This window comes from Mytilus galloprovincialis, chromosome 3 (genome assembly GCF_965363235.1).
Source record: "Mytilus galloprovincialis chromosome 3, xbMytGall1.hap1.1, whole genome shotgun sequence".
Taxonomy (NCBI): Eukaryota; Metazoa; Mollusca; class Bivalvia; order Mytilida; family Mytilidae; genus Mytilus; species Mytilus galloprovincialis.
Genome location: NC_134840.1, coordinates 57,943,851 through 58,015,939, shown reverse-complemented (window position 1 = coordinate 58,015,939; position 72,089 = coordinate 57,943,851). Strand labels below are relative to the sequence as shown.

General features: G+C 33.2%; 2 protein-coding genes and 1 pseudogene across 5 annotated transcripts; all 3 read right to left on the bottom strand.

Moving 5' to 3' along the window:
• Positions 1–32,561: 32,561 nt before the first annotated feature.
• Positions 32,562–39,634, bottom strand: LOC143066741 (monocarboxylate transporter 12-like; annotated as a pseudogene).
• An 11,231-nt stretch (positions 39,635–50,865) lies between these two features.
• Positions 50,866–53,798, bottom strand: LOC143068433 (monocarboxylate transporter 12-like). Its single transcript, XM_076242495.1, has 2 exons — positions 52,792–53,798; positions 50,866–52,109 (listed from the first exon to the last, which is right to left on the bottom strand). The coding sequence occupies exons 1-2, from the start codon at positions 53,666–53,668 to the stop codon at positions 51,604–51,606; spliced, it is 1,383 nt and encodes a 460-aa protein (XP_076098610.1). The 5' UTR covers positions 53,669–53,798; the 3' UTR covers positions 50,866–51,603.
• A 6,525-nt stretch (positions 53,799–60,323) lies between these two features.
• On the bottom strand, positions 60,324–71,716 carry LOC143068432 (monocarboxylate transporter 4-like). Of its 4 annotated transcripts, XM_076242493.1 has the most exons (7): positions 71,571–71,715; positions 67,599–67,684; positions 65,584–65,778; positions 63,633–63,776; positions 62,822–63,121; positions 62,255–62,464; positions 60,324–61,572 (listed from the first exon to the last, which is right to left on the bottom strand). In XM_076242493.1, exons 3-7 carry the CDS (start codon positions 65,774–65,776, stop codon positions 61,067–61,069), a joined length of 1,353 nt encoding a protein of 450 aa, XP_076098608.1. In that variant the 5' UTR covers positions 65,777–65,778; positions 67,599–67,684; positions 71,571–71,715; the 3' UTR covers positions 60,324–61,066. The 4 variants fall into 4 exon arrangements, with proteins under 4 accessions (XP_076098608.1, XP_076098606.1, XP_076098609.1 ...); XM_076242491.1 differs by having other exon boundaries at positions 62,255–63,121; positions 71,571–71,716; XM_076242494.1 differs by lacking the exon at positions 62,822–63,121.
• Between the last annotated feature and the right edge of the window lie 373 nt (positions 71,717–72,089).

The following is a 72,089-nucleotide window of genomic DNA, read 5'->3' as shown; positions in this document are numbered from 1 at the left end:
TTTGCATTCTTTGTTTAAATGAACATGATAAAAACTCTCTTTGACAGATGACATTAACTTGTACAAATAACTAACAAAAGAGCGTCCTAGAAGAATAACTCTAGTTGCAAAATTTAAATGACTAAGCAACTGTTCAAGTTCTTTCCTAGTCCAGGACTTTTTACTTAAAATAAACATTATAAAATCTGTAATTCTTTTCACTTTGTCTTGAGGCAATATAGCTTGCATATTTACAATGCCTAAGTATTCTAACACACAAGAAGGACCAACAGTCTTTTTCTTCGATAAAGGAATACTCAATTTGTTAAAAATTAAAGAAAGTAAAGCCATTGTTCTTTCTCCACAATCAGTATGCATATCAACTGTCAAAAAATCATCTAAAAGAGGAAAAATTACATTAATGTTATAATTATGTTTGGCTATCCAACATAAAATTGAGAATGGAAATGGGGAATGTGCCAAAGAGACAACAACCCGACCATAGAGCAGACAACAGCAGAAGGTCTTTAATGCAACGAGAAATTCTCGTACCCGGAGGCGTCCTTGACAACATATCAAATAACTTCTTGACAACATATCAAATAACTTAGGACTAGATCGACAACCGGAAGGAAGTATTACATAATGATATTAAAAATTATCCCATTTAAAACAAAATAAATGCCATTGGGTAGGTAAAATATCCAACTGTTTAAACGCATCGCAGACATCTACCTTACAACAAATGCTATTTAAACCATAATTTTGAATTGCATTGATTGCATCATCAACTTTAATGTCACTAAGTGAACATAAATCTTTGTCTATCAAATCATTCACAATATCATGAGCAAAGCTGTTGTGAGGCAAGGAAAGATCCAATATAAGTCTTTTCTTCAAAGAATATTCATGTACTGCTCTGCCGATTGGACTAACCCTATAAACAGAAAGGGGGGGGGGGTGTAAAAAAGGACCCTGAATGAAGCCTTTAACCAATTCATCTTGAATTAGAGCAGTTACTGAATCTTGATTTTTCCTGGCTGACAGAGCATTTTTACATTCAGAAGTAGAAATATTAATGTCAGAAACTAACATATCAAAACCATATCTAACACTATTACACAGTAAGCTAACAAATTTTCTGTCGGGGTGGTTTCTTAGGTCACAATTTATAGGTGAAGAGGCTTTAAAATCAGAAGGTAGTCATTTTTAGGTACATATTTACTGTTTGCTTTAACTGAGTTTTGATCAGTGTTTTTAACCTTCTTTGTAGTTTTGACAAGCAACTTTGCTATGTGTTTTACTTTTACAAGTTTTACAAGCATGAACATATTTACAATAAGGTTTAGTGCAACCTTTAAATCCATTGAAATTGTTGCAAACGGGTACACCATCTACAAAAATAACATCACGGCCAAGAGAATCAGGTGTATTTCTGGATGAAGTAGAATTTCTTTGTGGCTGTACACTACATATAACGGTGGAGTGAGTTGTTGAGTGATACTTTCTACATGTGTTGATCTTAGAACCTGCACATACAATATTACGTAAATCTGAGTCTCCTTTTGACCAATCTATTTTGATGTTGTGCTGAATTAGCATGACAGCACATTTAGCTGAGAATATTTTGTGATATTCATAAAAACAGTCTGGCCAGATGTTTTCTGTTTCAATGATGTGTGCCAGGTATCAAAACTCCTCGTTTCTGTTAGGGAAAACTGTACCCATAATACGTTTGTAACGCTCAAAGGCAATTACAAATTCGTCCATTGATAGATTTCTATGGAGTCTTACATCTGATTCCTTATTCTTTTTTTATAGTAGAGTTTTTATAGTTTGGATTAATAACATATTAAGATTGACATCTTTACCTGTAATGATATCGTTCCTTAGTTCGGGGGAAACTATGTCTACACCGGAAAACGAGGAAGCTAGGAATCCGAATTTTCCTGGAGTTGAAGAATTAGCAGAATAAACGGGAAAAGTGGAAGTAAAAGACGGCGCAATGCATAGTGAAGTTGAACCATGTCCAAAAGCTGTTGATAGATTGAAACTTGGCTGTATCTGCTCTCCTTGTATTTTCATTTCATTGATTGTCCAAAAACAGTCTTCTTAAACAATTTATGACTAAAATTAGCAAAGACCCATCAAAACAACATTTGATACAAAAATTTAACAATACTTTTAGATATTTGCATGATATATTGGCTCTAAATAATGACGACTTCAGTATGTATACTAAAGAAATTTATCCTGTAGAACTTACTTTAAATAAAGCTAATGATAACAATGACCACTGCCCTTTCCTCGATCTTGATATCTATATCATAAACGGGAAGCTTAATACAAAAATTTATGATAAAAGAGATGATTTTTCATTTCCTATTGTTAATTATCCATTTTTAGATGGTGACGTTCCCTTGTCACCATCTTATGGTGTTTATATATCTCAACTTGTACGATTCGCTCGTGTATGTAACAATGTATTAGATTTTAGCGAGAGAAATTTATGTATTACTGAAAAATTATTACACCAGGGTTTTCGATATCACAAACTGGTCAAAACATTTACTAAATTTTATCACCGATATAAGGAAATAATTCGTAAATATAACTCAACATGCAGACATCTTATACGTTCAGGTATTTCACATCCAAAATTTTATGGAAATATTCTTTATAAAGCACAAAAATGTCAGTATTCTCCTCAGAAACTAACAAAACCTTTAAATAGACTTATTAAAAGGGGATATAGTTACGATACTGTTGTCAGGTCATTAAAGATTGCATATTTTGGCTTTAACATTGATTCACTGATAGGGTCTTTGCATCGGAACTAAACACATTTATTTCTAAAAAAAACAGTTGTTGGCATGACACGGGTTATGTTCTTCTCATATATTTTATGATAGTATGATACTAAACCCCTAACGGGAGGGATTGTACCTGATATTCATATGATGAAGACATAATCGTTCAATCAGTTTAATTGAGGTCTGGAGCTGGCATGTCAGTTAACTGCTAGTAGTCTGTTGTTATTTATGTATTATTGTCATTTTATTTATTTTCTTTTGTTACATCTTTTGACATCAGACTCGGACTTCTCTTGAACTGAATTTTAATGTGCGTATTGTTATTCTTTTACTTTTCTACATTGGCTAGAGGTATAGGGGGAGGGTTGAGATCTCATAAACATGTTTAACCCCGCCGCAATTTTGCGCCTGTCCCAAGTCAGGAGCCTCTGGCCTTTGTTAGTCTTGTATGATTTTAAATTTTAGTTTCTTGTGTATAATTCGGAGTTTAGTATGACGTCCATTATCACTGTACTATTATGCATATTTTAGGGGCCAGCTGAAGGACACCTACGGGTGCGGGAATTCTCGCTACATTGAAGACCCATTGGTTGCCTTCGGCTGTTGTTTGCTCTATGGTCGGGTGGTTGTCGCTTTGACATATTCACCATTTCCTTTCTCAATTTTATTCTTAAACTACTGTTAGATAAATGTCCGGTAATCTTAATCCCTATTTTACCGAGGGTCCATAAGTTGAGACGCAGTCCAATTAGAAGGATTTTGGTCGTTTAATGTTTCTGTTTGTACACGACTTGCCGATTTCCTCCTTGAAGCCATTTTGATTCTACAATGAACGTTTGTTATTTAAGAAACAGGACAGTTACCTTGAATTCGTTTTAAAGTCTTAGATCACACAGAATAATGTATTAATATCCATTAATAAGTATATAATCCAATCAAAAATTTAAAATATGAAAATCCAATCAAAACGTAATGAAAATATCTGATGACAAAAGGGGCACTGCTATTGATCCGAAAGCAGCAATATAGATGACGTATATCCCAAAATAATTTGAAAATGAGGCTAACATGATCGAGAGGTACAAATGGGGAAACCCTATCTATGACTTAAACTGAGTTAATCCTTTATATAAACATCAATTATCCAAATAGTTTTTAAAGGTTTACAGGATCGTGACATTGATAAACAATCAACACAGAGCACTTGAAGCACGTCAGTTATTATTGTTTACCTTCCAGTACACGTTTGTTTACATTCTTTTATCACGGTTTTCCCCTCACACTTGCACTGTTTGGTGGCCGAAGACCTAACGAAAGGTTTCGTAGTAAAGGTCACTGAATACGGGAAATTATCGACGAATTACTGTACGGGCAGACAATAATTCAATAGCTGCATATTAATGAAGATTTTGATAATATAAAGGATGTTTTCGTACAAGAAAGTGTATGTCCCCTTGTTTTATAGTAAATAAAGGCAACAGTAATATACCGCTGTTAAAAACTCGTAAATCTATGGACAAAAAACAAAATCGGGGTAACAAACTAAAACTGAGGGAAACGCATTAAATATAAGAGGAGAACAACGACACAACATTAAAATGTAACACAAACAGCAACGGCCTAAGCATTAGACAATAAAACTTAGCCATCCAACAAGTTCAAGTATATAAAACATATTAAACTTTATTTTTAGATTTGAAGTTTCATATGACTTTAAAACAAGATTCTGTTCGGAAAAAAATATTACATTTCTAAAAGAATAACTATGGTAAATGATCTTAATAGGTGAATGATTATCTTCCGCGGGTTGCAATCTACAATATTCCTGACTTGGTACAGGCATTTCCTTATGTAGAAAATGGTGGATTAAGTCAGGAATATGACAGTTGTTTTCCATTTGTTTGATGTGTTTGAGCTTTTGATTTTGCCAATTGTCAAGGGACTTTCCGTTTTGAATTTCCTTGGAGTTCGGTATTTGCGTTGTTTTACTTTTTGTTGTATTGGATATTTAGTACGTTTTAAACGATTATAAGTTTAGGATGATATTGTTTATGTTTTTGAACTGCGAATCCTTGTAGATCAGTACTTGAATCTTTTGTCTTTGTTCTTGTGTTAGGTTCCAATCTGATGAGTTACGGCCTTTAAAACTGATTTTTGTCTCGCCTGCGATTTTTCCGAGACATAGGGATAGGGATTGCTTTTCCGGCGACGGCAATGACGGCGTCAAAAAAATTGATAAGTTTTTTGCTTAAGTTAGTTTGTTAAGTAAATGGCATTGCTATCAGTACATATCAGCTTGACGACTATTTTGAGGCCCCGTCCCCTAGGCCATGGTCCTGTGACTTTGAATTAATTAACAATGTTCAATGTTATGTTCCTGCTTAAGTTAAATTGACAGGAACTATTTGTGATAGATCAATGATATTTTGTATAAAGTTGTATTGCTATCATTACATATCAGTTTGACAACTATATCAGGGCCCTGTCCCCTAGGTCATGGTCCAGTTACTTTCATATATTTAACTATTTTCAATGTTAAGTTTTTCTGCTTAAGTTAGATTGATAGTTACTACTTACAATAGACAACATTATTTTCTATAATGTTACATTGCTGTCTGTACATCTCAGTTTGTCAACCATTTTGAGGCCCTGTCCACTAGTTGGTCCAGCGACTTTGAATTAATTAATCTGATACTGTTTGTCAGATTGTCATTTTCTGAATGTTATGCCGACAAGCGAGACAAATCTCTGTGTCAACAGTTTATTTACATATAGCTCTTGTTGTGTTGTAAAAATAGTGTCTCAGGTTTTGAGAAGGGTTGAGCTCTCACAAACATGCTTAAACCCGACCAAAACCTGTAATCGATTTGTTTTCGTTAAAACCTATAATAGTTACCAGGCTTATTTTTTGGTACGCCAGACTCATCAGTGACTCATCAGTGACGCTCGAATAAAAAAAAAGTGTAAATGCCAAATAAAGTACAAAGTTCAAGAGCACTGAAGACAAACAGAATTCCGAAAGGTTTTTCCATATACAGCTAAGGTTATTTTATTCTTGGATAGTATTTCGAAAAAAAATTGGTCAACAGTTGATTTATCAGTATGTCTATATCAATGATAATTCATTTGAGACCTACTGATGGAAAATTGTACAGGTATTTGATCTATCACAAATAGTTCCTGTCAATTTAACTTAAGCAGGAACAAAAGTGCTGACTCCTGGGTTGGTGATACATGTACCATCGAGGAGGAAACCTCCACCAGTAGTGCCATCGACATGCAACGTAGACCATAAAAACCTCTATACAAGTCTAAACAAATTATTGGAAATTTTGCACTATTTAGTATCTGTAGTAATAAAAACAATCATCGATTCATAGTTATTGCAAAACATCAACGATACTGAAACCCCGGAAAACAGCCGAAACAGAATCAAATCATGTCGTCAAGTGTTATTCTCAACATTATCTCACAACTCGTCCTAACCTTGTGGTCAATATTTTCCAGTATACAAACAATGTATTATATTATATACTAGTATATTATCTACAAAATCGAAATTTTAATATCAACTGATTGGTAGTCGGCAGGTTTTCGGTGATGTATTTATGTGAAGTCACATATTATTAACTATTAGGAGGGTTTTCAGACCCCAGTCAACTAAAAAAATAATTAGCAACAATCAAAGATGAATTTAAAACTTATACCAATTGTGAACAGACATCAGTCAATTAGTCAATTCAAACTTCGTCTAACCAAGTCGCACAATTACACATAATTGGTTACTCAATGATTTCAGCTACCGATTTACGAAGTGTGTTCTAGAAATTAGGTAAATAAATAGGCTGAGGTCAAATTATTCGTTTACCTTAAATTAACAAATTTAGTCGGGTTAATAAACTTAGATGTACTAGCTTTAAAATAGCTTGCGTTATGTCAGATCCTTGGCTTTCTCAATAAATCAGAAATATATAAGCATTTTCTACTGTTATGGTGGTGCATTTGATTTAATTATACTCTACACAAACTTAAATTAATAGGCGGAGGTCACATCCTTTGTATACCTTAAATTAACAAACTTAGTCAGCTGAACGAACTTTGATGTTCTAGCTTTAAGATAGCTCACGGAATGTCATAAGAACATCCTTGACCTGTTACATAATAAGAACATCCTGGACCTGTTAGATAATTTTAAATATAACAAATGTTAATGACATAATGTCACAACTAATTTTATTTTTAATGAAAAAACAAACTATAAGTATATGTTTTATCATGCTGATATATCATCTTAAATTGTCCTTATCAGCCGCAGGCAATATATTTTTAGATTTTGTAATAAGAAAGAATTAACCTAACAATATGTCTGAGAGTCGTTCTTTACGTCCTTCTTGGGGATTCGAAACAGGTTCCTGTGTTTTCCGGAGGCGATCATTACTTGAACGGAATAAAGAAACAAATACACGATCCTATCCGTGTTTTTGGAAGTTTGCAAATGAGCAGTTTTGTCAATCCACAAAGTGAATCTTTCTTATAATCTGACCAAAATAAATGTACTGTGGATTCATTATTATTCGTGGGATATCAATTTTCGTTGATTTCGTGGGTAAAGGCGAACCACGAATTCAAATGTTCATCGAAATACAAATGTTCTATAGGCTAGGAAGCAGACTTAGGCTAAACAACGAAATTAAATATCCACGAAAATGCAATGTTTACTGAATCCACGAAAATTTATAACCACGAAATAAATGAATCCATAGTATATTATTGTTCTGGATAATTTGAAATAATAGATAATTGCAATCTGGTCGTGTTCCTACTCGATTAGATTTGAACATAAGCTTTCATCGAGTCAAATCTAACCTAAAACTGAAATTGAGTGCTTTAGAATAATTGTCTGCAATAAGATCATATGACAATTACATTATAAAACGTTCGCCTAGAACGTTTGAGACACTGTCCAGACAAGTGAGTTAGCAAATAAATTGCGAACATAAAATTGAACTTTCATTGAAGTGTTTTAAAAAGGTAAAACACTGTTTTCGTTATTTGAATTTGAACTTCTGAATGCCATGATACATAAAAGAGGGTCGTAATGGGGATACATTTATGACGAGAACGGTAAAAATTCTCGCCAAATGACGTTAACGGTAATGTTTGGTGCATGACGATAAAATGTACACTTTCATTTAGACGTTAAAAAATCGGCTTATTCTGACGAATCACGCAAAACAAAAATTAAAAAAAATTACGGTAACAATAATTATTTGAGACCTCTGACGAATCACAAGGATATTTTGATGAATCACGGTAAGATTTTAACCAATTTGACGCTAACGGTAGCCGAAATGACCGTTTGACGCCTGACGGTAAATGGCATTCATACCCTCATTAAAAATTAAAAATGTACACCAGTCTTGACGAACTTAAACGTTAGCACATTTTCACACAACTCAAAAATATCATGTTAAATCACACTCTTGTATACTCTCGTATACTACTGTGAATTCATTATTATTTTGTGGGATACTACTTTCGTGGATTTTGTGAGTATAGATAACAGACAATTAGTAATCGTAATCAGTAATTGTAATCAGCTGTAATCGATTATGTTTTATAATGTATCACATGTAATCACTAATCATGCAATTAATCGTATCTTAATCCATTACAATGTAAAAAAACAGGTGTAATCATCATTAATTTTAAATCACTTTAAGCTGAACTTCATATGATTACTTGCTGATTACAAATTTTTATAATGAAAACAAAACTTGATATACACACTCATTGGCAATCATATCATATCTTCTTTTTTTAAATATGAATATTAAACTAGTATGCACTATGATTGTTTATATATTCTATATTACAAGTTTGGTATAGCCAAGTTAGGCATTTAGAGTGAAAAGGTGTGAATTTTGCTTTCTACGTGTTTATTGTGAGATTGATACCTTGTGATATTAGAATATGCTTTGAACGCATTTTGTATTCCCTGATAGCACACTTCGGATATTAACTATAATTTTAGTTTACACAATATTTTGTTTTACCTTCACGGAAATTCAAAAGCATAGAAGATTAATTTGGTGAATTAAATTCTAATTTTGACTTTGAGGATTGACATAAATGAGCCCACTTAAAAAGTATTGGAATTTAGAACCATTTTTTTTTTTAAATTTTATATAATTTGTATAAATTTTGTTATACATAAATATTTCAATATGTTCTTTCTTACTTTGTAAGGTATTGAAAAATTTTCAAACAATCATATACATAATGAACATAAACTACTTATAACTTTATTGATATTGCAATTAAAACAATTAACTTTCAATAACCAAGATTACATATCCTGCATAAAAATAGAAGTTGTGATTACACCTGTAAAAACATATATATGTGTCATTTATGTTCCTAGAGACAATAAAACTACTTAATCATTAATTTTGCATTATATATTTAGTTTTTTTTCTATTGAAAATTTGCAGTGGGCTAAAAAAAATATGAAAACAATGTAATCTCTTTTACATAGAAACGATATGCGTCTATACATCAAACAATACACATCTTACACTGCTCATAGTCTAAATGTTTTAGTAACATGAAAATATTAAATATATAAAAAAAATTGTCACAAAAAATAGCTTTTTGTGAGGATACAAAAGTTTATAAAAAAATCTTTAATATCACAATATACAATTAAATCGTAAGTAATCCAAAGAAATCATGATTACATTAGAATAAATTTGTAATTGTAATGTAATCAATAACGTTACATTTGATTACATTTTAAAATAATCGACTCCATCCTTGATATGTAGACCAAATTTAAATATCTAACGAAGTACACATTTTCTAAAGACTTGTAAAAAGACTGTATAATCAACGATTTAAATTATCCGCGAAAACGTTTTGTTGTCATCAATTCACGAAAATAAATGAATCCATAGTATACATATTTGGTCACACACAAAAATATTTACAAGTATTTCCAGAATTCAAAGTTTGTATTCATGTAATCATATGCAGTTTCCTTGAATATTTGATGAAAAAGAAATTAAAATAAAAAAGACGAGGAAAAAGAATCTAGTGATAGACTAGATATTATGTATTGCAACAATTATTTTTTTTTTAATAGATCAGAAGATAAAAAAGCTTATTAAAAAAGACGCCGTTGCTGTTAAAAAAATGATAGCGCCCGTGCCGTAAACAGTAAATTTTACATTTTGTAAAACAAGGAAATGTTTATGAAAACTTAACAGTTATCATAGCGTTTTCATACTGGCTTAACAGTTATGACATTTATTATTACAAAGTTTGTATTATGTCTTTATCTACTTAAGATGAATTAACTAGTTTACAAACTATGACTAGATAAATGATTATCTTTCTTAAACTTGTATTTTATTCATTAGAAGTCAGTACATTCGGCTTGTATAGAATAAGCATCATGGGATATGTATTACATCACGGCAACTTAGTTTGACCCTTTTATGTCCTAGGTTGTTACATATACTTAAGAAAATAAGGACAATAACAAGAGTTGCGTAATTTCAAGGGTTGGCGCCTAAATATTGAATGTTAATGCTATCGATCTTTGGCTATCCATATTTCCTTTGATTAAGGAATCTAGGAAATGTTTCGAATTTTTCATAGGATTATGTTTGTAGCTATATACTTTGAGACGGTCTCTGTACACATAGACTGTTAATGTTCTATTGTATAGTTGGAGCAATTAGTTACTGTTATTTATTGATTCTAACTTATTATTTGATGACCGGGGAAAAGAAGAATATAGATAATAAAAATGAAGTGTGATATGGCGTTCCGTAGCTGTTGCACATATGTTATTAGGTACAAGTTGAAAATGTTGTTATCCCCTATCGGCTTAATAAAGGCAACAATAGAATATCGCTGTTCAATAAAAAATCAGCTATTTCATTGATATGATTTTAAAGTTTAAACAATATAAATGAAATAGCTGATTTTTTTAAAGTTTTAAAATAACTGTGGACCGACACGTTTATGAAAGTAATAACAAAAAGCCCGAAATCGGTCTATATTAATACCGAACCACGTCGTCTCCAACAGCGAACATAAGACAAAACAAAATATCCGAACGGACTTACAAAAGAAAGATCATACCTAAATACATGAATGTTGGATATATTAATACCGAGACTCGTCGTAAAGCAATGCGAATAAATAAACTAATCATAGATACCAGGATTGAAATTTTGCATTTGCACCAGAAGCGCGTTTCTTCTACAAAAGTCTCATCAATGACGCTCGAATAAAAAACAGTAAAAAAGGCCAAATAAAGTACGTAGTTGAAGAGCATTGAGGACCAGAAACTCCTAAAAGTTTTTCCAAATACAGCTAAATCACCCTCGGCAAAACATTTATATTCGGGAATAGGTAACGTTCAGTACTTAGCAGACCAGACGACGTATATGGTAAATCACAATCTAAGACGTGGTAAAATGGAACTGTGTTTGTAATGGTGTTTTTATTTGTATTTTCTATTTTTCTATGCATTTCGGTTTTTCTTCTAAATCAAAACTGTTTATACAACCCCCGCCCCCCCCCCCCCCCCCCGCCCCAAAAAAAAAAATCCTGTGAATATGGTTTGAACTTAAAATCATATAAATGAAATAGCTGATTTTTTTAAGTTTTACATACATATAGAAAATAAAAATAAAATAACTGTAGACCGACACGTATATGAAAGTAATTACAAAATGCTCGAAAGCGGGATATATAAATACCGAACCACGTCGTCTCCAACAGCCAACATAAGACAAAACAAAATATCCAAACGGACTTACAAAAGAAACATCATATCTAAATACATGAATGTTGGATATATTAATACCGAGACTCGTCGTAAAGCAATGCGAATAAATAAACTAATCATAGATACCAGGATTGAAACTTTGCATTTGCGCCAGAAGCGCGTTTCGTCTACAAAAGAATCATCAGTCGGATAAACAAGTTGCTTTCTTTAAAATCAAGCAATACATGAACCTAAGACTGCTGACTGCCGGGTCACCAAAAGATTGTTGCTGAAATTGTGTTTGCTTTTGAATTGAAATAATTGACTGTGAATAGAAGCCAGTTGAAAGTATATATTTACAGCTTCTATTTGAATAGTTATTTTAAAGCTCGACTAGCATATTTATTACTTGGTAATAATTAAATTTTGGATGTAACGCGTCTTCTGATTGGCTGACGTTATTTTGTTATGAGTCCATAGACATAATTTAGTCATGTGACCGTGACGTCATCAACGTTTTTTCATGGTTTTCTACGGTTTCAAATGGAATTTAGAATTAAATTATAAGAAATGACTGTAATATTTTTTCTGTCTATTCGAAATAACATAAAAAAATATGGTGCACACTGTTAAATAACGCGCTACGCGCGTTATTCAGTGTGCACCAAATCTTTTATGCTATTTCTTCATAGACAGAAAAAATATTACAGTCATTCCTTAAATGTACATATTTTTTCCGATTATAACCCTTTGGCAAATCCCAATTTCTACTAACCGGATGACTTATGGAAATTACACAAACCTATCGCAATATAAATTTTGTGCACTCAGTTTGCTTTATAATCTGGAATTCTGGATGCATTTATTTTATCTATCATATCTTTTTATTTTGTTTCCTACAGGAATGCCTTTATATTCTTAACTCGTATTTGAAGCTGTCTTTACTCATTGTAGATGTTGTATGTGGTGAAACCTGTGGCATGCAATTGATTGGGACCTCTTGTGAAGAGACTTATTTTGGTCTCATAAAACATCTCAAATTTTAAGGATTTCTTGATTTTACTTAAATCAATTCAAGCATTCTACAGGGAAACTTAGTTTTGCCGAAAATTTTCTTAATTCAGAAGTTTATGAATACCTGTACACACTTTTAAAATAACCAACTTATATTAAAAGGTATGTAGATATAAAAAGATACCAGAATTAAAATGATGTACGCCAGACACGAGTTAAGTCTACAAAAAAGCATGAGTGACGCTCGAATGAAAAAAGTTAAAAGGCTAAAAAAATTACAAAGTTACGGAATCTATTCCTTGGGTAGACAATCCTTAGCTTTTCGAAAAGGTCAAAGTCTATAATAGGACAGTGACTCAAAAAAGAAACAAAAGAAAACAACTCGAGGTCAGAATACCGTTAGTAATGATGAAAGTCTCATGTAAAGCTCTTTCTGTCGTGTCCTGCATTTAGATAACAAAAACGAAAATAAGCTTTCACGAGTGAATTTAATTGTATTGCATGCAAGTAGTATTTTAGCGCACGAAATAGTAAATAGAAAGCATCTCACTGATACTCAGGAAAAGAATACGCATTTGCGTCAGCACATATCGTAGCTAATAGTTGAATTCGAATGTCAAACGGCCTTCATAAAATGTTTGACTCCGGATTCATTGACATTTTATCCGGAATTTTTGAGAACGCAAACCGATAGTGTGCTTTTGAAATGTGATCTGTAATGTGAATGAATCAAGACGTGTAGGATAGTTGGTCAATACAATGAATACAATTTTCAAAGCCGTACCATGATAGTACAAATATGTAGATGTTATAACTATTAAAACAAAAAAACAAAAATTGAATTCAAATTTTATAATAAACTAACGTTCCTGTTAGTAATTTTTTTTTTGAATATATAATATAATATTAATAAACATGAACGTCAAGTATTTACGGATGGACATTTCATTTATCGAATGAATCTATTTTTAAATTCTAACATTCCACTATGTGAATATATTACTATGCAAAATATAAGCAGAGGCTTCTAAATCCATACTAAAACAGTATAAAATAATCAACATTACGGTTGTAATTAAATTTTGTTGTGATTATTGTAAATTATTTTTACGGTTGTTGTGAGTTTAAAATCATGCTTTATGAATTGAAAACACTCAAGTATTTTTTTATTCACGACCGTTTAAAACTTAAATATTAATTTTAATAAATCTATCTTACTTTCCGTTTGATGGATATATTACAATACAAAAAAAAAAAATAATAATTACTCATAAAACCTAAATACTAAAATGGTATGAAATAATTAACATTTTTTTTTGTATGATGCAAGAATTTATTTAGATTTAATTTTTATGTTTTCTTTACAAATGAATATTTAAAAATACCAAATCAGAGTATTATCTTGTCCTTTAAAATACTTATTTCTTAATTGCAACTCTGAAAATATTCTGATTTCAATCATTGTTAGTTTCTTCAGAAATATAAATACAGTATATATTTTGTATATATTTCTTTGATTCCTCTTGAATTAAATAATTTTGATAAGAATATTATCTTTCTGTTTTCCGATCTAATATAAATATTTTAACCAGAATGTTCTCTCCCGTAAGTCTAAGATGAAATACACAGTATCCCGTGGTCAGAGACATATAATGTCTCTGCCGTGGTTAAATCTTCAAACATATTTAGTTTACATGTTATCGAGACAACAGACAATACCACGTTATAATTGACCCAGATACACACAGTGTACAGTGGTCGTTTTAAAACAAATATAATTGCGTCGTCAAGGGCCATCAAGGGACCATATCAAAGACGTAGATAACAACCTGTTAAGACCTGTATAAATGACAGAAAACTTTCGAGACGTTCCGAGAAATATTCTGACTTCCGGCCGAGAGATATCGAGTGGCCCATAGACACATGGCCCAAGACCACAATTAATGACCCCACTTTTCGTTGTTCACGAATATAGTTCCCTTTAATTAAAGTGTATTTCTTCTTAAATTTTTTTCTTTCCTTTTCTCATACATTTCTTAGCTTTTATAAGGTGGAAATGAAAGAAGAGAGGTGAAATAAATTTTTAGATGTTTAATTTTAACTGATTTTGATATGGAAAGAGTGATTAGGTCAGGTGCAAAAAGGTGATATTTACAGTTTTCGGAACATCTCTTGACTTGTCCATAGGGGTATGGATGTGTATTGGCTAAATTTGTAAGTTGTATACGTGCAATTTTTCTGAAACTTGGACATATTTTTGGACTTGTACTGTACATTACACACACAAAAGATCTGCCAAAAAGAATAGGTCAATTTTTTTTAATGAGACAAAACATTATAAAGAACTAATAGAGGAATTAATTGTGGTCTCGGGCCACATCCAAAACTCGCCAATATATAAGCATGAACCCCTCAGGGGGTTCATGCAAAAAATGTTAAAATGGCCAAATAAAGTACAAAGTTGAAAAGCATTGAGGAACAGAAATTCTAATAAGTTTTGCCAAATACAGCTAAATCGCCTTCGGCAAAACAGTTATATTCGGGAATAGGTCACGTTCGGTACTTAGCAGACCAGACGACGTAGATGGTAAACCACAATCTAAGACGTGATAAAATGTCGTTAGTTAGTTTATATATATATATATTATGTTCATATTTGATATGGTTATTTTGTTTATCTAGTACACTAAAATATTCAATTTTCCTTGTTAAGTCTCCTTTCTAAGGTATAGAAAATCTTTTGAATCAAGAACAAACTCTTTAGGATTAATAGTCTTTGACTTGACACAAATCAGTTCTCCGATTTTCGAATGGGTAGACATTTGACCCCATAATTGTGTTACATTAAAATCCCCAGAACAGAATATTTGCACTAAAATGGAAGTGTTTTTTTATGCAAATGGAGAGAGCTACATATGTTGATAAAAATAAAATAATCCCTATTTGTGATATCATTGGAATACATCGTTATACAAAATGCAAACACAACCGATATAAATACAGCACAAACAACATTTTCCAAAAAAACAAAAAAGTTTAAAAAGTATACTTTAACAAAACGCATTTGACAAGCAAGTCAAATAACGGATGTTCTTAAACCCTGCTGACTGCCATGGTGATTACCAAATAAACGGTTCACCAGATGTAATAAAATGGATCTTAATTATTAATTTAATTCCAAACAGAAAACAATAAACTTACGAAAAAGATGGTATACCGCAAACATGAGGTGCAAAAATTGGTACACCGTATCCGGATTTCGACAATAAATATCTCTTCAGAAATGTTAGAAATCGAAACGGTATTTGGAAGGTCATATCATTTCTTCAATTTAGGATTGACTTTTGAAGTTTGAAGAGTCGAAATAGGATGAACGGATTATATAAACCCGAAGGCAAATATAATACAAGCCCAAACGAAATAATATAAATAATCTTAGATTGAAAACAACGTTCAAACCTATGGTTGCGTTGGATTAAAACCGCAATTTTTATACGTGCGCATGCAAAACAAATTTCTTGGTGGAGGGGTCTTAATACAGCACAAACAACATTTTCCAAAAGACCAAAAAGTGAAAAAGTATATTTTAACAAAACGCATTTGACTAGCAGGTCAAATATATATACCATTTTCACATATATATATATTCTTTTGATAGTCCTTACATTTTAACATACGGCCATTAAACGGATATATAGAGTTTATTTTTCCATTCAGTGTTTTGAAGACTGTTGTTTGTCTTTTCGTCGTCTTTCGTTTTTGCCATGCAATTATAAATAAAGGCAACAGAAGTATACCGCTGTTCAAAACTCATAAATCCATGGACAAAAAACAAAATCGGGGTAACAAACTAAAACTGAGGGAAACGCATTAAATATAAGAAAACAACGACACAACATTAAAATGAAACACACACAGACACAGAAACGGACTAAGCATTAGACAAAATTCTAAGAATAACAAATATAACATCCAAACCAAATACATGAATTTGGGATTGATAAGTACCGTGACACGTCTTATAGTATTGTGAATTCACACTCAAAAATAAGAGAAAACAAACGACACAACGGAAACACGACGTTAAAATGTAACACACTCAGAAACTAACTATAATATAACAATGGCCATATTCCTGACTTGGTACAGGACATTTTAAAGGAAAAAATAGTGGGTTGAACCTGGTTTTGTGGCATGCCAAACCTCCCTTTTTTATGGCCATGTTAAATATAACATTTAATGACAACACAACATTACAGGACTACAATATAAATAAAAAGGAGAACACAATTGACAAAGAAACAGACGAATAATAGCTAACAAAAGGCAACAAGTTTAAAAAATTTTAATACGCCAGAAGTGCACTTTGTCCACACAAGACTCACCAGTGACGCCCAGACACAAAAGTTTGAAAGCCGAAACAAGTACAAAGTTTAACAGCATCGAGGACCAAAAGTTCAACAAAGCCGTGTCGAAAACGGTCAGGGTTTTCTGTTAGGTACCAGAACATCCCTATTATTTAGAATAATTAATACTTTTACAAACAGTAAATTTTATAAAATGCCTATACAAAAATGTACATGATAAAACTGAAGTATTCTTTTCGACTAATAAATTTTAGAGTCCGCTAGGTTCTTCCGCCTCTTCGTTTTCCTCATAACTGTGTATGAGCATTTTCTATGTAATGAGAAATTGAGATATGTGAACTCCACATCATGGAGCATATGGTATGTTTCTGCTAGGAAAGGGAAAGTTGACTTTTGAAAAGCTGAAATCGTCCCATATGTCATAGACCCAAATTTTTAAGTAGTTCATATGCATGTGTAATAATCAAGAAAAATATTTATTTGTGTAGCAAACCTTTTAGTTTAGATATTATCCTTTTTCAAACTGACGATTAGAACCAGTTGTTTTTGTTAATATATCAATAAGTTATCGAATAAAGTTTACAGCATTTAATGTATCGTCTTGACTCATTTTAATTTTTTGTAGTAGATCATTAAAAAAATCCATAACTGATTGACATCGTTGATTCAGTTAACTTGTTCACAGTATTTTCGAAGGCAAAATATTGGATTTAATAAAATGGTAGAAAGAGCTTTAGTATGAGATTCAGTCGAACATCTAGACGAGTAGGTTTAAGGCATGTGTAAAATGAATGAGTAATTGGACAAATACTTACAAGTAAAAAATATAACGGCAGTGATGAGGGAAGATATCCATGATGTAATCCCAGTCCCTGCGTTAAAAACTTCTAAAATGACAACATAAACAACACCAGCTGAGTGTGATATCCCATATATTACTATTCTATTTAATGCAGCGGCTGCCACTATCATCCATCCCCAACAACTATCAATTGTTCCTTTCCTCATAACTAAAATACACAGTCTGCTTACCGTGTTGTTAGTAGTCTAAATGTTCATTAACTGCAATCATAATGATCTACGTGCTCCTTTTACAAGTAAGACAAGTATTAATCATTTCGAAATTTGCTTTTTATATGTTAATAGAATGTAATAGATATAGAAGAGCGAATGACCTATATACACAACATAAGGTTTATGATTGTATTCATGCACGTTAGGGAAACGTAGAGACAAATTCCTTGTTAAAGGGTCACCACCCTCCAGAATTATATGGATAAATGACTTCTCCCTGCAGCCAAACAGGGAGAAGTGAAGACCAAAGACCAATTGATAAGTGAGTTAAAATATCTTGAATACGGTTTCACTGTCTTTCATTGTTAAGATCATAATTAAAAAAGTATATATGTTCTTTAAATTATTTATAATGTGAATTCAGAAAGAAAAGCTGTTCGTCACTGAAAACCATTGAAAACGTAATGTAAAACTCTGTTAATTTCAAATCGTGTGCGATTGTTCGGTATTTTCACGGAAAAGGCTGTTTCTCAGCATAAAGTTGCAGTGGTAGTGCATATTAAAGATTCTAGAACACTTCACGAGTGTTAAAACATGATAAAATCACAAAAAGTAACATCGAAAAAGTTTTTTTTTTTCATTATCTAAAATTGATTAAGTACTTGTAAATCGAAAAAAAATACGGTGCGAGATGCTGCGAAAAATTCGTACTTAATAGTGTACACAAATATACGACTTTAGGAGTAAAATAGTGCCGTCCTTTAGCGAATTAATGTTATGTATTCATAAAAATATTGTTTAAAGGACCTTTAGCTAAAACGAAGCACATGCAGCAGTCTGTAACACCAAATCCTGAACGCAAAACTGACTACGTTTTGTAGTTTACACATCGTTGTGCTGGTTCCCGTTTACATTATGCAACATTTGAAAAGAAATGAGAAATTTTTAATGAAGCATCAAATTTTGATGTCTATCAGTACATATAAGATAATCAAAATTAAAATTGCATATAAATATGGCTTAGGTAAATGATAAGAGTTTTGAAAAGATAAAAGGGGGCCCTCTACAATTTCAATAACAAAGATGGCGGACAATAAACAACCATCGCAAAATTAAGTTTTTTTTCTTGTCCTGCTAATAGTACATCCTGTCAAGCAATTTTAATGTTGGAATATAATACCGCGGACAAATCAGTTCTGAATTCGGGGATAACATATTTTTTATTTCGTCAACTATCGGTTCGTTTACGTTTGAATCTAGATTTAAACAAAAATCACGAGTCGACAAGCATATTTTTTTTCTAAAGCTTTCACTTACTTTCAAACAGTGGGCAGTTCTTTTTGTGTTATTATTTCATGAATGAGCTCCCCGCATTTACTTGGCAAGAAAATAATTGAATTATATCCTTTTTTTCTTTTGAAATTTTGGAGGCATTTTAATTTCTCTCTTTACATATAAGTAAGGTAGATAATGCATAATAAAAAAAAAAATATTAAAAAAGTCCCCCTTTTCATCAATAAAGGTCTTTTTATTGTTATATTTTATCTAATTTTATTTTCATATTTTTAAAGTCATAAGCTGGATTTTTTTCAAGAAAAAAGTAAATATTAAATGTATTCTGTAAATATTCATTGGTAAAACTTTATAGAGACTCTCCATTTTGTTAGTACTGTCATCATGCTTTAAGCATGAAAAGCTTGCTTGTTTGTATTCTATTATAAGATAGAATGAAATTCAAAACAGTGTGGCTGTGGCCATTGATTGACACATTAAATTCATCCATTGACTGGGACAATTTACGTGAATGTTTGTCTGTAACGACCACTGTTCACGACGTACCTACGATAGACATTTAAACTGTGGGGTCACCAAAGGTTTCTTAACGCCTTTAATTATAAAATAATTCGAAAAATTAATCAGGAATAACCTTTATGTTTTGATTTATATAATTGATATAAATCAAAACATCGTGTTATTTCTGATTAATATTTCGAATTACTTTTTTAAGGTGTTGAGAACCTTTGGTAACCCCATAGTTTAAGTGTCTTGAAAAAGTACATAGTGAGCAGTGGTCGTCACATACAAATGTTCACCTAAATTGTCCCAGTCAATGGATAAATTTAATGTGTCAATCAATGACCACAGCCACACTGTTTTGAATTTCATTCTATATATAAATATAAAATCAAATTAAGGTAACAAAAAATAAGATTTGGTAAGGAATAAAAACAAAATAAAACATTTGATTATAACATTTTCCCCACAAATAACACCTTTGAAGATACATGCAAGTTCATTTATAAAATCATATAAAAACAGTTATAAAAGACTTAGATGATGGTCATTTTTCATGACATGTATAGTGTCCTTTGATATTTAAATGAGTTAAGTCACATGGTACAATGAAACAAACATTCAAAGCACATGTCTTATGTTTTTGTTTTGAATTGAAGGCTGTTACACTATTCATACTCACTCCATGAAGTATTTTATATAGAAAAAATAGAAATAACATAGAGACCTGATGGGTAATTTTTTTTATTATTGGCTCAAAATTATGATATTCATAGTCTGAGTTCGTATATATCATACATTAACATACATGAAGAAATAGAATGTTCATTCGTGAAAAAGCATTTTTAAGAATTATTTTCTGAAGATTTTTAGAAGTCAAACGGACTACAGGGTTGATGCTATCATTGGTAAAGATGCAAGTTTGTACAAACTATCATATGAATTTGGCATATTAAACTCTTATTATGATATGGAGGAAATAGAACTTTTGACACACAAAATTGAAACTTCACATTGGAAAACAGAAGGATTTTCATTGCATCGGCTGCCGCAAAACAAACAAGCTTTTCTCTTGCTGGCAAAGGAACATGCATGAACAAAACATGTAGATGAAAAAAATCTGACGTTTCTCATGGCAGCAAGTGTCACCCTGGGCGAGAGTGTTTCACTGAAATTCAGAGTGACAATCAAATAAAAATTTAATTTCAATTGATTGAATGTTCACTATTTCACTTTAGTCATCTTATTGTAATAATATTAATTTGTAAAATTCGATAACAGATTTTTATAAATATTTGTCTAAAATTAACCCATATAGTCCAAATAATAGTTCGTCCTAGACCATATGAGTATATTCATATGGTCCGACAGTACGCGTATGGTCGGACCGTACGAATATATGTATACGGTCCGGACCGTACGCGTACGGTCCAAACACTCATATGGTCTGGAACAGATATACGAGAGTTTAACATCGGTAAACTACCCTCGCCTTAATTTAATAAGGAAACATATTTACCATCTTTTTATAATAGCAATCAATGTACAGTTTGTCTAATACATTTTTGTTGTCAGAATTTTGGTCAAATATTACAGAAAATTTCATTTGTTATTTCAATTTAATAAAAGAGCAAATTAATCCCTTGTGGTCTTTTTGTACTTTCATAGGGGTCAAAGGTCAAAGACGATGTCAATTTATGTTTCTATGGTTAAATTCAAATATTAATATAAATAATGTTGACTTTATTTGAACTTTGTTGGATAGTTGTCTCGTTGGAAATCATACCACATCTCCTTATTTTATATTAAGTCGTAAATAAAGACTTGTTTAACCCTTTCTAAATCTGTCACAGACTACATAATTTTATTTATTTTAATACGGCAGTCGATTGAATATATGAATGATAAGTTTCGTTTACTGACGTTGGTGTGCAGTCACGTATTGTATATTGCCAAGAACGATATTATGTTGATTGGAATTTAATATTTAAATTTTGTTTGGAAATCATTTCAAATTAAGGAATATATCTTCCTCATGCAAGGCTCTGATTTCTTGTCCGAAATTGGCTTTACATCAGGTCCTTTTTTGTTTGATCAGCTCTTCAACGTTTGTATTAGGTTTTGGATTTACAAACATTTTAGCCTCGAGCATCTTCGAAGGGACAGTAAATGTCGAAATGCGCCTATGGTTCAGTAAAATTGGTACCGTTATCTTATTAACTTATATTTTTTGTGTGTCATTTGACTGCAATCTCTCAAATGAAAAAAAAGTATTACAAAAATATCGAACTCTCGGGCAATTGGAAAAAGAGAAGCCAATCAAAATTGACAAAATCCAACTTTATCAACAAACGGGACAAGTAAAAAACAACTGTCAAATTCCCGACTAGAAACAAGCATTTTCCGAAGATAACGTGGAGTTAAACCTGGTTTTATAGCTAGCTTAATCTCCCACTTGTATGACAGTTGTTTAAAAAACACACTTCTCCTATAAAGACATCTATGGATATCAATTCTTCTAGTTTGTTTAATTTTTTTTTAGCTTTTAACGCATTAAAATCCTGAAATAGCAGTCACAAAGATTTTCTTTGATGAGATGTTCTAAACATTTTAAAGCATTATGTTTTCATGGTATTCATGAAAAAAAACTATTTGTAATATATTTTAAGTTTTAAAGTTTTGAGCGTTCCTGGTGGAGGAAAATCTGGAATAGCGTTTCGGCGACACCAACTAATTTGTTTTTGTTATGTTTATATTTTTTCTAGTCGGTTTTGGTACCTCTGCTGGTGGATTGTGGGTTTCTGAGGGTGAAATCAGCTCAGTAGCAAGTGATATGGTACCGACATGACTTATAACGATCGTCCACGGATAAATTAAGAAATGATTCAGAAACTAAGGTTCCAACGCCCTAAGCAAAGGAAAACTTAGATGGATTTAACTTTTCAATTTAGGGCTGATTTGTTTTCTCATATATCTCCTCATGTAATCAGGTGATTATACACCCTCGGATCCCATGTTTTGGAGTAAGAACGTTCCACAATGAAGGTAAATTTGTGTTTATTAAAAAATCGTTGCTTTGTCAATAGAACTTCATTTCATGGTCAGGATGAAGGTTAATCAAGAAATCCGCTTCAAACACACGTAAGTGATGAAGTGTTTTGTTTTTCATATTTTAAATGAAGACAGCATTCTCTCCTACTTAAAAATTGGCAAGTACGCAATTTCTTTGAATTTTGTAACTTCGTACATTTCCTCAAGCTGAAAACAATTGCTCACTGAAAAATAAATGTATGGTGAACTATCTAACCTTTCTTAAATGTGTTTGAATTAGTTATTCCAATATACATTAAACCATAATACATCCATTTTTATGTATTTGCCATTAGATCGTCTACAATCTTTGATCTTTAATTCGAGTTCACATGAAAACTGTACTTGAGCAAATCTTTAAAAATTTTAACGTAAAGCCTTTAAATTAAGACCCCGTATACACTTGAACGAAATTGAACCGATCTTTATTTGAATCTATCTTAAAAAGACCAGTTTTCGTTTACATTTGCAAAAACAAGATTGATCGGGTTTGATCTTATTTAAAGTCATAAGAAACCTAAAAAAAAAAAGAAAAAAAATAATGCATATGTTTTTTTATAACTCAATGGATAGTTTTCATTATAAAACTTATGTATATATACTTTTTTCTGAAGCTTCGGCTTCAAAACACGAACTTTAATTACCTGCCATATTTTCATAACAACACTGACCGATTGAAAAAAAAAATGACGATTGTACGAAATTTACACGAAAAAAATGATAAATTCGTGCACAGAAGACTAAGTTTATGATGTGTGTATGCATTGGTGTAAGAATTGGAAGAACATTATTTTTCACCGGTCACTCGTTTCTTATGACTTTAATCTAGTGCGTTTACACTGCAACATAAAAAGAACCGATCTGACCTCATTACTTTACATTTCGTAAACAAATAATCGTAAAAATATGATAGTATGATAACGTGTCATCTCGCACGGACATTGCAAAAGCAGAGTTAGAAATAGTTGGATCATTTAAATTTCGTATGCAGTTATTATCTATCTCTTTGGTTCGCACGTCACAAGTCATTAAACAAAGAAATTTGAGAAGACTATCACTTAAAAAAATGAAAGGGCAATGCGTTTGACGATGATGATTTGAAGCAAAGAAATAGAATTTATCGATTCAGAAGAATGATCCATAAAAACGGCGGTATCAATATTTTCTGCTCTTATCCACACCATCGTTTTTAAACACGTGTGATTTTGCCGCAGAACATGCGCAGATTTATTTTCATATCTTAATATAACATTTACTTGAAAAAAGCTCGATCGCGAGCGTCTAAGCGTTTAAACTTGAAGAAAGATCGATTCAAATAAGATCGATCTTTTTAAAACCACCTCTGGAGGTGGGCTATTAAAGTCCGATGGAAGATCGATCTTTCCCGTTTACATTAGACGAAAGATCAGTCTTTTTGAGATCGATTTCAAGAAAGATCAATATTTATACAAGTGTAAACGGGGTGGTATATATGTATCAGGGGATAATGAGTCTTCGCAATGCTAGAAGTGTTGCCGTAGAAGTGAGAAGTAAAAAGTACAGGTTCCGGCCCAGTCGGGAAGGAAGTAAAGAATCAGATCTACTCTAACATCGTTAGGTTGATTATCTATGCATATTATATATATATATATATATATATATATATATATATATAAGTCTATGAAAAAGACCAACCAGCAAATTTACTATGTACCGGATCGTCTAAAATAGGCGATACTATGCAGATAAGGAAAAAAAAAAATATATATATATATATATATACAACTCGTCTAAACATCAACCCAACAATGTTAGATCTGTAAATTTGCTTTCGCAAATTTTTGGTTCTTCCCTCGCCGGGATTCGAACCCATGCTACTGTGATATCGTGACACCAAATCGCCTGCACTGCAGCCGTCCCGCTAGACCACACGACCACCTGGGCTCTCAAAAAAAGAGCTTTCGCTGGCCATGTGTTACCTTTCCACGTCAGTTTTAATCTAGCGGCGTACTACAGTACATGATATATAAGGCATGAAGATGTTATTGTTACAGATCAGCTGAATTATCTATAATAAAGGATCCTACATATATAAACGCCTAAAAAAGTGTACACAACAACTCCAAATACAAAAAAGGGTAACTATAAATGTAATTATTTAGAAATATTTCGGATAACAGATATCCTTCGTCAGTCAGATTCTGATGTTAAATGAATCATCTTTAAGTCTTCTTAGATTAAACTTTTACTGAATCTTGAAATTTATACAATAAAAAAGTCAAACCGAACATCAGTTAAGACACTTGCATCATTCTAAAAATTTGTTAAACATGACATAGGTTATACGGCTTATTACAACAGAGAGCTCACATATATGCTTTAAATACAAATAATAATGTGCGATTTGAACCAGCACAATTCTAAAACTTTATCGGCAACTTAGCGTTGTAAATCGGTGCATCATTATCCATCAGCAACATATGTCCACAAAACAAAACTTAGGGTACACGAGGAGACCTTCTTGCTTTAAGACGGTTCACATTTTCTTTATTGTGAGCTAGAGCTAGTTTCGATCGTGGCGTCTTATTTTTAAAATGTCTTTGTTGATGAACTTATCACTACAAAGTACTTCCAAAATCTTCGTTCCGTAGTTTAAATTTCAAAGTTTATCAAGTTCTCTTCTGTGGAACAATCTGACGAGCTTTAAAGTCGACAGGATAAGAGGTGAATGAATTCAGGTTAATTTAAGTTATGTGGTACTATGGGTAAATGTCTGGTTAATATATATCTTATCTTTGTTGTGCCGCGTTAACATCCCTATAAAGTAAGACAGTCCGTGGTGACCTATAACATACGATATTGTATGTATTTCATTTGCTACTTTTTTTTTTAGCAAAATGCAGACTATACTATATTAACGACGAATTTGTGTAAAAAGTTTTTTTTAATTTTAATCTCTAAAAATTAATATAAACTGAACTTCTGAACAGATCTTTTCGGGACGTCGGGCTGGGCCTATATTTTTGTGTGAATTCCGGATTTACACTTATTGGGACTCGGGAATCAATTAATTTTTCGGTATTCGGCATAAAATGCTTTTTTATTTTCGGAATTTCGGTATTCAGCTTTTTTTGTCTTTCTCTCGGAAATTCGAGATGACACCTCTCCTACCCCTCTCTCACTCTGTTCAGCACGCAATGTTGAGGAACATTTGAGAATTTGAATTTGTTAAATATTTGCAATTCTCATAAAATCACAAAAACTGCAGAATTTTTGTAGTTCTTTATGTGGAATGACTACAAAAAGGGGGTGTATACGACTTCCCAAACTTAATCTACAATTTATGTTCGTTACTCAACACTTTTAATACTGAAATAATTAGAGATATCAATATATATATATTTTTTCAAATATCGAATAATGGTTCCAACTAAATGTCTAAATATATCTGAAATATTTTCCCTCATATTGACAGCTAACTGAAGTCAGTTCATAGTAGCCTGGATTCCTGGTCCACTGCTCGACAGTAGACGAAGTATTAGATAAGGATCAGGACGCCAGGCTAAGTTCATAGGACCTCAGTTTAATATAGGCGTGGTAATCCATCACTTTTATCCAATCAACTGTTCTTTATGATAAAGATTGGCGTGCGATTGTAGTCGAAACAATGCAATTAAATAATGACATTGTAATAGTTTTAGGACACAGTTACATCAACATCAAAAGATAATGTACTTTATAGTGGAAGCTATGGACTACTGGTTCAAAATAAAATTGATTTCGACAAGATGCTTTGTAACTGCTGTCATGATGTTAGGTGTAATGCTTATGTTCCAACAAGGTAATCTTGGCAAAATTGAAGACCATATCAATCTTGTAATTGGTTAAAGTTCAAATACTTTGGTCATGTTATACTCCTGACAAAGTGGCCATAGGTTTTAAGTCATTATCACTCATGTAAAAATATGATAAGAATAGTTGGTGGTTGCTTGTAACTATGCCTCCGAAGCTCGATCCTGATCAGTAGATAATTCGCATGGCGAATAATGCATGTATAGCAGGAGGTGCATACCTTGTCGAAGCAGCTGGTCTGTTTTTCTTTTGAAGTTCGTGCACATTCCTTAGTTTTAGTTTCTTTACCATTTATTATCGATTAATGATAATTTCAACGTCAACCTCTGTTGCCTAAATTTATCAGTATATCCTCCTAAACAAAGTCTTTCAAAACCAGTTCTAATTGATTCTGGGATATATTTTCAAAAGGGTTCCCAAAAAAACGTTAAGGATTGCCAACAACGTCCTACATAATAAAGTTTGTTAAAAGTGTAAGAAATAATAACACAAATGTTATGTATTGTTAAAGTTTTACCCTACCCACTAATCTTTGTGTGTTTGAAATAAAGAAACAAGATCTAAAACAAAGATCACAAAAATATCTATTATCGGTTCACTCATGTTATATATATGAAATATTAAAAAACATTTCGTAAATTTCCTTCAACTTGATAAATTGCAATGTTCATCATAAAGTTTATGACGGCTCACATCAAAATAAAGTCTAGTGTCTCATTGAAATATCAAGTACAATACGGTCTGTCCTCGCGTAGAGGAAAGACCTTAATTAAACAGACAACGTATCAAGCTTTAATTTATATATATGATATAATCATGAAGGCTATGAGATTTATAAGGTATCAACAGTAGTATACCATCTAAATATAGACGGTTGTCTTCGTTAAATTGAACTCCGGCATTTTTGAAGTTTTGTACATGTAACTTTGATTTAAGACGAGGGTTATAATATTATGGCTTTGTAACATGCAACAGAACATTTAGTTTTCGTGTTTTATGCTGATATTTAATCAAAGTAACTTAAGAATTATACAATTATTACTCGTGTGTAAGACTAATAAGCAATTTGCTAGACAAAGTTTTTGGAAATAAAAACCACGTTAAAACTGACTTTCAACTGAATGCATGTTTGGTCAAGTATGAATGTGCGTTTTCTTCTCGGTTTGACTTGACGCAAATATGCCAATCAGAAGCAGTAATTTCAAGATTAAATTTAAAAGAGAAGTATAAGACATCAAACGGACAATCAAACAGCAATGTGTTTTAAATCTTTCTATCGGCTTACTTTTAATAATTTATCGAGATACGGCTGGAAGGTAATGACTTCTTTTTAAAAGTAAGCCGATACAAAATGTATTTTCATCGATAAACAAGTATCGGCTTACTTTTTGTAATTAAGCCGTTAGTTTTCATAACTATCGCGATACTTATTTTTAAGTTTTGATTTTAACCTATTGAACAATGTAAGTATTATTCTAGCTGGAAGATTGCAAATATTATTGCTATTTTAAAAAAGGTGATTCGTCATTACCTTTAAACTATAGACCAATCTCTTTAATGAGCTGTGTACTAGGTAAAATCACGGAACGAATTGTTTTTAAACATGTATATAATCATAACATATGAATAAGCTAAATTATGAATATCAGTCTGGATTTTTGCCAAATACTCAACTGTACATCAGCTACTAGAAATGTATAATTGTATTCTTAACTCACTAGAAAAGAAGGAAATAAATTATTTTGTCTTTAACGATTTTGCAAGAGCTTTTGACAAGGTTTGGCATAGAGGGCGCTTGCATAAAATGAAAGCTTACGGTATACATGGTAATTTACTTAACCGGTTTGAGAGTTATCTCTGTGACAGGAAACAAAAAGTTGTGATTAATAAATCATCATTCTCATTTTGCAGTCATTCATAATTTATATAAAAGACATTGCAGATAAAATCACATCTCTGACCAGACTCTATGCGAATGACACTTCGTTTCATTACTCGGGGCACGACGAAGAACATATAAAAATGTTATTGATCGTGACATCGAATAGCTGAACGAATGGTCAAGAAGGTGGCTTATGTCTTTTAATCCAGACAAAACAGAAATAATGATTTTTTTTCAAATAATGACGCACCATATCTAAAATTCTGCTTAAATGATAAAAAAAAATCCCTACTATAAAATGTCACAAACACCTTGTGGTAACGTTTTGCTCTGATGCTCTGTGGAATAGCCATATAGACAGTCTGATTATTAGTGTTACGAAACATTCAAATATACTGAGAACACTCAAGTATCAAATTTGTAGGAAAAACTTAGAAAAACTCAAATAGTATTTATAAGACCAATTTTTGAATATGCAACTGAGGTCTGGGATAATTGTGGGATAGGATATGCTAATAAACTGGAAAGTCTGCGGCTACAGGCTACTAGAATAGTTACTGGTTTGCCTAAATTTACAAAATCTGAAAATCTGTATGAGGAAGTTGAGTGGGAAACTTTAGCTGACAGTAGGAAAAGACGAAAATTACAAATGTTTTATAACATTCATTATCGCTATTTTGTGCATTTTTCTTTTGATCTTTTTTTGTGATAATTTTCATATCATGCTTCTCGCTTGAGATGGAAAAATTATGCTAGAAACTAAGGAGGCCACGTGGCGTTGCTAACAAAATTAACATGAAATTGACGTCATAGGTAAAATTGCAAGAAAACCAATCTCGTTGAGATGATCAACGATAATCTATAAATATAAACACGCTCCGGAATTTCTATGCAATCTTGTTCCACCTAGTGTACAGGGCACAACTGTATATCCCTTGAGAAATGGCAATGATATCACAGTTCCTTTTTGTAGATTATCCATTACTAAAGAATTTATTAGACCATGGAATCATACCGATTTGTCCCTTCGAAAATCAAACTCTATCTCAAAGTTTAAAATCCAATTAAAAAGGGTAAATACTGAAAATAAAGATGCACTATTTATATGGACCGAGGAAACTAAATATAATTCTGACACAATTCAGATGCTATTCATCTTTCTTGAACTATGACTTGTTCAGAGTCAATATAATTGCTGACCAGACTATTTTAAATAACTAATAATAATAAATTCCAAAATCAGATTCAAAATAAATAATAAAAAAATAATATGAACTTATGACTTCTATTAGGTTTAGAGGTAACCAAACTTGCAAATATAATCCATTGAAAAAGCTTGAAACTTTGTTAGCATTGATAGAAAGTACATAATAAAAAAAATAGAACTTGGCGTCTTTATGTTGCTTGTCGTGGGCGGTAGACATTCACGCTAGCTGTAATGAATGTACTGGCATATTATTGTTTTAACCACTGGGCCATTATTACTAAAAACAAAATAAGGAAAAGAGAAATGTACATATCAAAACTGACTTTGAGTCAACATTTTAAGGAAACATCAACTGGGGATTTTTGCCCTTAACTGTTGCGATGAAGATAGAATACTTTTGTGTTACAATAATCATTAGGTAAAATGGGTGTTCCGTTCACGGAGGAATCTTCGTACATACATATAAACAATAACAAGTTATTTCCATTATATTAACCCTCTTGCTGCCGAAGGGACACATATGTCCATGGTTAAATCTATGCAAGCTTCTCGTCAATGCTGTAGTGTATCTCTTTCAATTAAAAGACCGAAGATTAAACAGTGTTATGTTTTTCTCCAATGTGTCCCAATGTAACGGTCATTATGTCGTGACGTCATATATCGAATGACGTCGTTGTTTGGCATGTAACGTCACGGACGTCGAAATTTTCCGGCATATGAAATGCAATCTTGAAAAACGGTCGGCAGCAAGAGGGTTAAGTACCTTGATATATATATATAAATAGAAAAGATTGTTCGATATACTGTATATTTAGATTGATGGTTGATGTAACTATATACGATTCTATATTTTTGTTCAGTTTCCAATGTCAAAATAAATAAAATGAGAAGATATTTACCTTACAGCTTCATTTTCCGGCGATGCTGAAATGTATAATGAATTAAAACAAGTAAAGCGTCTTTGATCCACTTTTTTATTCGGATACTTGCGGATATCTTCTCAAAGTTCAACGGGAACATTCGAAAAGAACTCGGATAGAACCAATAAGTTGGGTTGCTATAACCAAACAACCCGGATGTTGAACCAGGAACCATGGTTTCCAACCATAAAACCCGGATATACCAAGGTTCAAAACCAAAAGACCCGGATGGAACCAAGGTTTTGAACCAGAGTGCCCGGATAGATCCTAATTGCATTCGGAAATCTCATGACTTTTTATACCTTCTACGTATTTTCCAAATCATTTATTTATTTAGTATATATATATATAATATAATTTTCGTTTTGTTTATTTCGTTTTGAAAGATTGAGATCAGTTTTCAGAGGATATATCATTATTAAGGCACTTGCTATCATCATAGATCCAGCAAGGATGAAGGCAGTATCATATGTTGAAACAAAAACAAAAGTAGTATATTTAAGCTTGCTTCAACTAGTTGCATTCTTCAATACGGTATAATACATTTGTAAACGCCCTAGAAACAGCATTTTTATAACGAGTGTATAATTATATTTTCATAGTTTTGTTCAAATAGTAGTTTTTATTCTGTAATACTTTAATAAGGTAATTTAATATAGCCCCGTTTGATATTGATTAAAAGGCTATGTCAACTATGAAGATAGTCATTTTCTCTGCTACTTTTAACGTTCTTTTGTTCATGTATATCACGTGTAAGCCTACGCTTCTGAACTGTTTAACGACGCGTCATGTATGCTTAAGTAGTTTATACAAGTATCCTTTTTTGTATTGAGTGCCTCGCCAACAGAGGGAGGTGAAATAAACACATGTGAAGCAGGATCTGTTGACACTTCCGTAGCACCTGAGATCATCCCCACTTTTGGGTGAGGTTCGTGTTGCTTAGTCTTTAGATCTCTATGTTGTGTCTTCTGTACTATTATTTGTCTGTTTATTTTTAGTCATGGCATCGCCAGTTTATTTTCAATCTATGAGTTTGACTTCTGGTATCTTTTGTCCCTCTTCGACACACCTACAACTTCTTTTTTCTTAAATTAATTAAAGTGCATTTAGAAACAAAACGTACCAGGGTACTGCTACAGGCGCACCAGTTAACTGTCCAAATGCTAAACCCAGAAGCACAATTCCATATGTAACACCAAATGTTTGTACGCCAGAAATGTCAATGATTATAGCTGGGATAAGGGAGCCTCCACATGCCGCATAACTCATTCTAAATATCGCACTGTAAAAGTATATTCCGTAGCGAGAATTTATAGTCAAACATATTTTTGCTATCCCATCTAATGCATAGAAGAAAATATATGATAAATTGGTCTAGATATTTTGACATGGCTCATATTTGCAAAAACATCATGTAGAATAAAATTGAGAATGGAAATGGGGAATGTGTCAAGGAGACAACAACCAGACCATTGAGAAGACAACAGCAGAAGGTCACCAACAGGTCTTCAATACAGCGAGAAATTCCCGCACCCGGAGGCGTCCTTCAGCTGGCCATAAACAAATATATATACTAGTTCAGTGATAATAAACGCGATACTAAACTCCAAATTGTACACTAGAAGTTTGAAAAAAGAACCATAACACCGGAAATTGTATATAATATTGCGGCATTTTGCGGAGTAACTCCTAGATGATAAACAGCATAATCTTGATGGTGACATAGGATAATAGATGGCCCGAATTGATACATAAAACCATTGGACATAAGGATGTAAAACGATAGAATTTTCAAATAAAAATGTCTATCGAGGAATCTAACTCTTTCTTCATTCAACGTTTTGGTTTTCAGATTTTTGTATTTTCTTTCAATTTTTGATGACTTTCTCCTGGCTGACCTTCTTTGCCAATGGGTGGAGTACTAATCAAAACACACATACATTAAGAGTTATTCCACAAAGAATCAAAAACATACCACGCCATGCATAATATTCATTTAATATTTGAATAAATGGTGGGAATGCAAAACTACCAATTCCACCACCAGAAGATGCTATCGCCAATGCTAGGTGTCGATGGTTTGTGAAGTATTTAGCCACTGCAACACGTCCTGGCATAAATTCAAGCCCGCATCCTACGCCTGTAAATATACATTTTATTAATAAACAATTGGATATCTGTTAACAAAGTTAAATCAACATGAGAGCTGATATCAATTTGAGCGGAGAGATCTTTTTTTTATTTTTAACCTCGTCAATAGTTATTTGAAAAAAATATATATTCACCTACAAAACACTGACACATGGTAATTTCATGCGAAAATAAAAAAAACAAAAAAACAAAAAAAAACATGATAGCATGTACTCCAAGGAAAATTCAAAACGGAAAGTCCCTTATCGAATTGCAACATCAAATGATAAAACAAATCAAATTAAGAACTTCCTTATAACCCAACAATGGTCATTATTCGTTTGATGTTGACAATTTTGCCATTTAAAAGTTGTTTACTTAGTGACTTTCCGTTAAGATTTTCATCAGTTTTCGGCGCGTCTGGCGTACCAAATTATATTCCTGGTACCTTTAATAACTATTTACACCACTGGGTCGATGCCATTGACGGTGGACGTTTCATCCCTGAGGGGGAACACCGGCCCAGTAGTAAGTACTTGAATATCAATTATGTGGTCATTTTTATAAAAGAGGGAGGAAAGATACCAAAGGGACAGTCAAACTCATAAATCTAAAACAAACTGACAATGGCTAAAAATGAAGAGACAAACAAACAACAGCACACACGACACAATATAGAAAACTTGAGAATAAACAACACGAACCCCACCAAAAAACTAGGGGTGATCTCAGGTGCTCCGGAAGGGTAAGCAGATCCTGCTCCACATGCGGCACCCGTCGTGTTGCTTATGTGATAACAAATCCGGTAAATAGTCTAATTCGGTAGGTCACATTCATGAAAGGGAAGGGGATTGTAGTTACGACGTAAGGAATATTTACGATATCATTTGTGAAACGGTTATTCAATAACGGTCAACCAACTCGTGATGGCGTCCGTAAAATTTACGAAGGGATGATTTCAACTTCACCATTTGGAACTCTTGGTTTAATAGCTTCCTTGTGAGCAGCAACCCTCTATCATGAAAATCATGATAGGAAATGCAAGCACGGGAATATCGTATCAATTGGGAGATATATACCCCGTATGCAGGTGCTGCTGGAATATTGCTACTTAGAAATGGAAGTTCACAATTGGAAAGCTGAAATCATCTCTTTTGTCGTAAAGTTTTGTTTTCAACCGACCCTCATTGTCAATTTCTAGATGTAAGTCAAGATATGAGGCCGACTTAACTGTATCTGTAGTATCCCTTATCTCTAGTTCGATTGGATAGATGCGTTCCACATAGTCACCAAATTTTAAATTATTTAGTGAAAGAACATCATCTATATAGCGAAAAGTAGAGTTAAAGGATATTGCTAACATCTTATCTTTCTTCCTAAGAAGTTCCTGCATGAAGTCAGCCTCATAATAATAAAGAAACAAGTCGGCAAGTAGAGGGTCACAGTTTGTTCCCATTGGAATGCCGACAGTCTGTTGAAAAACACGTCCTCCGAACGTAACAAATATGTTGTCAATCAAGAAATCAAGCATCTTGATAATATCCGTTTCAGAGAATTTTTTGTTCGAATCAGAGTGATCCTTTACAAAGTAGGATTTATCCCTCCCTAAGACAAGATACTTGTATCTACGTTGGCCATTCTTTTTGACGTAGCAAAGCAATACCAACTCTTTCAATTTGTCTTTTAAATAAATATAAATTATAAATTAAAAAATTCCTGTTTACAAAAATTTGAATTTTTAAAAAAACTAAGAATTTTCTTACTAGTATCCCAGGCATAGATTACCTTAGCCGTATAATGGCAAAACTGTTTGGAATTTTGGATCCTCATGCTGAGTTATTTATTTTCAATACATTGCAAGTCAAGTAATTTATTTTCAAACTACCACAGAACAAACCAATTATGTTTTGGATTATCAGGGCTGAGTTATTTATTTTCAAAATCCTCCTGCCCCTCCCCCCATAATATCAAATGATCGTCCCCCAAATAGTTGCCAACACAAAAGTTATGACTATGACTACGTGGTCGGTGATACATTTACCATCGAGGAGGAAACCTCCATCAACAGTAGCATCAACCCACAACGAAGACTATACAATTAACGATACAGTTCTTATTGGAAAGTTTACACTATTCAACTCCATGGTCTCCATGTGATCCATTGTTATTGCAAAACATCAATGGTAACAAAAAGAAGTAAAAACAAGCTGAAACAGAATCGAATCATGTCTTCAAGTGTTATTCCAAACGTGATCTTTCAACTCGTCCTAACCTTGTGACCAATATTTTACAGTATACAAACGATGTATTACATAATATATTAGTGAATTTATATATACAAAATCCAAATCTAAAGCAATTGATAGGTAGGTTGTTGGTGATGTATCCATGAGTACTCAAATACTTTTAACTGGAAGAAGGGATTTTGAACCCCATTCAATTCCAGTAATAATTTCAACAGTTAAAGACAAATTTTAAATTTATTCCAATTGAAAACAAAATTCAGTCAATAATCCAGATAAAACTTTAAAGAACAAAGTCGAATAATCAATTATGATTGGTTACTCGATTATTTCAGCTGCCGATTTACGAAGCGTGTTCCATAAGAAAGGTAAATAAATAGGCTGAGATCAAATGATTGGTTTACCGAAAATTAACAAAGTAAGTCGGGTTAATGAACTTAGATGTCCTAGCTATAAGATAGACCACGTTATGTCAGATCCTTAGCCTCCTCAATAAATCACAGATATAACATTTTTTCCTGTTAAGGTGTTTCGTGTAATTGAATTGTACTTTTACACAAAATTAAATAGACTGAGGCCACATCGTTGGTTAACCTTGACTTATATGTCTATTACAGTGAACGATCTAAGATGTCTAGCTTTAAGAGAGGTCACGAAATATTATAAGAAGATTCTGGACATGTTAGATATTATTTTTAAAAAAATGACATAATGTCGCATTAAGTTTGTGTATACTGAAAAAAAACTATATAAGACATATTTTATTTCCAATAGTGGACCCATTACAGGCATAATCAGTACATTAATTTTTTATCACACAATTGCAATAGACAATAATCAAAAATAAAAATGGAAATATAAATTGAGTCAATAATACATGTAGTCACATATAGTCAAAACCTCTATATTAAGTGATTATTGACATTGCATCAGAAACAGCATCACATCCATTATAGAAAAAAAAAAAACAAACAAAAAAACTTCGAGTTAAGTCCTTCCTCGTGGGTGATGTATATGAGCAAATAGTATTGTTGTTCATATGCAGGAGTCACCAAGGGCAGGTGCTTATAGGACACTCTTGAAAGCCTCTTCACAGAAATCTGAAAATTTTAAATATTTTACAACACAAGCATAAACTAATACTTAAAAAATTACTATATTAGAGTCCACCTTGTGGTTGAAGCACACAAATAAGATTAATTTATAGTTATCCAAATGCAGGAGCCACCAAGGGCAGGTGCTTAAAGGACATAGTAAAATATTGTGTAAAATTTCTGTGTAAAAATATTTTAATTTGGATGCAGCCTCTAGTACACCCTGTCCCAATGTTCTAAGAGAACAAAGAGAATACACAAAACAAACACAAACAACGGTATGAATCATGAGTATTTTTCATTTTGTTTTATAAAAACACACATTTCATACAAGATATCCTTGTTCCCATTACTCATTAACCAAATAAACTGGTCTTTAATTGTCAACATATCAAAATTAGCACACAATATTTCCTAGCACAAAGTATTAATTTACTTCTCTCATTATTTAATGAGGGACAATTAAGAAGAAAATGTAACTCATCTTCAACTTCAGAACTTAAACATCTGGGACAAGTTCTATCGTGTCGAGGAATACCCTGATACCTTCCAATATATATTTGTTTCCTAAAATTTTCTGTACTAAATTGGGAATATGGCAGTTATTATCAAATAGTTTGTTTTTATGTATGTTGGCGTTTTAATTTAGTTTTCTCTCAATCAATTTACAACTTTTGAACACTGGTATACTTCTGTTGTCTGTATTTATCATGGTGATATTCGAACTAACATTGGTTTTATCAGCAAAATTATTTTCAAATATCATAAAAACAAAGAATGACCCTTACGTTAAAGATAAGAGCCGTTCCTTACCCCATTCTGTAGAAGGGAATCTGAAATTTGAAACAGATACGTAGGTTTTCTAGACGCGATTTTTTTCCGAAGTGGATCAAGAAACAAATACATGATACTATCAGTGTTTTCCAAGTTTGCGAATGAGCAGTTCCGTCATTCATCAAAGTTAAGTCTTCTCATAATCCTTCCAAAAATAATCGTTCGTAAATAAACTCATCATACATGATTTTCTGGATAATTTGATTAATATATATTTGCAATCTTGTCAAGTTTTCTTCTCGTTTAAATTTGAACATAAGCTTTCATCCAGTCAAATCTTAATTTAAAATGGGAAAATACTTGTTATTACTGCAGAATAATTGACGGCGATAAGGTCATAGGACAATTTAAATAATAAAACGTCCACAAGAACTTTGGAGGCACCCCTATTTTTGACATTTTGAACTACTGTGTCTGTTGTTGTTTCGTTCACGCATCGGTGACAATATAATGGAATGTGATACGACTGTCATACAAGTGAGAGGTTTAGCTAGCTATAAAACCAGGTTCAATCCACCATTTTCTACATTTGAAAATGCTTGTAACAAGTCAGGAATATGACAGTTCTTGTCCATTTGTTTTTGATGCGTTTTGTTATTTGATTTTGCCATGTGATTATGGACTTTCCGAATTGATTTTCCTCTGAGTTCAGTATTTTTGTGATTTTACTTTTTTCAGTCTAGTATGTCAATGAGTAAATTACAAACATGAAACCGAACTTTCTTTGAGGTGTTTGAACAAGTTTTTTATTATTATTATTGCATTATTTAAATATAAGCCTTTAAATACCCCATGATGCATAATAAGTATAAATGTTAACCAGACCTAGCGAACAAATAAATTACCACATTTTCACACCATCAAGAATATCATATTAAATTACTAATTTGTATACTCTCTATGTACTACTATGGATTCAATATTATTTGTAGGATTTTTATTATCGTGGATTTACGCGGGTAGAGGAAAATTTTAGTGTACATTCTATTTTGTTATACGTATACCTGGAAATCAAATAGCATATAGAACCTTAATTAATTTTGTTGATTTAATTCCAATTTTATTTTATACAATGTGTACAATTTTTATTTTTCATGAATAAGATAATATGTACTTTCTTACTTTGTTAAGTATTAAATTTTTCCAAGCAATCATATACATAATGTAAATAAACTACTTTAAATCTATAAATATTGTAGTTAAGATATTTTTTTTTTCTAAAAATAAAACTTATCTTTCATGCTAATTGTTTGTCCAATTTGTTTTTTGATGAATTTAGTGTCTTATTCTATCAAACAATAAACATGTTACATAGTCCAATTTATTAAAGGGGCACTAGCTACAAGATATCTAACAAATATAAAACATGATTTTTATGTTGTTCAATCATTGATGAAAGTGACTCGCTTTTAGCAGCCAGTATGTTTCAATTTTGTCAAAATATTAAGCCAAGAAACATGGTGATGAATTATTTACTTGCTAGTGAATAATTTGAACTCATTGAATCCGTATTCATATAAACTTCAATTTAACTCCTTGGCTAGAGATGAATCGTGCGTGTTAAGTTTTGTAAAGGAAAATAATGTCAATATTGAAATTAAAACAAAGGAAAAAAGATATGGAAAAACACAAATTGCTTGATGATGGAAGTTTTTTTTTATTTAATGGAGAGAGCTTCATATGTCGCTTAAATTTAAATCAATATTTGTGTTACCAATATACAGAATTGTAATACAAAATGCAAACACAACCAATATATAGTTTAAATAGTCTTTAAATTTAAACATACGGCTATTAAACGTTTTTCGTTTTTACTGATTAGTTAAAGTAACAGTTGGTGCTTTTGCCTCTTTTTTTGAAATAAAAATAAGATGTGGTGTGGTTGCCAATGAGACAACTCTTCACAAAAGACCAAATGACACAGAAATTGACAACTATAACAGCCTTCAACAATGAAAGAAGAACATTCGTTAATAAAGAGAGTTCAATTACATAAACTCACGCGCGTATGTATAATTGAAGATCTCTTTATTAACACTATATCATGAAGCAGATGGTACGTGTCTTCCAGACAGAGGGAAGTTGACTATTGAAAAGATGAAACCGTTTCACATGTCATATACCCAAAGTTTATATAGTTCATCTGTGACATTATCAAGAAAACAAAATGTGTGAAGCAAACCTTCTAGTATAGATTTAACTTTTTGAGTTCATATTGATAACATAAGTTTAATAAATTTGCAAAATTGATGATAAAGCGAGAATATTTAGAGTAGACCTTTTATAATACATATCTGATTGACACCGGTGATTCGGTTAGCCTGGTCACAAAATTTTTGAAGGCCATATTTGATTTAGGAAAATGGTAGAAAGAACTTAGTTATATGTTTATTCCAAGGTTTAATGAATGCATAAAATGAGAGAAAAGTGTTTTGACAAATACTAACAAGTAAAAAATATAACGGCAGTGATGAGAGAAGATATCTATGATGCTATTCCGCTCCCTTCGTTAAAAACTTCCAGGATGACAATATAAACCACACCAGCTGAGTGTGATATACCATATTTTATTATTCTGTTTAATGCAGCGGCTGCAACTATTATCCATCCCCAACAACTATCAAATTTTCCTCTCCTCATAACTAAAATGCACAAAGTCTACTTTAAGTGTTGTTAGTTAATGCATTAATTGCAATCAGAATGATCTACGCACTCCTTTTACAAGTAGGACAAGGATTAATCATTTTGAAATTCGCGTTTCATATATATATGAAGAATGTCATATATAGATGAGCAAATGGCCTCACTACACGACATAAGGTTTATGTCTGAAAGTGTCAGTCTTGACTGTACTTTAAGGAAAGGAAGATATAAATATCTTGTTAAAGGTTATGCAAAATTTGACATTGTGAAAAAGCACACAAAATCCAATAAAAAGTACAGCGAAACTGAAATCATAAAAATGTTGGACTTATTGACGGAGAATATATATTTGTTGAGTTTGCTTGGCTGATATGATGCACTTCTTGTTTTCGTTTTCACTCGAAGCAGACTTCATACAGATCTTTCTCAAAAACAAAACAAACATCTTGCAATGTGTCTGTGTATCAACTCACTAGCGGTCTTGTATATTTTGATAACAATATAGTCGTCCAGTCTAAATCTTTATCAATTATGAATGTATTATTGACTGTGAGTTCACATTACGGTTGATGCATGCATAACCGGTTTAGTTTCAACTGTATTTTTATACGACATTTTACGGTTGTATCAACTGATGGAAGAGAGAGCATCAGCAATTTTATTTTTGACAACTGTAATACGCTGAAACTGAAAACAGCAATACACTGATCACCATAGGAGTGGTCGAATTATGTGGATGTTTTTTTAAACTTTATAACATCCTGCAATCAAGTAAGTCGCCCTTCAGAACCTAATCGATTAATGTTTTTTTTTTCTTAAGGGTTCCATCAAAACGATTCAAAACCCTGATCACAACTACTGGCAGTATTATTATCGGTTCATTTATGTGATATATATATATGATAAAATTAAATTAAGGTACCAGTTTCCGATGCATGTAAAAACATGGAGGGAAACAAAATAATCCATTTTGTTTGATTTTTCTGAATTGAAACATACATATATATATATATATATATATATATATATATATATATATATATATATATATATATATATATATATATATATATATATATTTAAAAAAAAATATTGCATCTTTTCGGGGATATCAATCCAGGAAAGTGGAAGGATATCATGTTTACTGGAAGTGGTGTGTACTAGTAAAAGCAGCAAACAGAAAGTACAAAAAAATAGTTTTGACTTCAGGGTTACATAACTTTTTATTCTTAATGGCATGATCCACTTTTTTCTCTCGATTAAATCAAAATTTTACATTAGTACATACCTGATATGAACATGAATTTTTTTTTCTATGTAGCATATATTTTATTTTCAGTGATCAGCTGTTTTGCATGTAAGCCTATGAAGGGAAAACGGTAGTATTACATTTTCCCAGCATTAGGTTGGCCTTTTGTGTACCCAAGACAGGTGAAGGAAGTCAACTTAGGAGCGCTGTGATTGGATGTAAGGGTACAATATATTTTTTTATTTATCTATGAATAACTGCAGTGTATAAATTTACAATATAAATTTTAAAACCTATTGAAATATTTTCTAGAGAATTATTCGAAAAGGCTTCCAAAATTTAATAAATTTGGTGCAAAATGACGGTGGGCATCGATAACATAAACAAGCTCCGTTGGAAATTGGTCATGATACTATTTGGCTTAAATTTTTAAAATACAGTAATAAAGTACTAACACCACACATAACTGTTTTATCCAGGTTTTTATTATAAAAACTGGTAAATTTAGAAAATGTTAGTATTGTCGCCTATGGCAGAATAAATAGTACCGTTTTCCCTGAAGCAGTAGATTACAAAAGTTTTAACATTAACAAATCAGCTAGGCGCGGTACGAATTAAAATGTTTACGGTCGGAACTGAAAAAAAATCCGGAAGTTTAAAAAATGTCGATCACCTCCTAAAATGCGGGGGTGGTCGGCACACCCAACTGAAATGCCGAATCGAGAACTTTTTTATGATAACATACATTCTATTCTTTTTGATATATTGCAACTTCCTAAATTGTATTACGCCACACATCGCATAAACTTTACTCTGTCATTAAAATATGAAGGTTACAAACATGTAACCGTACGATAACACACGTGTTAATGCTGTAATTAAACATTTTAAAATAAACGTGATGATATATGAATAGACAACATATTAAGTTTTGATTTATATGCCTGTTATAATCCTGAAGGCCATGATATTTATATAGTACCAACAATGTTAAAACGCTATTTATTCCTCCTAAGTCTAGACGTTTGTTTTAGTTTAATTGAACTCCAGCATTTTTGAAGGGCTGTACAAGTAACTTTGATTATTGACGTGGGTTGCGATATTGAGGCCTTGCAGGGGCGTGTCCAGGATATTTGAAAGGGGGGGCGTAGAATAAAACATTTCGTCGAGCGAAGCGAGGCGAAAATTTTTTTGGACCTTTTTTGGCTTAAAAACATAAAATAATAGAGAATTGCACTAATGTAACGGTTCCTGACTTGGAGCATGTATATTTTATAGTTAAAGTGTCAGGGTGTGACATTTTTTATGCCGAGTTTAAGTCCCCTTCCAAGGCAACGCGTAAAAAAATAACCCCATTTTAGACAATTTAGCTGAAAATACAACCCCTTTTGTCAGAATATACCCAGTATCGTATATATAGTAATATACCCCCCCCCCCCCCCGGTATATTTAGAATGGCTATGGGGAATCGAAGTTAGTGTCACACAAAACAACCAAAATTCATGTATTATACTGATTTACTTACCGTTTTGGTTGTTTAAAAAAGGTGTCCAAGACACCTTGATACGATTTTAAGGTCTTTTGACGTTTTGTTTTTGACATCAACATCTTTGCGAATTCTTTATCACATCAACAACAATGGATACTAATCGCAGAGTCGAACACGCCGGACTCCGAGAAACGAAATTTTACGGTTGATGATGACCCATCAAATTGGGGAATCCGTATAAAAAGAAATCAGAGTATGTGTTTAATTAATGAATATGATAAATTGCCATCATTCAATACAATACTAGCAAATTATAAGGTTTTTTTTTTTTTTTTTTTTTTTTTTTTTTTACGCCCATTACGCCCTTACCTGGACCCGCCCCTGCTTTGCTATATGCAACAGAACTTTTAGTTTGGTTTGTTATGCTTATACTTAAGCAAGGTAGCTTTAGAATTAGACAATTATACTCGTGTGTAAGGCTCATAAGCAATTTGTTAGATATATCTCTTAGAGAAAAATATACTTTTAAACTGACTTTCAACTGAATGCATGTTTGGTCACGTTTGGGTGTGTTTTACTTGTTTATGAGCTTTCTCTCGATTTGACTTGACGCACATATGCCATCAGGAGCAGCAATTTCAAGGTTTATTTCAAAAGAGAGGTAAAAATAATCAAAGGGACAATCATTGTGCAATGTGTTTTATATCTTTCTTTGAATTGTCGGCTTACTTATAGAATCTGGGCCATTATAACTGAAAAACAAAATATGGAAATTTTAAAGACAAATGATTTTTTTTCTTAATAGCCTAATATTTTGCAAACTCAATCGTGATTTGTTTTTGTTTCTGTGTAAGGAATGATTTTGTTATTTATACCCTCACATCCCTAAAATAAAATGATAAAAAAATACCTTTCTTTTCCCTTTGTATATACACAATTTAATCAACGTATGGTTTCTGATGATCTCAGAAGTTGATTGGCTGTGTTGCAGGTTATAACCTTCATTGGTCATGGCCCATTTGGTGAATCGAAATATGCTAACAAGTGTTACAGAAGTTGACAACTTTGTGGAATGTGGAATGCGAAAAGCACTGGAGATTTTCTTTGATCAAACATGATAATAATTTATTTGATTATTCTTTAAAAAACAGTTGTCACATAGTTACTGGTGGATTATCAGATCTATCCGTTTCTATAATTAAGTTAACACTTTTTTTAAATCCTCGCACAGGCTCAGACTTTACAATCCAATAATTCAACCACCTATATTCGATCAATCCGATAACAAATTTTAGAATTTATTTATAACTGTATATGCCAAAATGTACATACAAAGAATAGACAAATTATCTATAAAGGTTCCTTAGACCGGTGATTTCAAATGATTAAATGCAATTTTGAAATAATAGTTAAGAGTTTATGTAGTGGGAAAGATGACAGTTAACACATATTTTGTGTTTATTTTAGATTACCTAAGATTTCCTAATTTTTCTGACTTGTCATCTGACTTGTTGGCACTCCGAAAACTGGTTTATCACATCTCCGACATTTAACGGCTATTCATGACAATTTTTTTGACGTTGAACGTTGATCTACTGAGCGCTATATATATTGAAAAATGTCCGAGTGCATGAACATGTACCTTTTGGAGTGTATCCCTTTTTTTCTAATCTAACATAAATGCTGATGACCAGTCAAAGAAAATGGAAACTAGAAATTTTAGGCTAAATCTTATACAAAAAATTACCCACACAAAGGAAAGTCTACTTAATCCTCCCAAACGAGGAGTCTGTGGTTGTCATTGGTTCGTGTTCGTGTCAAATATGTTTTAAGGAAACTGTTATGCTATGATTTTGTTTTCTTAATCAAGTTTCATATTTTTCATGTCGAGGCCTTTTATAGCCAACTATAAGATATGGGTTTTCTCGTTGTTGAAAGCTGTACACAAAACTATGGCAGTAGACCTGAATCATAATTTCCTGTCGATATAAAGTTTCATGAAATTCTGTTGTGTGGTTTCATAGGAGTTGCGATGACAAACTGTTGCAGTAGTTTATTAGGGCAAATAAGTTTAAAGGGGCGTAACTCCTAGAAAATAAATATTGTGTGGTTTTAGAGGAGTTGCGATGACAAGAACAGGACTGACGGACGGGTCAAAAACATTATACCCTTCACAAATTCGTTGTATGGGGTATAAAATCAGAGAGTTGACGTGGGTATACATGTATTGATTTGATAGCATCTATTCAACTATCGAAGAGGTGGAAGATACAAAGGGGACAATACAATTCTGAACTCTAAGAAACGCTAATCAGAACGCCTAGGCAAAAATTGTAAACGACAAAAAACGTTTACCAAGCACTGCATAGAAAACCAGGCTTACATACACGAACCCTGTCTGGAGGAAATTCTTAACTAAAAGAGGACAAGAGTTTTGTTATATATTATTAAGCGGCAAAGTGTTTCAAAGAAAAAGAAAATTTCAGCGAGCTTGTTTAAGTTTGTTAACATGCAACTAACGAAAATCGCAAAATAAACTGACAACACAATGGCTAAAAAGGAAAAGACAAACAAACAATCAATAGTACACAAATCAAAACAACGAAAACTAAACACTGGGCAAAATTATCCCAACCGATTAAATCATACTCATGTTCCATTTCTGGGACTTGATTGCACTTGACCCTGTTTCAATAGTTATCAAAGGTACCAGGCTTATAATTTGATACGCCAGACGCGTGTTTCGTCTACATAATAATGGCGTCACACATCAGCGTACACGACCGACGACACGGGGGGGGGGGGGGGGGGGGGGGGTAACTTCGATATTTTTTTGGTAGGGGTGTGCCATTTTTGCCTCAAAAAACGTACCAATTTTCATATAACATTCACTGAAATTCAGTACCTTTAGTTATATAAATATTTAAGAAAGAATGACCTTTACTTATATACAATATTTAAAATATGACCCATTGCTCATAATTCATAAATATACTGGTCAGCTACCCTTAAGTTTTTATATATAAATTGACATTCTTAATAGCATATTTATATATGATATGTAGATCATACCCCAAATCAATATACAGTTATCAAACGTAAATGCATTTTAATATAGGATGTCATTAAAAAGGAGGGTCATTTTTATATAAAATCTCGCAAAATTATGACCCATATTTTTGGCACATCCCCGTATACCCAATAATAGGAAGTAACCCCCCCCCCCGTGACCGACGAACACCGGGCATGGTAAAAAACCATGTATGTTGCCAATATATATTTATATACACTAGTAATTTCGAACGCATTCAACTTGTCAATCATATCTGTATCGTTAGCACAACGAGTATTAAGCGTGTTTATGGCGAAAGAGAACTGTACATAAGCGTTAATCGGGCGTTCAAGTAACATATGTTGGCATATATCTGGCGTTTGGCTAACGTAGATGAAATGCACGCTACGAAGGTTAAAACGTCCCTTGATTGTATTTGAGACGCGTCCCGGTCGTACCTAGGCCGATTATCGGTGCTTTCGGTCTGTCAGGGACGTGTAATTATAGGGTGTTTGAACTCCCGGATACACATGATCTTGTGTTCCCGCCTTTTTTATAACAATTCATTTCGAAATGCCACACTAACGGAAGAGGCAGAGGAAAATCAGTTTTTGGTCGTGGTCTTCGTCGTGGGATGATGAGAACGTCGGGAACAAGAGAGTGCAAGAAGAGAATACTAAAAACTAGATTCAAGAAGTCAGTCTACTAAGTCTTCCACATTCAAGTCGTCCTATTACTCCAGGAAACGTACCAAGTGGTCCCGACAGTCCTCATAACCTACATGTCATTCAGAAAAACCAACCGTCACCCGAAACTGGCCACGAATATGTAGAAAACCATCCAGTACAAACAGCAAACAGTTGTTTAATCAAGAAAATCGAAACCACGTACTAACAAGAGAGATTGCAATATCAAGGAACCTGGTGTGGAAAATGAGCTTGGTGCATGGTATAGAGATAGCCCATTCTTATTGAACAATGTACCATAGATACAGGAAGATAAGGTGTGAGTGCCAATGAGACAACTTTCCATCCAAATAACAGTTTATAAAAGTACACTATTATAGGTCAATATACGGCCTTCAACACGAAGCCTTAGCTCACACCGAACAACAAGCTATAAAGGGCCCCAAAATTACTAGTGTAAAACCATTCAAACGGGAAAACCAACGGTCTAATCTATATAAAAAACGAGAAACGAGAAACATATATAAATTACATAAACAAACGACACAACAGATTCCTGACTTAGAACAGGTACAAACCATGTCGGCTTTAAAATAAAGACAAAAACAGAATATCTTTGTTTTCCTACATTTACCCACATCAACTTGTAATCACCAGCAACCAAAGAAAGCATGACTATGGGAAAAATCCCTTATAGTTGTGTTACAATGGACCTGAACGAGGTGTTCCTTTAGGGCATTATGTTTTCCGTTCAAAGCTCCACAGTATGGAAATGCGATCTGCGCATAAATTGATCAGCAATTGCTTTACATTCCTCTGGATAATTTTGAGGAGTTGTGACCTCATCTGTATATTCATCAATAATTTTATTGCATTCTTCCCTAACAACTACAGACAAGATCTTACCTGGAACTATCCAGGAAAATTTCATATGTCGACACAGCAACACAATCGAAAGAACTGTGGCAATTTATAACCAGGCATTAGCGGTTCTCTTTGAATATACAAAATGGAACAGGTAAACTTAAAATTATAAGTGTTTAAATTGAATGGTTAATGAAAGTATTTTTATTTACTTTTCTAGATTCAATATCGTGTTCTTGGTTACTTACAGCTTGCAATTGTTTATTGATAATTTAAGGATGTTACAACTATCGCAGACTGATTATTTTACTGTAATGCAGAACAAAAAGGTTTTTAAGCCATAACAAAAAACCTACCGGAACTATGTATTCTAGTATTATTTGGAAACCCTATGCTGAATCCTCTGAAAAACTTCATCGTACATTTCTACGAGTATTCTCATAAAATTTCTGAAACAGCTCTGAGTTCAACTAATACTTGATCATACAATACGAAGTGCTTTCTCCATGATACCACGGCTGCTGCCATAGAAGTTTTCGTTGACGTCTTCGATCCATTCTTAAACCTTGTAGTATTGGTGAATTTGATCTACATGTTGTAGAGCAATTGATAAAAGATATAGCCTCCTGAAATCCATTGAAGCAAGAGTCAAACAGAACACTGCCAAACCTTTCATACCATTTTGTACATGCACTTGAATATTCGAATTCACGGACATATGCCATTATTAATGTCAGAGCAAGTTTCGTTGAATGTAAGAATACGTTATTGATACGCCATGGGTGCTTTCTATACGTTCACGGTGCGCTAAAACTACACCAGGCGTATGCTACAAACACGCCCCACATACCAGTGTCAATATTTCGCAGTAAACTGTCTCCAGTCTATGGACTGCGTTTTTTTATAGATGTAAGAATTGACATAATGTCTTCTCTGCCTCGTTTTTGACGTGCAGTTGATTCTTCCATGTGCTGACCACTTGTATTGTATTACTAACCTACTCCCGTGAGCTTTTGAATAACTTGAGTCATTTCTGCACCAGCGGGCATTGACAAAAGTGACTGTGATCTCTGACTATCACACATTCCACGTCCTCTTGTCAGTCCTCCTACTGTATTTACTCTCCACATTAGCACTTGTTCAATCGTAAGATCTGGAAAGAATCCTACCCAATGTCTGCCATACGTCTCATTACATGATAGCTATCTTTGGGGTAAAAACTTCCGGATGATTTGTTTCAAGTTGTTGCATCATCATTAGATACACCTACGCAGATTTAGTATATAAGTTGAGACCAGAGGCAGTCAAGTATGGCAGCATACCTTTTTAAATGCAATTCCCTATCCCAGTCTGTTCTGCTTTGATAAACTGTCTAAGGATCGGAATCATTTCTGTATACTGAAGCCATAATTTAGTGGCTCGATTTTTCATCATCTCTTCAAGTGGTCTGAGCTTTGTTTCGTCGATGCTCTGAAAGTACATCACTATCACATGCAGAAGGTATAGACAGTGTTCCTTCCAATTCTGTATATACATCGGCTGCCTCAGACAAGATAAGTCAAAATAATCATTTATATTTCCTTCTTCATTTTTTTCTGATTCTGGGAAATCAAAGTTGAAAATTTTAGATAAAAGAAGGCTGATGATGACAGTGTCAACAAGCATGTGACCTCTAATCGCTACAACTTTACCACTATGCATGTGTGTAACTGCATTGCCTCTGCTGGTGGACGTTTCGTCCCTGAGGGTATCACCATCCCAGTAGTCAGCACTTCGGTGTTGACATGAATATCAATTATATGGTCATTTTTATAAATTTCCTGTTTACAAAACTTTGAATTTTTCGAAAAACTTAGGATTTTCTTATCCCAGGCATAGATTACCTTGATTAGCCATATTTGGCACTACTTTTTGGAATTTTGGATCCTCAATGCTCTTCAACTTTGTATATGTTTGGCTTTATAACTATTTTGATATGAGCGTCACTGGTGAGTCTTATGTAGACGAAACGCGCGTCTGGCGTACTAAATTATAATCCTGGTACCTTTCATAACTATTGGGCATAAATGTGTTTATATTTTTCTAATACTTCTTATTTTATGTTGCAGTATATCAGAATTATGATACTTTTCTAATCCGTATACGTCTGATATAATAACCCACGTAGTTCTTGTAACTAGTATAATAAAGGATATAAAGACTTATTGTGGATACTTTCTATCAATTGAAGTCTTAGTTCATATTGTATAAATATTTTGGCAGAATAAATCAACGAAAAAGTTTGTACTGACTAAAGTCTTATTCTTGTAGTTGTCTCCCTTTGTTTGTATGGCGATCTCTTTGTGACAAAATCTGCCAGCCAAAATCCACAAATTCCCCTCCTGCACCCCAAATTGACTTCAAAGACTTTTTATATGTTGTATATATTGCAGTCTTCTGATAACATAACAAGAATGTGTCCATAGTACACGGATGCACCACTCGCATTATCATTTCCTATGTACAGTTGATCGTGAAATTGGGATAAAAAAATTTATTTGGCATTAAAATAAAACAGATCATATCATAGGGAACATGTGTACTAAGTTTCAAGTTGTTCGGACTTCAGCTTCATCAAAAACTACCATGACCAAAAACTTTTACCTGAAGCGGGACAGACGAACGAACGAACAGACGGACGGACAAACGGACGCACAGACCAGCAAACATAATGCCCCTTATACAACACGCATCTAACAATTGCTTAGTGTTCATCTTGCGTGCATCTAATCTATACGGACTTTAATTTAAAAAAATGTGTACGTCTGGTACACCTCGGTCGATATGCCTATGCCAAGAATCATAAGTGACGCTAAGATCAAAATAGAAAGAACGCCAAACATTTATGAAGCCGAAGAGCACCCAAAATTCAAAAATTGTTCCAAATACGGCTATGGTGGTCTATTCCATGGATAAGAAATTCTTAGTATTTTGAATAATTCATACTTTTGCAAACAGTTAATTCATAAAAATTACCATATAATTGATATTCATGTCAACACCAAAATACTGACTTCTTGACTGGTGATACCCTCGGGGACAAAATGTCCACCAGCAGTGGCATGGACCCAGTGGCGAAAATAGTTATCAAAGGTACCAGGCTTTGAATTTGATACGCCAGACGCGCGTTTTGTCTACATAAGACTCATCAGTGACACTCAGATCAAAATAATTACAAAAGTCAAACAAGTATGAAGTTGAAGAGTATTGAGGACCCAGAATTACTGTAAAACTGGTCTGTGATCAGTTTTCCCTGACAACATTTTCAAATTTGAATTATTTCGTTGAGGTTTACACAAGATATTGTCCAGCCGGAAACCAAACAATTTGCAATGTTCTGCTCTGTCAAGGTGCAAAACTATTATAAAACAAGGAAAAATCTGACAAATCCAAAATTGATCCGTCCATAACAACATTTTGATTATCTTGATTATACTAGCACTACAACGTTGACATTTTAACTTATTATGTCTGTTTGTATTGTTTACATATTGTTGTCATTATAATGAAGTTTGATGCGACTGTTATACAACTGATTTGTTTAACTAGCTTTAAAAAGCAGGGTTAATCCACCATGCTCTACATAAGAGTATGTCTTTACCAAGTCAGGAATATAAGAGTTGTTATCCATTCATTTGACGTGTTTCAGCTTTTTATATTGACATTTGATCAGGGACTTTCTTTGATGAATTTTCCTCGGAGTTCAGTATTTTGGTGATTTTACTTTTTTCAAATGATTCGATGGATGTATTGGATGTAGTTTTGTTTGCTACTTTCTTCTCTTTTTCAACAACATAGGTGTATGTTCCCTTCGTCTATGGTGGGGCATAAAAATCACAAAAAGACGTGTTACAGTACTTTAACGTACTCTTGTAATGTAAGTTTTTATAACAAATTAAGTTTGTATGTTTATAAATTATCAATATTGAAAAATAAAACTATTCGAAAAATAATCGTGGCTTTAAAAAAACAACCTTAATATGTTTCACATTATTTGCATCTTTTAACACTGTAAGATGTTTTTATCTTCATATACAGTTTGTATCCGAATATGCAACCATTTTATATTTTACCTATAGATGCAAGTTTACAAGCGCCGGGAACTTTTCCAATCAATCAAGACTTTTCTCTGGCCTTATTGGCACAGTCGCAAGAGCAATTAACACATTTAACGCAACGTTGCTCATGATGACCATTCAAAATGCGCGGAATTCACTTTTCTATATCATACGCCCGTAATTGTAAACTATTTTTCTGGTAATCATTAGGTTATAGGGGTGCTCCGTTCATGAAGCAATCTTCGTACATACACACAAACAATAACAAATTATTTTTATCAGATTAAGTTTCGTGACCTATATGAAATACAAGTTCCTTTTGTAGATCATTTTAACCTTCATGTATGTAAAACCATCCATTATGAAAGATTTAATTCGTTAAAAAAGTAGACCGCCATGTTAAATATTTAAAGAAAATACCTATTATGAGATTTTCTAACTTATTATCATATATAATCGAATTTCACATAATACTGATAGTTTAACTATTGGTCGTTTTTCCATAACAAAATTTTTATAAGCATCTAAATTATCGCTCTATTGCAAGTGGTGAAAGTATTGGATGGTAGTGGGGTTGACCTTCCTGTCTTAATGCATTCAGAAGTCTACTTGGTTGTTGTGTATTTCCACTGTGTGGACGAGCTATATGCCTATGAACACTAAAACTTGATGATCTTGGTCCAACTTCTATAGTTTCCAAACTGTCACTTAGTCGATTGATTCGATGTAAACCATAAGAACTGTGATAAAAGTTCCCTGCACTGTGTAAATTGTCGATGTTTCCACTATGAAGACTTGTTCTGCTTCCCTTAACGACGGACATTGATATTGGATCAAAAACGGTAAGCACCTCATCGTTTATTGAATCAATTTCTTCAATATGTATTTCTATGTTATTTTTAATTTGTTTATTTAGTTTTGAAGGGTTAAGATCAGTTTTCAGAGGATAAATCATTATTAAAGCACTTGCTATCATCATGGATCCAGCAAGGATGAAGGCAGTATCATATGTTTTCTGGTGTTCATATAACAAACCTGCAACAATTAGTTCATTAAATATTAAAACAAAAACAAAAGTCTTTAAGCTTGTTTCAACTAGTTGTATTCTTCCAAACGGTATAATATATTTGTAAACGCTCCGGAAACAGCATCTTTATAAAGAGCGTGTTATTTATATGTTCACAGTTTTGTTCGAATAGTAGTTTTTATTCGGTAATACTTATATAAGATGATATAATATAGCCCCGTTTGATATTGATTGAAAGGCTATGTAAACTTCGAATGTTGTCATTTTCTCTGCTACTTTTAACGTGCTTTTGTTCATGTATATGACGTGTAAGTCTACGCTTCTGAACTGTTTAACGACGCGTCATGTATGCTTAAGTAGTTTATACAAGTACCCTTTTTGTAATGAGAACAATGAATGCCAACAGAAGGAGACGAAATATACACATGCGGAGCAGGGTCTGCTTACCCTTCCAGAGCACCTTAGATCACCCCCAGTGTTTTGTGGGGTTCGTGTTGTTTAGTCTTTAATTTTCTATGTTGGGTCTTCTGTACTATTATTTGTCTGTTTTTCTTTTTATTTTTAGCCATGGCGTTGTCAGTTTATTTTCAATCTATGAGTTTGTCCCTCTGGTATCTTCCGTCCCTTTTCGACACGCCTACAAAACATTTTTCTCAAATTAATTAAAGTGCATTCAGAAACAAGACTTACCTGCTACAGGAGCACCAGTTAATTGTCCAAATGCTAAACCGAGAAGCACAATTCCATATGTAACACCAAATGTTTCTACACCAGAAATGTCAATGATTAAAGCTGGGATAAGGGAGCCTCCACATGCTGCATAACTCATTCCAAATACTGCACTATAAAAGTATACTCCGTAGCGGGAATTTATAATCAAACAAATTGTTGCTATACCACATAATGCATAGAAGAATATATATTGATAAATTGGTCTAAATAATTTAACATGGCTCATATTTGCAAAAACACCATGTAAAAGTTTGAAAACAAGAACCATAACACCGGAAATTGTATATAAAATGGCAGCATTTGGCTTAGTAAATCCTTGCTGAAAAACTGCATAAGCTTGAAGGTGACCTAGGATAATCGATGCACCAAACTGATACATAAAATTATTGATTATGAGGATGTAAAACGATGGAATTTTCAGATAAAAATGTTTGTCAAGAAATCCAACTCGTTCGAAGTTTTCACTTTCTCCATTCAAAGGTACTGTCTTGAGATTCTTGCTAACATTGCTCTTTTGTAACTTACTATATTCTGATTTGTCCGATGAATACCCACTCTCTTGGGACTTTTGTTCTGGGCTGATATCATGTCTTAAAGGCCGCATTAATGATCCAAATACACATATATTGAGTGTTACACCACCAAGAATCAAAAACATACCACGCCATGTGTAATATTCATTTAACATTTCAATAATCGGTGGGAATGCAAAACTACCTACTCCGCCTCCTGCGGAAGCTATCGCCATTGCTAGGTTTCGATGTTTTTTAAAGTATTTAGCCACTGCTACACTTCCTGGCATAAACGCTATTCCGCATCCTATGCCTGTAAACATATTTCAATATCCTCAACACATATATTATGAGATCCAGTGTACATGAAATTGATTGGCCAAAAGCCCGAGTTACTGTTTAATTATGTTTTAAGAGCATTAGGCAACACTACCTGTGCAAACAACTACAGTATTCAAAGTTTACAAGGTACAGCATTATGATATTTCTTAAATCGCTAGAAAATATAACAACTATTATACTTCGATGAATATTATCTTTTGACACAGAAAAAGGATGTAGATGTCTGTCTTGGAAGTAAAATGAAATACAAGATTAGGTCCTCAATGCTCTTCAACTTTGTATTTATTTGGCTTTTTTAACTATTTTGATATGAGCGTCACTGATGAGTCTTATGTAGACGAAACGCGCGTCTGGCGTATAAAATTATAATCCTGGTACTTTTGATAACTATTTACACCACTGGGTCGATGCCACTGCTGGTGGACGTTTCGTCCCCGAGGGTTTCACCAGCCCAGTAGTCAGCACTTCGGTGTTGACATGAATATCAATTATATGGTCATTTTTATAAATTTTCTGTTTAAAAAACATTGAATTTTTCGAAAAACTAAGGATTTTCTTACCCCAGGAGTAGATTACCTTAGCCGTATTTGGCACAACTTTTTGGAATTTTAGGTCCTCAATGCTCTTCAACTTTGTATTTATTTGGCTTTTTTAACTATTTTGATATGAGCGTCACTGATGAGTCTTATGTAGACGAAACGCGCGTCTGGCGTATAAAATTATAATCCTGGTACTTTTGATAACTATTTACACCACTGGGTCGATGCCACTGCTGGTGGACGTTTCGTCCCCGAGGGTTTCACCAGCCCAGTAGTCAGCACTTCGGTGTTGACATGAATATCAATTATATGGTCATTTTTATAAATTTTCTGTTTAAAAAACATTGAATTTTTCGAAAAACTAAGGATTTTCTTACCCCAGGAGTAGATTACCTTAGCCGTATTTGGCACAACTTTTTGGAATTTTAGGTCCTCAATGCTCTTCAACTTTGTATTTATTTGGCTTTTTTAACTATTTTGATATGAGCGTCACTGATGAGTCTTATGTAGACGAAACGCGCGTCTGGCGTATAAAATTATAATCCTGGTACTTTTGATAACTATTTACACCACTGGGTCGATGCCACTGCTGGTGGACGTTTCGTCCCCGAGGGTTTCACCAGCCCAGTAGTCAGCACTTCGGTGTTGACATGAATATCAATTATATGGTCATTTTTATAAATTTTCTGTTTAAAAAACATTGAATTTTTCGAAAAACTAAGGATTTTCTTACCCCAGGAGTAGATTACCTTAGCCGTATTTGGCACAACTTTTTGGAATTTTAGGTCCTCAATGCTCTTCAACTTTGTATTTATTTGGCTTTTTTAACTATTTTGATATGAGCGTCACTGATGAGTCTTATGTAGACGAAACGCGCGTCTGGCGTATAAAATTATAATCCTGGTACTTTTGATAACTATTTACACCACTGGGTCGATGCCACTGCTGGTGGACGTTTCGTCCCCGAGGGTTTCACCAGCCCAGTAGTCAGCACTTCGGTGTTGACATGAATATCAATTATATGGTCATTTTTATAAATTTTCTGTTTAAAAAACATTGAATTTTTCGAAAAACTAAGGATTTTCTTACCCCAGGAGTAGATTACCTTAGCCGTATTTGGCACAACTTTTTGGAATTTTAGGTCCTCAATGCTCTTCAACTTTGTATTTATTTGGCTTTTTTAACTATTTTGATATGAGCGTCACTGATGAGTCTTATGTAGACGAAACGCGCGTCTGGCGTATAAAATTATAATCCTGGTACTTTTGATAACTATTTACACCACTGGGTCGATGCCACTGCTGGTGGACGTTTCGTCCCCGAGGGTTTCACCAGCCCAGTAGTCAGCACTTCGGTGTTGACATGAATATCAATTATATGGTCATTTTTATAAATTTTCTGTTTAAAAAACATTGAATTTTTCGAAAAACTAAGGATTTTCTTACCCCAGGAGTAGATTACCTTAGCCGTATTTGGCACAACTTTTTGGAATTTTAGGTCCTCAATGCTCTTCAACTTTGTATTTATTTGGCTTTTTTAACTATTTTGATATGAGCGTCACTGATGAGTCTTATGTAGACGAAACGCGCGTCTGGCGTATAAAATTATAATCCTGGTACTTTTGATAACTATTTACACCACTGGGTCGATGCCACTGCTGGTGGACGTTTCGTCCCCGAGGGTTTCACCAGCCCAGTAGTCAGCACTTCGGTGTTGACTTGAATATCAATTATATGGTCATTTTTATAAATTTTCTGTTTAAAAAACATTGAATTTTTCGAAAAACTAAGGATTTTCTTACCCCAGGAGTAGATTACCTTAGCCGTATTTGGCACAACTTTTTGGAATTTTAGGTCCTCAATGCTCTTCAACTTTGTATTTATTTGGCTTTTTTAACTATTTTGATATGAGCTTCACTGATGAGTCTTATGTAGACGAAACGCGCGTCTGGCGTATAAAATTATAATCCTGGTACTTTTGATAACTATTTACACCACTGGGTCGATGCCACTGCTGGTGGACGTTTCGTCCCCGAGGGTTTCACCAGCCCAGTAGTCAGCACTTCGGTGTTGACATGAATATCAATTATATGGTCATTTTTATAAATTTTCTGTTTAAAAAACATTGAATTTTTCGAAAAACTAAGGATTTTCTTACCCCAGGAGTAGATTACCTTAGCCGTATTTGGCACAACTTTTTGGAATTTTAGGTCCTCAATGCTCTTCAACTTTGTATTTATTTGGCTTTTTTAACTATTTTGATATGAGCGTCACTGATGAGTCTTATGTAGACGAAACGCGCGTCTGGCGTATAAAATTATAATCCTGGTACTTTTGATAATTATTTACACCACTGGGTCGATGCCACTGCTGGTGGACGTTTCGTCCCCGAGGGTTTCACCAGCCCAGTAGTCAGCACTTCGGTGTTGACATGAATATCAATTATATGGTCATTTTTATAAATTTTCTGTTTAAAAAACATTGAATTTTTCGAAAAACTAAGGATTTTCTTACCCCAGGAGTAGATTACCTTAGCCGTATTTGGCACAACTTTTTGGAATTTTAGGTCCTCAATGCTCTTCAACTTTGTATTTATTTGGCTTTTTTAACTATTTTGATATGAGCGTCACTGATGAGTCTTATGTAGACGAAACGCGCGTCTGGCGTATAAAATTATAATCCTGGTACTTTTGATAACTATTTACACCACTGGGTCGATGCCACTGCTGGTGGACGTTTCGTCCCCGAGGGTTTCACCAGCCCAGTAGTCAGCACTTCGGTGTTGACATGAATATCAATTATATGGTCATTTTTATAAATTTTCTGTTTAAAAAACATTGAATTTTTCGAAAAACTAAGGATTTTCTTACCCCAGGAGTAGATTACCTTAGCCGTATTTGGCACAACTTTTTGGAATTTTAGGTCCTCAATGCTCTTCAACTTTGTATTTATTTGGCTTTTTTAACTATTTTGATATGAGCGTCACTGATGAGTCTTATGTAGACGAAACGCGCGTCTGGCGTATAAAATTATAATCCTGGTACTTTTGATAACTATTTACACCACTGGGTCGATGCCACTGCTGGTGGACGTTTCGTCCCCGAGGGTTTCACCAGCCCAGTAGTCAGCACTTCGGTGTTGACATGAATATCAATTATATGGTCATTTTTATAAATTTTCTGTTTAAAAAACATTGAATTTTTCGAAAAACTAAGGATTTTCTTACCCCAGGAGTAGATTACCTTAGCCGTATTTGGCACAACTTTTTGGAATTTTAGGTCCTCAATGCTCTTCAACTTTGTATTTATTTGGCTTTTTTAACTATTTTGATATGAGCGTCACTGATGAGTCTTATGTAGACGAAACGCGCGTCTGGCGTATAAAATTATAATCCTGGTACTTTTGATAACTATTTACACCACTGGGTCGATGCCACTGCTGGTGGACGTTTCGTCCCCGAGGGTTTCACCAGCCCAGTAGTCAGCACTTCGGTGTTGACATGAATATCAATTATATGGTCATTTTTATAAATTTTCTGTTTAAAAAACATTGAATTTTTCGAAAAACTAAGGATTTTCTTACCCCAGGAGTAGATTACCTTAGCCGTATTTGGCACAACTTTTTGGAATTTTAGGTCCTCAATGCTCTTCAACTTTGTATTTATTTGGCTTTTTTAACTATTTTGATATGAGCGTCACTGATGAGTCTTATGTAGACGAAACGCGCGTCTGGCGTATAAAATTATAATCCTGGTACTTTTGATAACTATTTACACCACTGGGTCGATGCCACTGCTGGTGGACGTTTCGTCCCCGAGGGTTTCACCAGCCCAGTAGTCAGCACTTCGGTGTTGACATGAATATCAATTATATGGTCATTTTTATAAATTTTCTGTTTAAAAAACATTGAATTTTTCGAAAAACTAAGGATTTTCTTACCCCAGGAGTAGATTACCTTAGCCGTATTTGGCACAACTTTTTGGAATTTTAGGTCCTCAATGCTCTTCAACTTTGTATTTATTTGGCTTTTTTAACTATTTTGATATGAGCGTCACTGATGAGTCTTATGTAGACGAAACGCGCGTCTGGCGTATAAAATTATAATCCTGGTACTTTTGATAACTATTTACACCACTGGGTCGATGCCACTGCTGGTGGACGTTTCGTCCCCGAGGGTTTCACCAGCCCAGTAGTCAGCACTTCGGTGTTGACATGAATATCAATTATATGGTCATTTTTATAAATTTTCTGTTTAAAAAACATTGAATTTTTCGAAAAACTAAGGATTTTCTTACCCCAGGAGTAGATTACCTTAGCCGTATTTGGCACAACTTTTTGGAATTTTAGGTCCCCAATGCTCTTCAACTTTGTATTTATTTGGCTTTTTTAACTATTTTGATATGAGCGTCACTGATGAGTCTTATGTAGACGAAACGCGCGTCTGGCGTATAAAATTATAATCCTGGTACTTTTGATAACTATTTACACCACTGGGTCGATGCCACTGCTGGTGGACGTTTCGTCCCCGAGGGTTTCACCAGCCCAGTAGTCAGCACTTCGGTGTTGACATGAATATCAATTATATGGTCATTTTTATAAATTTTCTGTTTAAAAAACATTGAATTTTTCGAAAAACTAAGGATTTTCTTACCCCAGGAGTAGATTACCTTAGCCGTATTTGGCACAACTTTTTGGAATTTTAGGTCCTCAATGCTCTTCAACTTTGTATTTATTTGGCTTTTTTAACTATTTTGATATGAGCGTCACTGATGAGTCTTATGTAGACGAAACGCGCGTCTGGCGTATAAAATTATAATCCTGGTACTTTTGATAACTATTTACACCACTGGGTCGATGCCACTGCTGGTGGACGTTTCGTCCCCGAGGGTTTCACCAGCCCAGTAGTCAGCACTTCGGTGTTGACATGAATATCAATTATATGGTCATTTTTATAAATTTTCTGTTTAAAAAACATTGAATTTTTCGAAAAACTAAGGATTTTCTTACCCCAGGAGTGGATTACCTTAGCCGTATTTGGCACAACTTTTTGGAATTTTAGGTCCTCAATGCTCTTCAACTTTGTATTTATTTGGCTTTTTTAACTATTTTGATATGAGCGTCACTGATGAGTCTTATGTAGACGAAACGCGCGTCTGGCGTATAAAATTATAATCCTGGTACTTTTGATAACTATTTACACCACTGGGTCGATGCCACTGCTGGTGGACGTTTCGTCCCCGAGGGTTTCACCAGCCCAGTAGTCAGCACTTCGGTGTTGACATGAATATCAATTATATGGTCATTTTTATAAATTTTCTGTTTAAAAAACATTGAATTTTTCGAAAAACTAAGGATTTTCTTACCCCAGGAGTAGATTACCTTAGCCGTATTTGGCACAACTTTTTGGAATTTTAGGTCCTCAATGCTCTTCAACTTTGTATTTATTTGGCTTTTTTAACTATTTTGATATGAGCGTCACTGATGAGTCTTATGTAGACGAAACGCGCGTCTGGCGTATAAAATTATAATCCTGGTACTTTTGATAATTATTTACACCACTGGGTCGATGCCACTGCTGGTGGACGTTTCGTCCCCGAGGGTTTCACCAGCCCAGTAGTCAGCACTTCGGTGTTGACATGAATATCAATTATATGGTCATTTTTATAAATTTTCTGTTTAAAAAACATTGAATTTTTCGAAAAACTAAGGATTTTCTTACCCCAGGAGTAGATTACCTTAGCCGTATTTGGCACAACTTTTTGGAATTTTAGGTCCTCAATGCTCTTCAACTTTGTATTTATTTGGCTTTTTTAACTATTTTGATATGAGCGTCACTGATGAGTCTTATGTAGACGAAACGCGCGTCTGGCGTATAAAATTATAATCCTGGTACTTTTGATAACTATTTTTATATTGACATTTGATCAGGGACTTTCTTTGATGAATTTTCCTCGGAGTTCAGTATTTTGGTGATTTTACTTTTTTCAAATGATTCGATGGATGTATTGGATGTAGTTTTGTTTGCTACTTTCTTCTCTTTTTCAACAACATAGGTGTATGTTCCCTTCGTCTATGGTGGGGCATAAAAATCACAAAAAGACGTGTTACAGTACTTTAACGTACTCTTGTAATGTAAGTTCTTATAACAAATTAAGTTTGTATGTTTATAAATTATCAATATTGAAAAATAAAACTATTCGAAAAATAATCGTGGCTTTAAAAAAACAACCTTAATATGTTTCACATTATTTGCATCTTTTAACACTGTAAGATGTTTTTATCTTCATATACAGTTTGTATCCGAATATGCAACCATTTTATATTTTACCTATAGATGCAAGTTTACAAGCGCCGGGAACTTTTCCAATCAATCAAGACTTTTCTCTGGCCTTATTGGCACAGTCGCAAGAGCAATTAACACATTTAACGCAACGTTGCTCATGATGACCATTCAAAATGCGCGGAATTCACTTTTCTATATCATACGCCCGTAATTGTAAACTATTTTTCTGGTAATCATTAGGTTATAGGGGTGCTCCGTTCATGAAGCAATCTTCGTACATACACACAAACAATAACAAATTATTTTTATCAGATTAAGTTTCGTGACCTATATGAAATACAAGTTCCTTTTGTAGATCATTTTAACCTTCATGTATGTAAAACCATCCATTATGAAAGATTTAATTCGTTAAAAAAGTAGACCGCCATGTTAAATATTTAAAGAAAATACCTATTATGAGATTTTCTAACTTATTATCATATATAATCGAATTTCACATAATACTGATAGTTTAACTATTGGTCGTTTTTCCATAACAAAATTTTTATAAGCATCTAAATTATCGCTCTATTGCAAGTGGTGAAAGTATTGGATGGTAGTGGGGTTGACCTTCCTGTCTTAATGCATTCAGAAGTCTACTTGGTTGTTGTGTATTTCCACTGTGTGGACGAGCTATATGCCTATGAACACTAAAACTTGATGATCTTGGTCCAACTTCTATAGTTTCCAAACTGTCACTTAGTCGATTGATTCGATGTAAACCATAAGAACTGTGATAAAAGTTCCCTGCACTGTGTAAATTGTCGATGTTTCCACTATGAAGACTTGTTCTGCTTCCCTTAACGACGGACATTGATATTGGATCAAAAACGGTAAGCACCTCATCGTTTATTGAATCAATTTCTTCAATATGTATTTCTATGTTATTTTTAATTTGTTTATTTAGTTTTGAAGGGTTAAGATCAGTTTTCAGAGGATAAATCATTATTAAAGCACTTGCTATCATCATGGATCCAGCAAGGATGAAGGCAGTATCATATGTTTTCTGGTGTTCATATAACAAACCTGCAACAATTAGTTCATTAAATATTAAAACAAAAACAAAAGTCTTTAAGCTTGTTTCAACTAGTTGTATTCTTCCAAACGGTATAATATATTTGTAAACGCTCCGGAAACAGCATCTTTATAAAGAGCGTGTTATTTATATGTTCACAGTTTTGTTCGAATAGTAGTTTTTATTCGGTAATACTTATATAAGATGATATAATATAGCCCCGTTTGATATTGATTGAAAGGCTATGTAAACTTCGAATGTTGTCATTTTCTCTGCTACTTTTAACGTGCTTTTGTTCATGTATATGACGTGTAAGTCTACGCTTCTGAACTGTTTAACGACGCGTCATGTATGCTTAAGTAGTTTATACAAGTACCCTTTTTGTAATGAGAACAATGAATGCCAACAGAAGGAGACGAAATATACACATGCGGAGCAGGGTCTGCTTACCCTTCCAGAGCACCTTAGATCACCCCCAGTGTTTTGTGGGGTTCGTGTTGTTTAGTCTTTAATTTTCTATGTTGGGTCTTCTGTACTATTATTTGTCTGTTTTTCTTTTTATTTTTAGCCATGGCGTTGTCAGTTTATTTTCAATCTATGAGTTTGTCCCTCTGGTATCTTCCGTCCCTTTTCGACACGCCTACAAAACATTTTTCTCAAATTAATTAAAGTGCATTCAGAAACAAGACTTACCTGCTACAGGAGCACCAGTTAATTGTCCAAATGCTAAACCGAGAAGCACAATTCCATATGTAACACCAAATGTTTCTACACCAGAAATGTCAATGATTAAAGCTGGGATAAGGGAGCCTCCACATGCTGCATAACTCATTCCAAATACTGCACTATAAAAGTATACTCCGTAGCGGGAATTTATAATCAAACAAATTGTTGCTATACCACCTAATGCATAGAAGAATATATATTGATAAATTGGTCTAAATAATTTAACATGGCTCATATTTGCAAAAACACCATGTAAAAGTTTGAAAACAAGAACCATAACACCGGAAATTGTATATAAAATGGCAGCATTTGGCTTAGTAAATCCTTGCTGAAAAACTGCATAAGCTTGAAGGTGACCTAGGATAATCGATGCACCAAACTGATACATAAAATTATTGATTATGAGGATGTAAAACGATGGAATTTTCAGATAAAAATGTTTGTCAAGAAATCCAACTCGTTCGAAGTTTTCACTTTCTCCATTCAAAGGTACTGTCTTGAGATTCTTGCTAACATTGCTCTTTTGTAACTTACTATATTCTGATTTGTCCGATGAATACCCACTCTCTTGGGACTTTTGTTCTGGGCTGATATCATGTCTTAAAGGCCGCATTAATGATCCAAATACACATATATTGAGTGTTACACCACCAAGAATCAAAAACATACCACGCCATGTGTAATATTCATTTAACATTTCAATAATCGGTGGGAATGCAAAACTACCTACTCCGCCTCCTGCGGAAGCTATCGCCATTGCTAGGTTTCGATGTTTTTTAAAGTATTTAGCCACTGCTACACTTCCTGGCATAAACGCTATTCCGCATCCTATGCCTGTAAACATATTTCAATATCCTCAACACATATATTATGAGATCCAGTGTACATGAAATTGATTGGCCAAAAGCCCGAGTTACTGTTTAATTATGTTTTAAGAGCATTAGGCAACACTACCTGTGCAAACAACTACAGTATTCAAAGTTTACAAGGTACAGCATTATGATATTTCTTAAATCGCTAGAAAATATAACAACTATTATACTTCGATGAATATTATCTTTTGACACAGAAAAAGGATGTAGATGTCTGTCTTGGAAGTAAAATGAAATACAAGATTTATCACATAGTATTATGCATAACATTTACGGTATTGCTAAAAATATGTTCAAATATATCTGTGTAGATAACCAAGTAATGTGCATATACCTCACTGTAAATATAATTATATATAGAAGGAACAAGTTTGCATAAATTTTGTAAGGGTAACAGGTATTATTTACATGTAATACGTCAGTAATTAAAAAGTGTATTTTGTTCACTTCTGATGTCCCAAATATGTTTTTACCTGAAATTATGCCGTAAGTCAGAAGAAGTGCTGGAACGGAATTGACAAAAGCTGATGACGTCATGCCGATACCTGCAATCAGACTTCCGGCAATGGCAACCTTCCGTTCACCAAATCTTTCAATCAAGTATCCAGACAATGGACCTGAAAGGAAATATACTAACATAGGATTCTGTTACATTATAGAACATCTTCGCATTGCCATTTTGTAAAAATTTAACCATCATTTATGATCCAACCAGCTATCTCGCTTTTTCTTCTTCTACAGCTTTCAGTTCAAAAATCGACTGTTTTACAAAAGAACAAGTAATATTTACTGTCGAACACACCGCTACAATGTTACGATATGCGCGTAAGCAAGAGTTATCTTCAGGTGATGAATTGCTGAAAGTGGAAAACTAAAATACATTAGCTAACATATAACTCTTGATGAATACACTGTCAAAAAGTCATGGAAGAAGCGCGACCCAAACTGAAATGAAATTTATAAACTGCTTGTAAGACAGACTATTTTCTATCGTATATCTTTAACTTAACTCTGGCAAATTAAGGTAGAATTCTAAATTGCTATTATCGTTAGATATAAAGTAGAAATCATTGTTTTAAAATATTTAACTGCAAGAAAATGCAAATTATTAAAAAAGAAAGAATTATTATTATGTCTCTGGTTAAATTAAGAAAAAAATTACTATACCAAAGGAGAATTTTAAAAAACTTTCTTATAATACTACATGTAACCAAAGAACAGACATCGTTATGTCTAAAGGAAAAAAACCCTGATCAAAATAATCTTCATAGCAAAATTAAATTGAAGCAACACAATGTTCACGGGGGAAAAAAAGTAAATGGTGTGAACTCGACTCAGATACAAGTGCACCAAAAGGGAAACTGTTTTAAGTGTAAGGTTAAAACGGACCTAGCGGTTTAAGTGATACAATTTATTTTAAGTTTAACGGGAATTCTGTGACGAAACACTTGGTAGATATAAAATTATGTAGTTGTTCTTTCGTTTAATTTCGATGAAAGAATTTAAATTCAACAAAGTGTGATGACCCCACATAGGGGGTGTTTGGATATACGCCTGAGGCGGCCTATAGTTACCCATAGGTACCTATTGTTTGATATTTTATGCACAAAATATCAAACCATAGGTACCTATGGGTAACCATAGGATGCCTCAGGCGTATATCCAAACACACCCATAGTTATACATATTTTAGATAATGATTATATCAAAAAATGATTCATAATTATGTTTAGACGAAACGAAATTGACCTTTTTATAGCTCATTAAACATTGTAGTATCATATAGAAATGGAAAATTGAAAAGTTATTAATAAATACAAGTACCTTGAAAACTCTATCTGTAATGGTTTTCAAGACTTAGTTATAATTATAGTATGGGTAATTTTATGACTATTTAGATACATACGTCTTATGAATATTTATTATTTTTAAACAGACAAACCATACTTTTCATGAATAATCAAAACAAATGTTTAGTTCATTATTAGACAAAAAGAAATGAATTATCGTTGTATACCTTTTTCTTTGAGAGGATATAAGCCAAGATAATGAAAAATAAGCCTATATTTAACTCACCTTGTCGAATCTTATTCCATCGTATTTATCAACTGAAACAAAATATTGACAGGCAAAGATGAGTTTTGATTCATGAAATGTAGTCAAGCGAAAAATTAAATTAAGGATGTCGCCATTTTAAATTTTGAAAAAAATATATAAAAGTAAAACACTAGCACTTTATAAATTTTATTCGTTCGAAGCGGTTTCGCAGTATGAAACAGTATGCATCATGTACATCCATATGTCTATAAATACATAACTATATGCGTAATATTTTAAGGTCGTACACAACAATGCGTGATTGCTACATGTACATGTACGATATAAACTGCGCAAAAGGAATGACATGTTTTCACAAATACTTACAGGTGAAAAATAAAACAGCAGTGATGAGAGAAGATATCCATGATGTTATCCCGCTCCCTTCGTTAAAAACTTCTAGGATGACAACATAAACCACACCAGCTGAGTATGATATCCCATATATCACTATTCTGTTTAAGGCAGCGGCTGCCACTATCATCCATCCCCAGCAACCATCCACTTCCCCTTTCCTCATATCTAAAATACAAAAGATTGTTTTCCGTTTGGTCAATAAATAAGCACGCGTTATATTTATTACAATCAGAATGCTACATGTAAGTTATAGTTATTGACCAAGCAAGTCGGTATATAGAATTTAATCTGCACAGCTCAGGTGACCCTTATTAACCCGAACGACGTAGGAGTTCGGGTTAAAGGGTCATCCTGAGCGCGTGCAGATTAAATTCTATATACCGATTTGATTGGCCAATAACTGTTTTAACACATGACGTCATTAACTTACGTGAACGTTTTAGATGTGGACGATTTTCCGCAATCCACGGATCCTAAGAAAGGGAGAAATACGACTTTCATTGGTGAGTTTTAAATTGACACTTTTTTGGGGTTTAGACTTTTTGTAAAATTGCGATTTAATGGTAGATTTTTTCTTAATGTTTCTGTTTAATCTATTCCCATTTTTTTTATTTAATAAGTGACGATTAAGACTTTGACAATTTGAGTACCTTCAAATCGTTGTATGAAAAAAAAAAATCATAACTGAAAGGGTTATTGAGTTTAGATTAATTGCTTTTGAATATCTTTCCATCAATGATGTGCTTTAATAGAGAAAGATAAACCGAGGAAGATGTTATATTACCTAAATTATAAATGTTGAATAAACAGAAAATACGTTTCTCTTTCCAATCTTTTCCTCCCCCTCCCCCAAATTTCTTTGTATCTACTGTATTAATTTTTAAGACACGTCCATCTAAATGAAGTCTGATTGATCTCCAGCTAGGAATAGATATTGAAAAAGTCGTTATATTAAATTCCATTGAGTCTAAAACTAATCCAAATCAGATTTCTTTTATTCGGATATTCTTAGATACATTTCTTTTTTGGCGGAAATGACCAAACATTGTTTTAACTCTCTTTCTGACTTTAAAACACTGATTTAAGATTTATGTTGTACGCAAAATATAATACAATTTTTATGTTCAAGCTAAGATGAAAAAAAAAAGGAATGAGAAACCTTTTTTTTTTCCTATTTTGAAACTACGATGTTTGTACAAAGTTAAATTTTGTCGCAATTTCAAGGCAGAAGTCGGATTCGGGGGTGGGGACGAACATGTCGTTCTCCCTAGGATTGGACAAAGTATCGTGTTTTGCCTTAAAATCGTCAATATTGTTTTAGTCTCGCTACACTCGGTGATATATTTTTTTTAATTTGATAGAATAACGCCCCTGTCAACATCTAGGAACCGCCCCTAAAGGTAAAAATAGATTTGAACTGTGCAGTATATTTGAGGTAGTTAATGCACACCTTTGCTGTGCATTATCCAGATTATAGTACAGTAAGAACAAAGAGATTTTGCCCATGTCATGTGTTAATACCTTGTAAACACATGAAAAGTATCAATTATTTGACATTTGCATTTTTATGTATCCGGTCATCAAATTAGAAATGCGAATCAATTACACAAATAAAGTGATACATGTATGACCCGACAATTGTTCGTTCAAAGTTCACATTTAGGATTTTGTATATTTTTATAATATTTGCTTTTTATTAATTATTCCGAGTCCTTATTGCGTTTTAATTATTCATTAGTTTATAGCACTTTACGCTCTTCAAAAGTTGTATTGACCTGTAAAGTGTATTTGAGTCGTTGTTTTGATGTTTCATTGAAATGAACCCACATCTCCATTATTCAAATCCGCTAACGATACAACATTTTGTGGTTTAAATTGCGTTTTTATACTAGACTAGCAGTAAAAAATATATATGCCTTTGTGAGCTGTGCTGAGACATTTCCAGTATATTTGAGGCTTACCTTAAGATACATAGTAATACTTACTCCTTTTTCTTTGCCATTCATGTCTGAAACTGTTTATTCGATCGTTGATATATACTTGATCACACAATAACTTGACTGCGTTTGTACTGCAAAAATGAATAAAAGACACACCTTGGGGGCATTTATACCAAAACATTTTTGTCAATGAAGAACGATAGTTTTCAATAACTTAGGAGAGGGGTCTTTCAGCGATTAAATTATATTTTATTGAAAACCAATATACGAATGCTCTAACATAAGGAATTAAACGATTATTGAAATGATATGAATGGAATTACCTACTAGTTTAAATGTAAACATTTTCAAACAGAAGGCCAAACCGAATGTATATGGTAACCCTGAGTGTTTTTAATAAAATCAGTCTTTACTTTCTAAAATGCTTTATGAATTGTACATTTTATACAAAGAAAGCATTTCATTAAATATCTGTTGTAATCTATCAACATTTCGTGCATTTAAAAAAAAAATAGACGCCATTTCATTAACCTTCGATGCGACATCTGAAGACTGTCGATGGTCATACTACCCGATATCAACAAAAATATATATTTAAATAAACGGACATGCACGTGTAATGGTATAGAGATGAATTGTTTAAGATGACTCTGTTTAATTTCAAGTCACAGTCTTAAAGAAGTTCCTTTCATAAAAGAAATCGTGAAAACAAGAATGCGGATCACTAACAAAATTGCTTTTCTGTTTAATGTTTTTACTGTGAATAGAATAAGGCCATGCTGATGGTAAAAGACCCGATGGTTATTGGAAATGCGTATTTTTGAGTAGATATTTGCAAAATTAAATTAAAATCAATTTTGGATTTAAGTGGAAATTTAAAACAAAATGTGTACACCGTAACAGCTACCGTTTGAATTTACCCTTGAATCTATTATCTTATTTATTACTAAGGAGTGTATTTCATTTTCTTCGTGTTAAATATACAAAGTTCTTATCCTATTGCATTTCCCAGTTTCATGAAACTTGACGTCTAAAGCAAATAGCAAAGACCAATCACAATATAAATTCCAAAGTCAGTTTGCATTATAGCCCGATTAATGTGCCAATAATTCAACAGCAATAACTTTGAGCTTACTTGACCAAAGTGAATCAAATTTACATCGAATAGCGAAACATTCTTCAATATTCCGCGCTTTTATAAATGTTCTAAAAGGTTTAATTTTAAGATGTGTCTAAATCGTACATATAATGCCCCTTTCAATAAAACATAACACATATAAAAATAAATAGAAAGGGAATGCTCATTCTGATAAGAACCAAATCATGTTACTGTCTGCCAGCATATTACATATTTAAACTCATTTAATTTTTTCCGATTTTTGGGGATTTGTTTGGCATTTCAAAGTATGGTTATTTTCCCTTTATTCATTTTTAGTGATGAGTACAAGCTAGAACTCTCTATACTTTCTATTATACAAATTGTCTTATGTGAACTATTTTCCATTGTTCACGGCCGACACTCGGCTAACCGAGAGTTTGGTCGGTTAATCTATATTGAGTATGCGGCTATATCGGCGGTTGGTCTGTTAATCGGGTTGGTTATACGTCTGTTAAGAGTAAAACTCACAATTTAATGTTAAACTCTGTTAAATATACAGATTTTTGCCATATTATGATAACCACATCAAAAAAAGAAAAGTGTCTGACAAAATGATATCTATCATAGAACATTTTCCACCAGTAAAAAAAATGCATAGCCTGCGCAGTTTTAAGTAAAACGAAAAGGCGTCTCGTAAGTATGTGGTTTTCATGCTTGTACGCATAGCAATATTTTGGATAAAAGGCTAAAAAACATTTTTATATATGATTAAAAGGACACAAAATAGTACTTTGGTTCTAAAACAATAATTGTCATTGATAAATATTTCATTATTGTTATATAAGTTGAGTAATACCACATTTTAATGAATATTAGGGGAATACAGTCTGTTAATGGGTTGGACAATTTAAATCGTGTCAGTTAAGAGTTATTTAGCCACGACAATAGTCTTACTACCTTTAGTTTATATTTTCACATTGAAAAAAATGAGATGTACTGGTGACGAAAAAATTACAATACGGTGCAACAGTATCCTTATAGAAAGAGAACTTTTATTTTAATTTCATTTCTTTGCATTTCATTGAAGGGTGTGTCACTTCAATATACCGTTATATGTTTTAAAGCGACAACAACACGACCATAGAGCAGGCCAAGGCCACCAATGGGTCTTCAATGTAGAGAGAAACTCCCGCACCCGTAGGCGTCCTTCAGCTGGACCCTTAAAAAATATGTATACTAGATCACACAAGACTAACAAAGGCCAGAGGCTCCTGACTTGGGACAGGCGCAAAATTGCGGCGGGGATAAACATGTTTATGAGATATCAACCCTCCTCCTATTCCTCTAGCCAATGAAGGAAAGTAAATACGCTTGATGAACGGTACAATCCCAGGAAATTTGTATGCAGCATAAAAAAACATACAACATACGCCAACATACGTTTCTAGTACGCCCAATACACGCTTAAAGCTCGTTTTGCACACGTTACAAATATGATTGACAGGTTAAATGCATCCAAAATTACTAGCATATTGGCAGCGTAAATGATTTTGAACACGCCAGTGCTATACGCTGATGTGTGACGCCGGTATTAGTTGTGTTTCCTCAATGCTTTTCAACTTCGTATTTTATTTGGCCTTTTAAACATTTTTTTCGTCACTGATGAGTTTTTCGTAGACGAAACGCGTGTCTGGCGTAAATATAAGGCGTAAATATAAAATTTCAATTCTGGTATCTATGAGGAGTTTATTTCCGGTATGTATTGTCTTTTGAAATTAATATTACTTTGATATTACACTTTTTGAAACCATTTCTATCAATTTTCAGATTCCATTGTCTAAACTTATGTTTCATTGTTCATGTGTTGTTTCCATATATTCTAGCCACTAATCTTGAGTCTATCCTTTTATTCAGATAACACCCCATATAGCAATTAAATTATGCTTGTAATGTCATTCATAACTCTTAACAGACCAATTAACAGACCGAGTTTTATACATCCGACCCATTAACAGACCACATTTTTATCAAAAATTGATTTATGTCACCAAAATACAGTTTTTCGTGTAGATTTTTTACATATTGATGTTAATATGGTAAACAAACATAATGCCTGTCTTTTTTCGATGTTCAAAATATTGCATGCAAGTAAACTCAACCAACTTGTCATTTTTGGGTACATTTTGTGTGTGTAAAATGTGTATAAATTTACTGGTGAGTAACTCGCCTTTTCATTTTATAGATCGTTTATTGAAGCTAGAAAAAAAATAATTACACCACTGGATTCAGTACTCCAAATCGTTTTGTCAGACATAAATAGTTTTTATGATATAAATATAATTAAAAAGTTATACAATGAAACATACTGACCTTGCAATGATTTTCTCGATAACACATGATTAACAGACTTTAGCCAACCCGATTAACAGACCAACCGCCGATATAGCCGCATACTCAATATAGATTAACCGACCAAACTCTCGGTTAGCCGAGTGTCGGCCGTGTTGTTAAAGACCACATGATAAATTAAATGTTATTGATTACATATACAGTATTACTTTCGTTTTTTTTACTTCAATACAATCGGAAGGGATGGCCGCGCAAGGGTAGTCAAGGTCGTGACCCTCATCCCTTGCAACCGTCGTCTTCCCAATCGTTGAGTCTTCTGCTGTTATACTTCTGAGTAATGTCCCTTCACAACTATCTCTTGTATCAATACTTACTCCATATAAGTACATATTTACACAATACATACATTACAGACGCACAAGTTGTAACAAAATGACAATGATACTACTTACATTACATGTGTACTGTTCCTTAACGTAATTTATAAAGGATACTAGCTAGCTAATTTCAGACATACAATGTACATGTAGTATGTAAAATATGATTTTTCAAAAAGCATATGATCTTACCTCTCTGGATCAGCTCATTTAATGGTTTCTACAAACTGTTGAAATCAATAGACCTAATAAGCAGCTGACGATGACATCACATACCACCTTATTAGGTTGAAGTCAGCAATTTCTATTACATATACGTATCATATTCTGTTGTTTTTTAAAACTATTTACAGATTCAGCTAATTGTTACACACAAATCAATATGTAACTATATTTCCGCTTAAGCGTTTTATATTGTGTAGATTGTAGATACATATGTTGATTTAAATGCGCCACGGAATATGAAAAAAATACTACTTTTGTACTTGTTTGTCCAGGTGTAACATGAATTAAACAAATTTTAAAATGTGTATTCTGACTACTTTAATGTAATAGAAATGGGACCAGTTCCAATGTATAGTCTTGGTATTCATAAGAAGTTTAAAGTGGTCACCTGTGAAATGTTAAAAACAACTAAAATGTTATTTATTGATCAGTTACGTTTATGCTTAACAGTATGTATGGGAAGCTCTACTATATTTTACATCAACA

Excerpts from the sequence above, each read along its gene's own strand:
- LOC143068432 (XM_076242491.1), bottom strand. The coding sequence starts at position 65,776 with ATGAGGAAAGGGGAAGTGGATGGTTGCTGGGGATGGATGATAGTGGCA. Across the intron at positions 63,777-65,583 it reads TGCTGTTTTATTTTTCACCT|GTCCATTGTCTGGATACTTG; the intron begins GTAAGTATTTGT and ends ATTTCCTTTCAG. Across the intron at positions 61,573-62,254 it reads AACTGGTGCTCCTGTAGCAG|GTTTGTTATATGAACACCAG; the intron begins GTAAGTCTTGTT and ends TAATTGTTGCAG.
- LOC143068433 (XM_076242495.1), bottom strand. The coding sequence starts at position 53,668 with ATGTTTACAGGCATAGGATGCGGAATAGCGTTTATGCCAGGAAGTGTA. Across the intron at positions 52,110-52,791 it reads AACTGGTGCTCCTGTAGCAG|GTTTGTTATATGAACACCAG; the intron begins GTAAGTCTTGTT and ends TAATTGTTGCAG.